At 37.5% G+C, this 72,089-nt stretch overlaps 2 protein-coding genes across 3 annotated transcripts; both read left to right on the top strand.

Annotated features, from left to right (window-relative positions):
- The first annotated feature begins 10,867 nt into the window (after positions 1 to 10,867).
- LOC102670476 (uncharacterized) lies at positions 10,868 to 11,436 on the top strand. The gene is made up of 2 exons (XM_006574060.1): positions 10,868 to 11,119; positions 11,221 to 11,436. The coding sequence occupies exons 1-2, from the start codon at positions 10,868 to 10,870 to the stop codon at positions 11,434 to 11,436; spliced, it is 468 nt and encodes a 155-aa protein (XP_006574123.1).
- Positions 11,437 to 25,326: 13,890 nt separating this feature from the next.
- On the top strand, positions 25,327 to 30,230 carry LOC100803911 (auxin response factor 9). 2 transcript variants are annotated; one of them, XR_001387768.3, is made up of 15 exons: positions 25,327 to 25,709; positions 25,821 to 25,951; positions 26,141 to 26,236; positions 26,621 to 26,677; positions 26,778 to 26,930; positions 27,028 to 27,112; positions 27,215 to 27,305; positions 27,443 to 27,607; positions 27,698 to 27,817; positions 27,897 to 27,969; positions 28,056 to 28,209; positions 28,301 to 28,902; positions 29,017 to 29,204; positions 29,347 to 29,595; positions 30,036 to 30,230. XR_001387768.3 is itself a non-coding variant. In XM_006573254.3 (14 exons), the coding sequence occupies exons 1-14, from the start codon at positions 25,682 to 25,684 to the stop codon at positions 29,480 to 29,482; spliced, it is 2,079 nt and encodes a 692-aa protein (XP_006573317.1). In that variant the 5' UTR covers positions 25,327 to 25,681; the 3' UTR covers positions 29,483 to 29,961. The 2 variants fall into 2 exon arrangements, 1 of the variants encoding a protein (XP_006573317.1); XM_006573254.3 differs by lacking the exon at positions 30,036 to 30,230 and having other exon boundaries at positions 29,347 to 29,961.
- The last annotated feature ends 41,859 nt before the right edge of the window (positions 30,231 to 72,089 follow it).

Below are 72,089 nucleotides of genomic sequence, written 5' to 3'. Positions count from 1 at the left end.
TCTCATACAACAATAGTATCGTTCACAATTTCAATCATCAATAACAAATAAACCGCATCCCATTAGTCAAAAACACGATTTTTCTTGAAAACCTGCATGCAATATGGACAAACATACATCCTCACAGTTGGGTTCCCTGACCCCAATTATGGTATCAAAGCCATAAATTATAATAAACTCCCCTCACCTATCATGAGCTCTTCGTCAGCTCCTCTCTGAGTCGCTCAGAGTCCTTTCACGTTCACATTCGTCTGTCCAAACATAGAGTTCTATATATCAAATTGAAGGCAATTTAGTATATATTTGAAAAACAAGGTTAATATCAACATTCAGGGTCAAATACCCCTATCAAAATAAAAGAGGCTAAGGGGTGTTTCAGGTTCTACTACAAAGAGACGTCATTTTAAAATTTCAATCACGCCAATGTGACCGGAGTTCAGTGAAGGCCATGAAAACAACATCAATTTTATAAAAGGAAACTTTTACAACGTCTCATTTTCAAGGATTTTTCAAAGGAAGTGTAAAAATATCCTATTACGGTACCCAAAACACAAGAAATACTAAGAGAAGCTCAAACTAACAAGAAGAAAGGCATAGAAGTCAAGGTTGCCTCACAGAAACTATGAAAGAAAGGATTGAGAGCTTGTTTCTCTACCAAATCCTTGAGGTGGATTCTGAGGATCGCTCCGATTAAAATGTTCATCTCTGTTTGGTGGTCTAACGGCAAGCAATGGCGGCTTGTGGTGGCCGCCGATGCTCATGAGTGGTGGAGAAGAAGGTGTTAGGGTTTGGGTGGAAAAAAAGTAAAAAAATTGTGTTTTTCACGCTAAAGACCATATTTATAATCTACACATCTCGCTAAGCGAAATTCAACTTTTGGCACTCAGTGTGACATTTTGTGTTGAGTGCAATTTCTCTACTAGCTGGAATTGTGCTTAGCTCGTTGATTTCACTAAGCGAATTTTCTCCTTAGGTTGGAATTGTGCTTAGCGCCCTTGTCTAGCTATGCGAGATGTCCAAAAGTGTTGTTTTGCAAATCCCAACGGTCAAAGCATGAAAACAAGGGCTACTAACCTACAATCTAAATTTAAAGGAGATCCAACGGTTAACGAGTCTGGAATCACGGTTTTACCAGAACAGGTTTGGATAAAACTTGAAATCTCACAATTTCAACATAGGTCAATCAAACTCCACATAACCTAACATCTACATCAAGTAATGACATATAGTTAATTCACACAACACCCCAACTCATCCAAATCAATCAAATAACACAAGAAATACATTAAACATTGATTTTTCAGTTAGCGAAATTTCAAGGCATTATACATAAACCCTTGTATTTCATGTCCATGTGAATCTCCATCCCAAGAATCTTTTTGGAAACACACAAGTCCTTTATGTCAAACTCCTTTTCCAGTGCAAGGCTTGGAAATACCTTAGCCTCCAATGGAGTTCTCTTACCCATATATTCTATAGGACCATTCACTTGATCCACCATTCTTTGACAAAGGTCTTGGAACATAGACCTTTCTCGTGTCAAGTGTTATGAGGAGCCACTACCATATTGGGGTTTCTTTCATGTTGTCAAGCATATCTCGAACAAGAATTATCTTATCTTTAGGTATGTACCCAAATGGACTTGGGTCTTTTTATTTAGGATGATGTATCAAATGGTAGCAAGCAAAAGCTGGATCTTAAGCATTTAAGACTGAGTTAATGCTCTATTTGTTTTATCCTTTGTGTAGAGTATACTAGCATATTCTTCATAGGATCTATTGAAGTGAAGGAAGTCAAAGAATAAAACCTCTTTCTACATTAAAAGGTGTGCTACAATAATGTGCAATGTAATTCACTAAGCAAAAGGTGATTTTACCTCTGAAACTAGATTTGGAGTGCTCATTGAGGAAGATGACCAGAATGCTTTATAAGCTTGAAGTGATTGAAAGTTGACAAGCATTAAATGCTCTAATGAACACCCAATTTTAGAGGATGCCAAGGCGTAGAATAAAGATCATTTAGAGACAACGATTACTTCTTCATGAAGCTTATAAATACCAAAAGAGTTGAAGTGCTGAAATTACGAACTATAAATGAAGAAATCTTACAGGCTTTTAGAATTTTTGTTTTCAAATTCTTAAGTTGTAAAAAGCTATCAAAATCCTTTATATATCTTGAGAGAAAAAGACTATGAGTTTAACCTTGTATATTTTTCTTTAAGATGTTAGCTTAAGTCTACGTGCACCCAATCTTAAACAAATTGGCATATTTGTTTAGGGTCCAAAATGACTTGGTAGGAAACAATACATGGGGTTATTAGCTTGGAGAGGTTATTGTAAACATACTTGTGTTGAGTCAGAAGTGACAGTGAACAATACTTGTATCTTTGTGTGAAAGATAACAGAAAATTAGTGAGTTGCCAAGAACTAGAAGTAGTTTCAGTGGTAGAGATGAATCAATATAAAATCTTTGTGCTCCAGCTCTTTTGCTTTATCTATTTATTGACTTTCGGTTGTGATTTTGTTTTGAGAAAAACTTCTCTTTAAAATTTGTTTAACCTTGTATATTTGTCTTTAAGACATTAGCTTAAGTCTATGTGCACCTAATCTTAAACAAATTTTCATATTTGTTTAGGGTCAAAAATGGCTTGGTAGGAAACAATATGTGGGGTTATTAGCTTATAGAGGTTATTGTAAAAATACTTGTGTTAAGTGACAGTAAACAATACTTTTATCTTTGTGTGAAAGATAGTGGAAACTTAGTGAGTTGCCAAGAACTAGAAGTAATCTCAGTGGTAGAGAAACATTAGTATAAAATCTTTGTGTTCAAGCTCTTTTGCTTTATCTATTTATAAAAAAGGTTGTGAAAAATTTAAATCACAATTCAACTCTTTTCTTGTGATTTTTTGCTTTAACGATGGACTTAAGTCCAAATATCATACCCAAAGAACTAGAGACCAGTGTTTCAGAAATTATATATTCTTTTGTAAATATAAGTATTGAAATTCACTATGCATAACACAAATTAAAACATGTATTAATTTTTTAGTTTATATGCTTAATTATTAATTAAAATAAAATTCTGCATTATTGTTAAATTATATTGGATCAAATTAATGATTCTAATCAAATTAAAATATCAATCTAACGGCTCATACTCGTTCAAGTCTCTTTAACATATAATTATATAATAAATGGTTTAATATTATCAACTTAATTATAAAACAGTTTTAATAAATCAATAAATAAATTTATACACTACATTTTAAAAATGAATCATTATTTTAAAAATTAATCATAAGAAAGTAAAAGTGAAAAATTATTTAAAAAAATTATTTTTAATGTTATTAATATATATATGTGCAAGTAATTTTAAATAACCTTATCTTTAAAATAATAGTTAAAAGGATAATTTGAAAAATAATTATGACTTTATGATTATATTTAAGGTTACATTTTTTATATATAAAAGAAGGATAACTATATTTCTCTTATCCTATTTAATAAATATATAATTTCTATAAAATTATTGTTTTAAACATTAATATTGGATACCAAGAAAGGAGGGCAGAAGGGTCTTTTCCTTACATTTTCTAGGCCCCTGCTCACCTAGGCTAGCGTCTGACTCACCTGGGCCATCAAACAACTTCAGGGTTAAGGAACCAGCTCGCCTGGGCGAGCTCATGACTTCAGGAGTAAGCATTAGCTCGCTTGGGCGAGTTGGAAGTCCCCAAAGTGATCCTTTTCCTATAAATAGGCGTGCTATGGGGGCTGAGAAGGGGTTCCGGCATTGGGTAGTGAAGGAAATTAAGAGAAATAAGAGAGAAGAAGAAGAAAGAAGAGGAAACGAAGTCGAGGCACTGTCGAATCGCGACTGTGGTCAATCCCTACATCATTCCTTGTTCGGTGTTCTCCGTGCGACCGTTGGTTAGTTTTGGTTTTAAGATTTAACTGTGATCTATGCACCCATAGGGGTCCCCCTTGTTGTTTTGTGCATATTCATTTCCTCCATCTATCATCGGTAAATCTCATTTTTTTGTAAAGTTTAATCTTAATCGATCATTAGCACCGTAAAGTTGTCTTTTAAAGACATTGAAAGTTAATAAAACCAAAAATAAAACCAACACATAACTAAATTTCTCTCCATCAAAGTCAATTGAGGTCGTTCAAGGTCCAACCCATTAATGACCCATTTTGTTCTTATTAATTAAAAATGAACCTTTCAAAAGCATAAAAAACAATTTGACCCACAAACACTCTCACTTTTAAAGAACTACGTAGGTCTGAATTCCTCATCGCACTTGAGGATACGTAGGAGCAAGGGCATCCCCTTGTCGACCCCAAAAATAAAAAGATATAAAAAAGGAAAAGTAAATAATTTTTTGAAGTCACCTTGCACACTTGATTAAAGGTTATCGTCCCTTGTGACGGGCACGTGGGGTGCTAATACTTTCCCTACACATAAATAACTCCCGAACCCTTATTTTCAAAATTCGCAGACCTCCCTTTAGTTTTTCTAACGTTTTTCTTGAATAAACGTTGGTGGTGACTCCCGCACGTTCTCCTTTATGGAAGACACACCTTTTTCTTTTCACCTCACCCTCCTGTCGAAGGATAGGTTATGACAGATGGTGACTCCGCTGGGGATTTTTGTTAGAGAGTTAAGCCATTCGATCAATGTGCAATTTTATCGTGACTTTTTCTTTGTTTTAGGTTCCCTTTTCTCTTTTATATTTTGTTTTGTCCATATTTGTATATAACCTTTTGCTATGATATTATGTTTGGTGTGTGTCTGTCTATCTATTACATTCGTAGTTGGAAATATTTGTTTGTTCTATGCACACATGACACCTACACCATAGCACACACATTGAGGTATTAGGCCCTATACCCGGGTCTGTGTGAGACATAGGAAGTGGAGGTTGATCTGTGGTCATGCTGGGTCTCCGACTTGCTTGATAATAGTGAAGCCTCATCTAGAGTTTTCCTCTTTTGATGATGCATTGTCGCTGGTAGTCCCTATCATCACAATGTTGTTACCAAAGAGGATGATATCTCTAGAAGCCTTTGAAAGTTACATACAACCACCCTTGGGAGTTATCACCGGATAGCGAACTTTTGATCCCCTCCATTAGGTTCCTGAATTACGGACACGGAACAAACTCACTATGTCTTGTTTCCTTGATCTAGTCATGCATATCTTTATAATGTCGTAATAGTATACACCATTCCTGTATTTACCATTTTATTATGTTCACACGCGACATTTTGCATTAAGTCATTACGTTATCATGCTAATTCGTTTAGCATGATTCTTTGTGCTACTAACCCCACACCTTCTGTTGTCGTTAGTCACTATGTTCACTCATGCATACCCCCACCATGTAGTTACTCATGCCTTGCATTCTTTTTCGCCATCAAAGTCACAATGAAGCGTGAAAGTCTGCACCATTTTCTTAGTTGCATGCAATGGGTACCATGGTAATAATTGCAAACAAACCATGATGCCCAATGCATTGTGGATAAGAAAGGGTGGTCTTTTGGGTGTCTTGTGTCAGTTGATAAATACGTTTGTCATGCATAGCATAACCATGCCCTGATGCATTCATCATATCTCCTCTATGATAGGGTGTTGAAGTATTGGTCATCAGAATTTTCATTCTCACAAACATGAGGTCAGACCAAGAGCCATCTTTTAAAAAAAGGTTCTATCATGTCAAAGTCAAGAATCTAGAGCTAGTCTGCTTGCAAAAACTAGGGTAGCGGATGGATCAAGTTCAACGTCAAGCCTTCAGCAAGGTATATGGGAAGATCTAGGATCTGGCGATGATAGAAGTGTCCGTTGAAGCCATCGCATCTCTCACTCAATACTACGTCCAATCACTCAGATGTTTCGCTTTTGGGGACTTTCAGTTAGCACCAACTATAGAAGAGTTCGAAGGGATCTTAGGATGCCCGCTAGAGGGAAGGAAGCCATACCTTTTTTTCGGATTCTATCCTTCTTTGGCAAGAATAGCAAAAGTGGTCAAGATCTCGGAACAAGAGCTAGACCGAGTGAAGCAAACTAGGAATGAGGTGGCAGGGATACCAAGGAAACGCTTGGAGGAGAAGGTGGAAGCTTTGGCCAGCCAAGGAGAGTGGACAACATTCATCGACATATTAGCTCTGCTAGTGTTTGGGACGGTACTATTCCCGAATGTAGACGGGTTGGTGGATCTAGCGGTAATCGACGCCTTTCTTGCTTATCACCACAACAAGGAAAGCCCAGTCATCGCTGTTTTGGCAGATGCATATGATACATTTGACTTTAGATGAAAGAAGAGCAGCGCAAGAATTGTCTATTCTACACCTGCTCTTTATGTATGGTTGGTATCCCATATTTTTTATCATGAAGGTAGATCTGTCTGTCCCCTACAAGGTCATCGCATGTGCTCTAAAAAGGTTAAAGCAAATTGGGAAGAACTCTTGGCAGGCATGACGGAAGCATCCATTAGTTGGTTCCCACGGTGGAAAGAAGGAAAGGCAGGAGTGTTATGCTCATGTGAAGGATTCCCAAATATCCCTTTGTTAGGGATGAGGGGTTGTATTAATTATAATCATGTGCTGGCCATAAGACAGTTAGGTTACCCAATGAGAGGTGCACCGTCGGAGGAAATCATCGCGCCTTTCATTGTGCGAGGTTTCAATGAAGCTAATGTGAAGATACTTTAGAGAATCCAGAAAGCATGAAATAGAGTGGAAAGAAAAGATAAGGAGCTTAGGGGAAGTAGCAATGGCGTCATTGGCAGCTATCACAAATGGTTGAAGTCTAGAACGCAAGGGATAACTTGGCTCCCAAAGCTAAAAGGTCTGAGTGGGAAAGAGGCTAAAATTCCCGAGGAGAGTAAAGAAGTGCAAGCTTTGAAAGCGGAGCTAAAAAAGACAAGAGTGGTGAAGGAGAAGCTGAAGGTGCCAGTCACTAGGGTCAGGAAAGAATGTGATGAGCTAAAAGATATCAACGTGACCACGGTTGAAGCGTTAAAACAGGAAACGAAAAAAGCTCGAAAGGAAGAATGGAGCAAGAACAAGTTCCAAAGGGCTTTGTGGGGCAGCAGTAACGAGCTCAAACTTAGAAAGGCTGAGATTGACAAATCAAGGATGGAAAGCATGGTGTTAGAGGATAAGTTAAAGATTTGTCAAAGGTCAAAGAGAAGTTTGACAGAGCAGTTGAGCAAAATAAAAGAGAATATGTTGATAATCATTGATCAATATAAGGAGAAGGTGAACCTAGTTGCTAGTCACAGGCAGATGCTGGAAGATGAACAGGCAAAGGTATCAGCTCTATAGATTGAAAGGGAAGCGAGAGAAGGGGTGATAGAGTTATTGCACAAGGAAGCCATGAAATGGATGAATAGATTTGCTCCCACTCTGAATGAGAGTTAAGAGCTTCCAAGGATGTTGGCCAGAGCCAAGGCAGTGGCTGACACATACTCTGCTCCCGATGAAGTTCATAGTCTTCTCAATTACTGCCAACACATGGTCGAGCTAATGACCCACATAATTTGGAATCTCTAATACGTCTGCGTTGTGTTTTATGCTTTGGCTTTAACAAGATAAACAATGTTGTTTTTAATGAAAATGGGATATGATTCGACCCTATGTTCTACTGAATGTCCTATGTGAATTCAATACTTCAGCAACTTTTCATTTTCATGCATTCACGTTTATTTAGTTGTTGCATTACTCATTGCATTCTATTTTTAACGGTCATTGTCGTCATAAAAAAAAGTAATCATGGTAATAAAAATGAACGAACACGCTTTACGGCACCCTTATCGAACACGTGCCAAGGCTAAAATCATGAGCGAGATAGAGGAAGTTCAAGAATAGATGAGGATCAAGTTGCTGTGCTGGACGAAGAAACCCATCAAGACCAGTCAAACTGGGTGCAGCGGTGCTCCCCGAGCTTTGAATTGAAGAATTGGCGGATCATAGAGCGACTCGAGATTTCTGTGTCAAATCCAATGTAATCTAGTAGTTTGAATACTATTGTTAGGCCTAGGCTTTAGGGTCTACTTCTTTTGTTAGGCATACCTCTTTCTTTAATGTTCCAACAACTATAAATGTACAACCTTTTTATTGATATGTTCCCTCTCGCACTTTCATCCATTTCATTTTTTCTGCATATCTATTTTCATTGTGATTTAATGATTTGACGCAGATCCAACAATGAGTCCTGTGAAAGTAGTGATACCGAGGACCCGGATGTTGACTTTGAGCAACTAGTAAACCAAGCTGAGGAGGAAGAAAATGAGGATTGGGGACTTCCCCCGGATTTGAGGAGAATGTGTTGGACAAGTGGCCTCAGAAATTTTAAGAAGGGGGGTTGAATTAAGATTTCGTTGACTATTCCTAATTGAAAAATTCCCCTTACTTAGATATTCCCTAGATTCAATTATTTCTTTAATTGTAAGTTACTCGAATAACGAATAAGGAGAAGTAACATTAAAGAAATATAAACACAACATAAAGTAAAACAGATTAAGGAAAGAGAGAATACAAAACCGGATTTATACTGGTTCGGCCATAACTCGTGCCTACATCCAGTCCTCAAGCAAATTCCGCTTGAGCGTTTTCACTAACCTTGCAAAAACCCTTTACAAGCAATGAACCACAAAGGACTTCCCTCCTTTGTGTTCAGTGTTTACACCAAGAAGCAAATTCCACTTCTTGAAATGAATCCCAAAGGACCTTCCTCCTATGTGTTCAGTGATTACACCAAAAGGCAATCCCACCTCTTGCAATGAACCCTAAAGGACCTTCCTCCTTTGTGTTCAGTGATTACACCAAGAAGAAAATTTCACTTCTTGCAATGAACCCCAAAGGACGTTACTCCTTTGTGTCCAGTGATTCAACCAAGGAACAAACTTGTTCCTTGAACCAAGTAGACCATCTCTTGAAAACTTTTATAACCAAGAGTCAGTCTCTTGAAAAGCTTTTTGTAAGAATGGAGGAGAGGAAGAAAATAGAATAGAACTAGTTTTTGCCCAATGAACTTTTCTTGACAAAGCAAATGTTGAACAAAAACTCTTAGAAAGATGTTTAGAATTAATTCTTCTGAAATTCGTGCCATGGTCACATATTTATAGCCATTTGATGGCTCTTGAAGAAACCATGTTAAAAGTTGTGAATCTTGGTAATTTCTTCAAAACCAGTCATTGGTAATCGATTACCATAATGGTGTAATCGATTACACAATTTATTTTATCAAAGGGTGTTACTCTTCATGTTGAGCTTTGAAATCTAACGTTTAGAATCACTGGTAATCGATTACAAATATTGTGTAATCGATTACACTATTTTGAAAATATTTTTGAATGTTACAAGACAATGGTAATCGATTACATGCCCATGGTAATTGATTACTACTTTGTAAATCAGTTATAAAACTGTTTTGGGCTTCTGATCGATTACCAGAGAGTAAAAACTCTGGTAAAAAAATGTTTCTTGAAAAATTCTCTTGGACAATTTTGCGTTGTTCAATCTTTTCTTTGAAAAATTCTTTTTAAACTTATCTTGATGCTTTTCTCGAGATTCTTGCATATCTTGAGTCTTCTCTTGAATCTTCACTTGAATCTTCTTTATTCTTTAATCTTGTTTGAATGAATCTTTAATAATCTTTAGCATCATCAAAATCCTCTTGGAAGCTTTGCTTCTACAGAATGGTGGAGCTAGAAGAAAGGGAGGTGAAGCCGCACCGAGAGGAGACAGAGGTTGTGAATTTAGGAATTGGCAGAGAGAAAAAGGAGGTCAAGGTTGCCAGTTGTATCTGCACGAACGCCTGAGATGAGTTAGTGACTCTGTTGCAAAACTACCAAGACATCTTCGCTTGGTCTTACCGGGATATGCCTGGTTTGAGCTTGGAAATTGTGCAACACAAGCTACCTTTGAATCCTGAGTGCTCCCCGGTAAAGCAAAAATTGAGGAGAATGAAACCCGAGATGTCCCTAAAGATAAAGAAGGAGGTGAAGAAGCAGTTCGACGCTAGTTTCTTGGCCATTGCTCGATACCCAGAATGGGTCGCTAATATCGTGCCGGTCCCAAAAAAGGATGGGAAGGTGCAAATGTGCGTGAACTATCGGGATCTAACCTGAGCCAGTCCAAAGGATAACTTTCCTTTGCCACACATCGATGTTCTCATAGATAACACGGGCAGTTTTTCCCTATTCTCTTTCATGGATGGGTTTTCAGGTTACAATCAGATAAAGATGGCACCAACGGATATGGAAAAGAAGACCTTCATCACTCTCTGGGGAACCTTCTGCTACAAGGTGATGTCATTTGGGTTGAAGAACGCTGGGGCAACGTACCAGCGGGTCATGGTGGCATTATTCCATGACATGATGCATAAAGAGATCGAGGTCTACGTGGATGACATGATCGCCAAATCAAGGACGGAGGAAGAACACCTAGTCAATTTGCAGAAGTTGTTCGGGCGATTGCGTAAATACAGGTTAAGGTTGAATCCCGCAAAGTGTACATTCGGGGTAAAATCTGGAAAATTGCTTGGCTTTGTCATTAGCCAGAAAGGAATAGAGGTGGATCCAAACAAGGTAAAAGAAATCCTCGAGATGCCCGAGCCACATACTGAGAAGTAGGTTCGGGGTTTCTTGGGAAGGTTGAACTATATAACGAGATTCATATCACAATTAATCGCCACTTACGTGCCTCTTTTCAGATTATTGCGTAAAAATCAGTCTGTCCAATAGGACAATGATTGTTAAGTGGCATTTGAATGGATAAAACGGTGTTTGATGAATCCTCTTGTGCTCATGCCACCGGTGCCCGGAATACCCCTTATCTTATACATGACAATATTAGATGAGTCGATGGGGTGTGTGCTGGGACAACACGATGAATCTGGAAAAAGGGAACGGGCCATCTACTACTTGAGCAAGAAGTTCACAGCATGTGAGATGAACTACTTGTTGCTAGAGAGGACATGTTGTGCCTTGGTGTGGGCAACTCACCGGTTGAGGCAGTATACGCTGAGTTACACTACTTGGATGGTGTCCAAAATGGATCCCGTCAAGTACTTCTTCGAAAAGCCCACTCTCACTAGGAGGATAGCTCGGTGGCAGGTTCTATTGTCAGAATTTGATATCGTCTACGTCACCCAGAAGGCAATAAAAGGGAGCACCTTGGTAGATTATCTAGCTCAACAACCCACAATGATTATCAGCCTATGCATCCAGAATTCCCTGATGAGGATATTATGGCCTTGTTTGAGGAGGAGGTTGAAGATGAGGATAGGGATAAGTGGGTTGTGTGGTTTGATGGTGTGTCTAATGCACTAGGTCATGTGATTGAGGCAGTGTTGGTTTCGCCGGACAAGAAATATATACCTTTCACAGCTAGGTTGTGTTTCGACTACACAAACAATATAGCGGAGTATTAGGCATGCGCCTTAGGGATCCGAGCGGCAATGGACTTTAGGGTCAAGTTGCTCAAAGTATATGAGGACTCGACATTGGTGATTCATCAGTTGAAAGGTGAATGGGAGACCAGAGACCACAAGTTGGTACCTTACCAGGCTAACATCAGGAAAGTGATGGAACTCTTTGATGACATATCATTTCATCACATTCCTAGAGAGGAAAACTAGATGGCCGATGCCCTTGCCACTCTATAGTCCATGATCAAAGTGAGCCCTCACAGAGATTTGTCGTACATCGAATTCAGATGTCGTGTTGAGCCTGCACATTGTTGTTTGAAAAAAGAGGAAGAGGATGATGGTAAACCTTGGTACTTCAATATCAAACGATACATTAAGAGTAAGGAATACCCACCTAAGGCCTCTATCAATGACAAGAGGACTGTACGGAGGTTGGCAGCCAGTTTCCTCCTGAGTAGGAATGTCTTGTATAAATGAAACCATGACATGGTGTTGCTTCGATGTGTGGATGAAAAAGAGGCTAAACAAATGTTAGGGGAGGTGCATGAGAAATCCTTTGGTACACATGCCAATGGACATGCCATGGCTCAAAAGATTCTGAGGGTGGGGTATTACTAGCTCACTATGGAGAACAATTGTTGCGTTCATGTGAGGAAATGCCATAAATGTCAAACCTTTGCTGATAATGTTAATGCTTCACCTGTACCATTGAACGTGTTGGCAGCACCGTGGCCATTCTCAATGTGGGGCATAGACGTGATCGGGGCCATCAAACCCAAGGCTTCAAACGAGCATCACTTCATTTTAGTCACCATTGATTACTTCACCAAATGGGTGGAAGCAGCTTCATATGCTAGCGTGACTAGGAATGTGGTGATTAGATTCATTAAGAAGGAGATAATTTACAGATATGGGTTACCCAAAAAGATCATCACTGATAATGCCACCAATTTAAACAACAAGATAATGAAGGAAATGTGTGAGGACTTCAAAATCCAACACCATAATTCCACGCCTTATAGGCCTAAGATGAATGGGGCAGTTGAGGTTGCTAATTAGAACATCAAGAAGATCATTCAGAAGATGATCGTATCATACAAGGATTGGCACGAGATGCTCCCCTTCACACTGCATGGGTATCGGACTTCTGTACGCACATCTACAAGGGCAACCCCGTTCTCTTTGGTGTACGGGATGGAAGCTGTGCTCCCGTTTGAGGTGGAGATTCCTTCTTTAAGAATCCTGGCAGAGTCAGGATTCGAAGAAGCAGAGTGGGCCCAGACATGCTTTGACCAGTTAAATCTTATCGAGGGTAAGAGATTGGCTGCCATGAGCCATGGGTGACTATATCAAAGCATAGTAAAAAATGATTTTGACAAAAGAGTGCACTCGCGTAAGTTCAGTAAAGGGGACCTGGTTCTGAAGAAAGTATCCCAGGTTCAAAAGGATCACTGAGGTAATTAGATCCCAAACTATGAAGGACCGTTTATGGTGAAGAAGGCTTTCTCAGGAGGAGCATTGTTGCTCATGAACATGGATGATGAAGAGCTGCCTTCACCTGTGAATTCCGACATCGTCAAGTGATATTACGTGTAATACTTGGGGCAATTCAAAGGCTCAATATTTGGACCTCCTCAAGGACTAATTAGGATCTCCACGTCTTAAGTGTTTTGTAAAACAATAATCGCAGCATTAATAAATATGGATTAATGATTTGCATCTCTCCCTCTAGTGTTGTGTCCTTTGCACTCTTTTATTGTCGTCGGGCATCAACGTACACTCTCATTTTTTTTCTCACTCACACGATCGGTATTCCGGAGCCATTCGGCACGTTCAACAGAAGTGTCATAAGCGTTAAGTAAAATTGAACACGACAACGAAAAGAGGAAATCACAACACCTGTTTAATTATTATGTTTAACGTTCGATCATAAACATGCATGCATCTACATCTTATCATCAAAGTATCTTGCAAATGGGAAAATGAATGAAGAGTTATTTTGGGTGATGGTCAGCACCACACCAACTTGGGTAAGCCTAGGGGCAAATGGAAAGGTGATACGAGCATATCGTAGCATTTTTTTTAACATTTGCATGTTAACATTTTCTTTGTCAAGACATTAGAGTAGGTGCCAACAGGTGCTAAGTTCATAATCGGATTTGCTCACAATCAAGGAAAAGAATTAGGGAGGATGAGATGGCGAAGCCTCGACCACATACCACGCGTCTGGATAAAGACATTAAAGAAGCGCTCCTAGGAGGCAACCTAGTATCTCTAACCTTGCTCTTTAATTTTATGTTTTACGCTTTCCGTTGCGGGTTAGGGTTGTTTATTTTTATTGAATTATCTCATGAATTTGCCAAGAATTTTATACCTAATTATAAAGTTTAGAGGAAAATATATATATAGTAACAAAATAATAAATAATAATAATAAAGTTTTTTTTTCAAAAAAAAAAATAAGTTAACTCGCTTGGGTGAGTGTGCACTATAGAAAAAAAATAAAATGAAGGGTGAAATTTGATTTCACCCCATTCTCTTCAAAATCACAAAAGCCATTTGAGTTGTATGTAAACCCATAATCAAATGCTTTGATTGGTGGCTGTGCTGGATGGCTCTAGGCCTATCTTTGGTTCTTTTACAAATTTGCATGTCATGTTGCTCCTTATCCTTCATTTATACATGCTTTAACATGTGCACACCAACTGTTTGATGAAATGTCACAATGGCTATTCTATGTGTTATTTTGAAGTTTGAATGGGTAATGATCTTTACATATTCCAGCCATTATTTTAGGTGTATGATCAACTTAGGTTGTTAAATTAAATGCCAAGGGTATAAACTAAGCTTGAAATTTCAGACATTTCTTTATATGCAAATACATGAGTCATTAATGAATGCTTAAAGTTATTTAGATTCAATTGGCCCAATTGTTTGGCTAAACTTGTTGCACTAGGGTGGGTACATTACACATGAATTATTGTAGAATGTCAAATTCTTTCTTTCAAAATAATACATACTGAGTTGTGATCTTTATTAGTTGTATGGTAACACATACAATTAATAAAAACCACACAAAATTGATTGACTTCTTGGTTGCTATACTTGGGATAACTAAAATAATGTGGCTATGTATTTCATGCAAAATTATTTTTATGCTAAATTTTAGTTGGATATGTCTTTATAGGCGATGGCTCCGAAGAAGCTTTTTGCTAAAAGGGCTAGGAAAGCCACCACAGGGGAGGGATATGGTGCAGCCCCGCAAGCGGAAATTGAGTTTAACGGGCACCATTTTCGAAGTGAGGAGCATCAACGCCATTTCGAGATGATTAAGGATTGGTCTTTCCTCAAAGAAAGACGGGTCCAACTAGCAGAGGGAAAGTATGCAAAATTCCAGGCAGAGGTTGCCAGAAGGCATTGGACCCAGCCGACGGAGCCCATGGCTAAGTATAACCCTGAGATAGTCATGGAGTTCTACGCAAATGCCTGGCCCACTAAAGAAGGAGTTATGGATAAGCGTTCCTGGGTGCAGGGCCAATGGATCCCATATGATGAAGATGCTATCAACCAATTCTTGGGGCATCCGTTGATCTTAGAAGAGGGACAACATTGCGAATACGCTAAAAGAAGAAGCCAAGTCTCAGGTTTTGATGAAGAAGCCATAGGCCAGTTACTGTGCTCCCCGGGACATGATTTTGCACGAAGCGTAGCAAGGAGGCGGGTACGGCTCATGCGCACTAGCATGACCGCTTTGACTGAAATCTGGATGACGCTTCTGCTCAGCAACATCCTTCCCGATGACCATAATTCTGATCTCCCGCTGCCTAAATGCCAGTTGGTCTATGCTATCCTGATCCAGATTAGTGTTCATGTAGCACAACTTATCTCGAATGTCATCTATCAGTTTGTAGGTATTGCACTAGAGAAGTCCAACAGGGCACTGGGATTTCCAGCATTGATCATAGGCCTCTGCTATTTCTACAGGGTACCGGTCATGCCCACAAAGCTCATCCAGCCCCCATTAACAGGTCCTTCATTGAGAAGTATTGCATGCCAAGGCAGGCACAACAACCGGGGCAAGACCAGTAGCAGTAGCTAGCAGCAGATGCACCACCATCGCCTCCACATCAGCCACCATCCCTAGAGTCCATTTCAGCTCACATGCAAAGGATGGAGCTCCAGATGCATGCATACATGCAGCATTTGGCTGACTAGCAGGCAGCAAACCATAGGGGGCCAGGTGCAGTTGAATGATAGCTTCTATCAGTATACATTGCACCAGTAGTGCTAGGACCCCAACCCTTACCCATGGCCTACTCCCGAGCAGTTCAGAGCCACTGTCGCATGGCCTAGGGACAGGCTTAATTTTCAGGGGCAGCAAGTCCTATGGAGGCCCAAGGAGGTGAAGATGGAGCTGAGGAGGATGGAGATATGACAAATGTGATGGATTTTTTCCTTTGAGGAGACTGAGCCTCTCGATAAGGACCTTCTAAATTTGTGAACTTGTCTTTATCTTATTTATCGCTTTTAGTACTTTGTTATGTTATTGCGTCATGATGATTGTTTGAAACAAAAAACTAAAAACTAAAAAAAAAACTTATGCGTGGTTTCTTTTCTATTTTCGCGCGCTCTTTGATTTTTTATAGTGTAGTCTCAAATTATAACTTTGTCTAGGTTTCAACCTTTTTTTTCCAAAACTAACAAGCTTTTTTAAAAGAAACAACAAAAGGGTTTTTGAAAAAAATGTGTGTATCTTGAGGATAAAAATAATGAAGGACTTTCCCGAATACCAAAGCGGACTTAGATGTTTTGCATGGACTTGATAAAAGAACAATTGTTGAAACAATGATTTGATCTGAATGTGGAAACAGACCCTAAGCTTTAGTGACTACGTAACCACAAAATTTTATATTGAGTGTCCGCATGGATATGTTCTACGATTGGTTTTGCATGAATTTCTAATTGTCATAACATATGATTCATGGAAGTGATCTAGGCATTCTTTATTTCTAAGCCATTGGCCAAACAGTTGTCCCAATGTACATTATTTTCTGCCATTTGCAAGCCTTTTGAGCCAGACATTTGATTTTTACCAGAACCCTGACCTAGGATGAAAGTTTCCTACCTTACCCTAGGATAGGAGAGCAGGGGTCTTTTTTAAGGGAGATTTCTATCATCTTTTGTCTAGTCATGGATTTTTAAAAGAAGGTAAATATTCATCAAACAAAAAAAAAGAGAAGAAAACAAGAAAGGAAAAGAAGATCAATCAAAGATGGAAAAGAGCAAAAAGCATAATAGAAAGGAAGAACAAGTTCTTTAGAATAAACAAACATTTGAACCATGTGTGGAGTTGTTGTAAAGAGCGAAATGGAAGAAAAATAATGACAACTTGGTCAAAAGCATGAAAGGATAGGAAGTAATCTCCCATTTAAAGCTACTAGCCAAATCTTTATGCCCGCTCTCCTATGCACAACAAACAAACAAAAAGAAAACCAAAGCAACCAAAGCCACCAAAGCCAAAATTTCCTACGAGTCCAACCTTAAAAAAACCTATTGATCCATGATGATTATGCACATTATCCTTGATTTGATAGGAAATGACTTGTAAAATCAATTTATAACATATCTGTGATTAGGAATTGAGATGAAACACTTGCCCGTGTGAAGCTTTATACAACTTTGAGCGGTTTTCCTCTACTTATTTGAATTCAGTGTTTCTTCTAATGCTCCTTTAGAAACGAAATGCAAAATGTCTTAATCTCATTGTTGGTTATGAGAAATTCTATATTTGTGCTTTCATTCCTCATTCGTCGCATTAGTTTTGAAAAAAATGTGTGTTGTTCTGATCGGTTTGGAGGTTTGTTTCTTTACCAAGTGTGTTCATATTTTAGTGAAAGTTTTTAGAGACTTCAATTTCTTCAGCCTTTTACATTTACAAGACTTCAATGTCTTCAGCCTTTTACATTTACAAGACTTCAATGTCTTCAGTCTTTTACATTTACAAGACTTCAATGTCTTCTGTCTTTACATTCCAAGACTTCAATGTCTTCTGTCTTTACATTCCAAAGACTTCAATGTCTTTTGTCCTTTACATTTCAAAGACTTCAATGTCTTCTGTCTTTTACATTTACAAGACTTCAATGTCTTCAGTTTTTACATTTCAAAGATTTCAATGTCTTCTATCTTTTACAATTACAAGACTTCAATGTCTTCAATCTTTACATTCCAAAGACTTCAATGTCTTCTATCCTTTACATTTCAAAGACTTCAATGTCTTTAATCTTTACATTCCAAAGACTTCAATGTCTTTAATCTTTACATTCCAAAGACTTCAATGTCTTTTGTCCTTTACATTTCAAAGACTTCAATGTCTTCTGTCTTTTATATTCCCAAATACTTTAATGTCTCCAATTTTATTGTACAAGACTATGACATCTTTTGCTTAATACTTTCAATACTTCAATGCCAATATCCATTTTTTTCAGGTCTCACTTCCTTTATTTCCTCGGGCAACCGATTTCGAATAGCAAGATCGCTCAGATGAAATTGGTGTCCTTATCTTTACTTACCTTTTCATTTTAAAAAAAGATAAGTAAAGAGGGGCATCTGTCAGACCCTAATTTCGTCTGGGGACCATTGTTTGTTGATCTTCTAATTCTTGCTAGTCGATTTACGACATTGGACGCTAGTTACAGTGCAAAGCGATGAACCACTCGGTGTTTTGATCCGGAAAACAAAAGATACCAAGAAAGGAGGGCAAAATGGTCTTTTCCTTGCATTTTATAGGCCTCAGCTTGCCCAAGCCAACATCTGGCTCGCCTGGGCCATCAAACAACTTCAGGGTTAAGGAACTAGCTCTTCTGGGCGAGCTCATGACTTTAGGAGTAAGCCTTAGCTCGCCTGGGCAAGTTACAAGTCCCCAAAGTGACCCTTTTTCCTATAAACAGGCGTGCTAGGGGGGCTGAGAAGGGGTTCCAACATTGGGTAGTGAAGGAAATTGAGAGAAATAAGAGAGAAGAAGAAGAAAGACGAGGAAACGAAGCCGAGGCGCTGTGGAATCACGACTGTGATCAATCCTTACATCGTTCCTTGTTCGGTGTTCTTCGTGCGACCGTCGGTTAGTTTTGTTTTTAAGATTTAAATGTGATCTATGCACCCTTAGGGGTCCCCCTTGTTGTTTTGTGCATATTCATTTCCTTCATCTATCATCGGTAAATCTTGTTTCTTTGTAAAGTTTAATCTTAACCGATCATTAGCGCTGTAAAGTTGTCTTTTAAAGACATTGAAAGTTAATAAAACCAAAAATAAAACCAACGCATAACTGAATTTCTCTCCATCAAAGTCACTTCAGATCTTTGAAGGTCCAACGCCTTAACGATCCCTTTTGTTCTTATTAATTAAAAATGAACCTTTCAAAAGCATAAAAAACAATTTGACCCATAAACATTCTCACTTTTAAAGAACTACGTAGGTCTGAATTCCTCATCGCACTTGAGGATACGTAGGAGCAAGGGCATCCCCTTGTCGACCCCAAAAATAAAAAGATATAAAAAAGGGAAAAATAAATAATTTTTTTGAAGTCACGTTGCACACTTGATTAAAGGTTTTCGTCCCTTGTGACGGGCATGTGGGGTGCTAATACCTTCCCTACATGTAAACAACTCTCGAATCCTTATTTTCAAAATTCGCAATCCTCCTTTTGGTTTTTCTAACGTTTTCCTCGAATAAACGTTGGTAGTAACTCCCGCGTGTTCTCCTTTTTGGAAGACGCGCCTTTTTATTTTCACCTCGCCCTCCTATCGAAGGGTAGGTTGCGACAGAGTGCATGTGCCATTTGAGTAAATCTTAAGGGAAGTTGTTGCAATTTGCGCTAATAGACCCAATCCTAATTGTATGTATTATAGTATTGTAATATACTTAATATTAATTTTTTTATACTTGTATTTTAAGATTGACGGTGCAACAACTACATAAGGTTAAAAGTGATTTGATGTTAATGTGCAACAATGCCAAGTAATATGACAAATAAAATTACTCTTTTATTTGAGAAAAGGAGGAGGATATTTGTCTTTATGCTTGAATTAGTTGAATGGGATTTTTGGGGTAACCATATTGTTAGTACGAAGTATTTACTAGCTTTATCGATGACTAATTTTTGTAAGAGAACTTGGCTAGCTACCTTTAGTGAGGTTCTCCCCTTGTGACACCCTAAAGTCTATTATGAATAAACATCAACTTTTCCTTTTTATGTAAACTCATTTTAATATAATCATGTTCATTAATACGATTGTGAAAATATTTTACCATAAGAAAATGTGAGTAATTTTTTTAATTCATTTATACATATAAGTCGTGACAGAAAAATAAATCATTCGGTAAAAATAAATGTATTTCGAATATAAACCATACATTTTTTGAATGAACTGAAATAGAAGTGATAGAAACTTAAACTGAGTTCTTAATTACAATAAGTATTAAGTTTGAAACCATTAGATACATCAGAGTATGGATATGTCCCAAAATACACATAATAAAAAGTTAATGACTGCAAGTAAAAACAAAATATCTAGAACCTAGGTCTACTTATACATATGCAAAAGAAAGAAAGACATCTAGTCCAAGAGGAGTCACCACTAACCCAAACCTAAGGGATAAAATATACGCAAAAAAGGTAGGACAAGAGGTCAGCAATTTAGAATATCCCTAACAGCGGGACTCCTATAAGGAAACATCCCCTATATCCTCATCGGGATCCTCCTTACTGCTTTCCTCAATGAGCCACTCGACTCCTCCCTAGGGAAGCTCCTCGTCTACTATTGCCATGCCATCCTCCATTGCATGATTAAGAGGCTCTTCTGTCACCTCTGACTGTTCCTTCTCTAACATCTCTGGGTCCTCCTCGATCTCTTCGTCCCTCAAAATGGGTGTTGGGGCAAGAGAGGTTATCACTGTATGCTAGGAGTCCTCACCGACATAGTGTGGCCCTAACATATACTGAGGAGAGTCCTCCCCGACATAAGGTGGCCTTGGCACATACTCCGACATGTCTGAAGAAGACAACAAAGACGAAATATCTATGATCTCTATAGGTTTGGCATAATAGTAGTAAAACGATGTGGGTTGTACCCACCATATGAAATACTCCACATACTATGGTGCCTTCTTGATCTTAACTAGGAACATTGTCGTGAATCGAAGGTACCCAATAATGTGGTCAACGCCCCGTACCACATTCGGGAACCATCTTCCAAACTCCACATTCAAGCTTAAGAATAAGCTTTGACTCCATTTCTGACCTTAAAAATAAAAATGTAAGGGGTAAGTCTTTATGTTTTGTCAGCCAAAACACAAAAAAATCTAAACACAAGTCAATACTCCTAAGACTAGCAACCACTATGTTGTGGTTGTCTACTGGATCTCACAAGCATCTTAAGGCATCACTTTTTTTTTAATAAATCAACATATATATCACATTGGTCAGGTAAGCAACTACCACTGGAACTGATGCAATCCTCCCTAGGAAGGGACTAGTCACTAGAGCCATGAGCAAGAGGCTCCAAGAGGATTGGGCTAGAGTTGTTGAAGAAGGCCCTAGGGTTCTCATGAACCTCAGGGTAGATTTCTGAGCCCATGGGCCAAGTTTGGGTCCAATTCTCTTTGTACATATTAGACTAGGATGTCATTATATTTGATCCTTGTATTTAGGGCTCCATATTGTAGGTAGGGTACCCTAGAAATATAGGATTTTTCAGCCCTTGTATTTTAGGGCACCTAGACTAGTTTTTGTATTAGGGGTAGTTTTGTAATTTCACATGCACTAAGTGAATATTTGATGTGTGTGGTTGGAAATAAATTTAATTGAATTGGTAGAAGCCCAATCCAATTAAATTTTAGAGGGGGAGGTGAGCATTTGCTTACTACACCCCATTGCCACATCATATAGTCACACTTTGTGTATGTCCTTCATGCTTTACATGCCTCATGACACCTAAGCACACTTAGTGGAGAATCTTGGAATTGATCTTGGATTAGTGGGCTGAACCATAACTAAAATTCACTAATCATAATTAGTGAAATTTTGGCTCCAAAGTTTGGCTCCACAAATTCAATTTCAAATTCAAGTGAAATTTGAATTGAAATTCAAATTTCCCTCCAATTTTGTGTGACACTTAGGCTATAAATAGAGGTCATGTGTGTATTTTTTTTTAACTTTGATCATTTGAATATTAACTTCAGATTTCAGAGCTCTTTTAGAGCACAAAATTTTGTGCTCTTCTCTCCCTCTCTCTTCATTCATCTATTTCTTCCTCCAAGCTCTTATCCATGGCCTCTTATGTTGGTGAGCTTCTTCTAGACTCATCTTCTCCTTGAAGTGGCGTCTCCTCTCTCTCTTCCTTCTCCATTCCGCTGTCATTTATCTTCCAAAAAGCAAAGGGATCCATTGATGAAGAAGATCCTAGGCCTACAAGCTCCAATGGAGCTTACATCATGAACTCCTAGAGCTCAATGGTCTTACAACATTTTAGTTTCGATGACTATTAAGAGGATTGTATGATGCTAAGGCTCTTACCGACTGGTCATGCCTTGCATCTATCGGATTGCCAAGTCAACACTATGGAAACACGAGTATAAGCTTGACACCTTTATCCATAAGAACTCTCAAGTCAGCGAGCATACCTCAGGTACCATTTTATGAGGCCATCCCAACTCTAAGGATTTACTCCTCAATCAGTCATCACCGAGGGTTTACTTTATCGTCATTGTGGGGCCCGACTGCTCAAGTATTGAATGTCGTTGAAAGACAAACCAAGTCCGAAAATCTTCTCGACTTAAAATCATAAACAAAAACAAGGATCACATCCACACCTAGTGGTGCGAAACCACCAATCGACCGCCGTTTAGTGAGCTTTCATAACTTCTAACACGACCCCCTTCTACAACTCTCTTGAAGAATATCTCAACATTACATCGTGAGTCTGCGTCTACTTGCATGTCTCTCAAGTGCACTACTATCTCGAAGAAAACATCCTACCCACATGGATACTCATGCTCGAGTCCCTGTGAACTAACACACAACATTGTACATTGTTTGAGATACATAATGTCCACTAGAACAAGTTCTAGTCAACATCAGGACTCGTGCCTGAGTCCCTGCATCCACTACATAAAAGTTGCACGTCTTTTGAGACGTGTTAGGCCTATTAGAATAAGGTTCTAGTCGACACTAGGACTCACACACAAGTTCTTGTAACTACCACACACAGGGTCTAACACACAAGTTCATTATTGTTCCAAGTTGTAAGTCAATTGGGTCACACACAAATCATCACGTGTGACAAAAGCCTGAGGTCACACCTCCTGCTCTAAATAAAGAAACACTTTCCACAATTATAATTATCCAGGATTCATACTTCTCGGGTCTTTTGATCATAAAAACACATATTGCATTTCATATAATCACAATTAAAATCAACATACACCACTTAGACAAAATTAACAATTCCACATAGCAACACTTAATAAAAAAATAACACTTTAACATAGCAAAGTAACCATTCATTAAAAACCTTAACTTAACTTAGTAAAAATTAATACTTTAACATAACAAAGTAACCATGCATTAAAAACCTTAACTTAAAAAATAGGGCAGATTCAATCTATAGTAAAATTTAGCAAACAATTTTATCAACATAAACTTTTTATATAACCTTTAAAACAATTTTCTTATCTTTCCAATAAGGTAAACGAATTCATTAGAAAAATTCTAAAAAGTATAACATTATTTATGGATATATTTATAAAAAATGTAAATTTATAAATTTTTTAAATTTCTAATACTAATTATTTGCAATTAAATTAATTTTTATTTATTTATTTTAACCACAGATTATAAAGTATAACATTTTAATTCTTAATAATTGTTGGTCATTATGGATATATAGTTGATTATATATGTAGCAACTAATGAAATTAGGATTTCTTTTTTTATTGATTTGATTTGTTTTTTTGAAAAAATATTTGATTGATTTCATTTTAGTTATTCGAATTTGCAGTCTTTAATTATAAAACATTTTTAAATTATAAAGATTTTAATTATAATTACAATTATAATTTTTTTATTACAAGTTAATTTATAATTTTGCATTAAATATTAATATCAGATTAAAATTGTTAGAGCAATTTGATTTGATTTTTCTAATATCTGATTGATTTGATTTTTTAATTAAAATGAAATATCGGATCGAATAAAATTCTTACAAAAAATTGATTTGATTTTTTTAATATATGATTGATTCGTTTGTTTTTTCTTGCAAAAAGTAATTATTTTATAGAATTAACTGACTAATCAAGTTAATGTTGTTAAAAATTGACTACATTTATCTTTATAATACGTCGCTTTATACTAATGTATGGATTCAATTTTTGTTATAAATTAATTAATTAAATAAATTATAATTGAATTAGTCTAATTATTTAGTCTAACGATTAGTGATTGGTTAAATTAATTATAAAATATATTTTAAAATAATTAACTATTATTTGAAATTACAATTATAAAAAATTTGTTTGCAATTAATTAATCATAACAATCAATATAATTATTATATTTCTATTTCGATGTTAAGAATGTAATCTATGACCTTTTTCATTTTCAAATTATAATTACTTAAAACTCCTAAAAAATATCAGGTGTATAGATTCCTTTTATAAATCATTTTCATATTGAGGATAGAAACTGTTGAGTCATAAGACAAATAAGAACTCTAAATAATTTTGATTTGATACAAATAAATACTAAGTTTCAAAAGTTGAGTTTGATATGCTAATAGATGAAAATGTTGTATTTGCATATGATGAATAACATGATGGTAGACAAATGCTAGTTTTGTGAAGCATTAAAAATTGATTTAATACTTTGATTTCTTGATCTTTGTGTAGAAAATGTTCGAACATCCTTCACATGATTTGTTGAAGTGAAGAAAGTAAGAGAACAATCAAATTTAAACTCTTTTTTCACCTAAAAAGGAATGTCACTACTATGGAGACTTGCTTTGAGCAAAAGTTGATTTGATGATTGAATCCAATAGAAGAAGTATTGCTCAAAGAATATAAGTTGAGTGCTTTTATCATCTTGAAGTGGATTCACATTTAATGTTGCATATAATGCTCCAATGAACACCTACTCCAAACAAAGGCCTTTTAGATTAGACAAGAGGTGAAAAAATTCTTGGTTTGACTCGCATCATAAGTATTTTATAATTCTCTCCATCTTTTATCTCTTTTATTCCTTTTCTTTTTTAATTCATAAAAAAAGTGTAAGGAGTCTTTACACCATCATCTAATTATAAATTATTGTTAAAAGATCTAACTTAATTAATTAAATATAATGTGTGAGTTATTGTAAATTTTCTGACACATTTTTCAATTTTTACTTATAAAAAACTATAAATTACTAATTATAATAAATTTATTAGAAGATATAAGGTTGATTTGTTTGTTTCTCCAGCAAACAATTAACATTTGACGATCAAGAAAAAAAATAATAAATGCATTAGTATTTATTTGAAAAATGTACCTAACTTAATTTCTAGAAAATGTATAAATAAATTAATCTCTAGAAAAGAAACTCCAAAAAGTTTATTAGGTACTACACTACTACATGTAAAAAAAAGTAAAACGAGCACTAGCTAGTGTATAAACAAGCATGTCTAGTAACAACTAACACACACAAGTCACACAGCCACTGAAATAGGCTTGTTTCTTGTGTCTGGTGGGAATAGACAACACACAAGCGACACACATGACACGACAACACCACAAGTTGAAATTAAAAAAAAATAGAAATAAACTAAATGAGGCAACGAAATTGGACGTATAAATTAATAAACAAAAGGACTCACTTCGTTACAACGGAGAAAGAGTTTGGACATTCATTATTCCAACCGAGTAACGCCGTTTCACAGACAAAGACCGCAACAGCGTCGTCGTTCAACTTCAACGGAACCTCTTCATCTTCTTCTTCTGAAGAGCGTTTTCTTTTTTTTTTTGTAACTCTGGAACTCTTACGTTAGACGCTGTCTTCAAGATTTTTTTTTTTTGTAACGGGATCTTGTAAAGAGGATTCACTGATTCAGATTGGTGACAAAACTTGACAAAGCGAATGGTTTTGTTGTCGTGAATATTTCTTCTTTTGTTTTTTTTGGGGGGGGGGGGGGGGGGGGGGGGGGGGCGTTGACTTGTGTTGAACCATGTTGAGCCGCGGGGCGCATGGCGAAGGTGGGAGTCGAATGAGTGAATAAATGTTTTTTTTTCTTTTGTGGAATTTGAGGTTTGTTTGTTTTGGTTAACGTTGTTGTTGTTGTTTTTTTTTTTTTTTTTTTTTTGCAGTGGTTGGTTCTGGTGAGAGTGGTGAGGATGAGCTGTATGAGCAGCAGTGGAAGGCATGCGCGGGACCACTGGTGGATGTTCCTCGTGTTGGCCAGAGAGTCTTCTATTTCCCACAAGGCCACATGGAGCAAGTGAGTTTTTGCAAAAAATAATATATTTTTTTATGTTTTTGTTTTTTATTTTTGTGTGTAATAATGAAGATGAAGATATAATTTGTCTTTGTTTTGGAAGATTTGTACATGAAACAGCTAGAAGAACGTGAATTTTGATTTTTTTTTTAAATTTATTGATGTTGTTTGGTGGTGATGGTGGTGGTGTAGTTAGAGGCTTCAACAAACCAGGAACTGAATCAGAGGATTCCTTTGCTGAAGCTTCCCACGAAGATCCTATGTCGAGTTGTGAATGTTCATTTACTGGTAATTTTCTTTTCTCTTGCAATTATTCTTCATTTTGTTATTTTTTTTTAATTTAAATTTTGTGAAGGGGAAATTATGAATCTTGTTTGGTTGTGTCGAGAAGATGGTGGAAGGGGCATCTTGGTTTTTTATGGAGTTTCTATTATTGTGTGAGGTTTTAAATTCCGATCGTGGTCGTAATTTTTACACGATCCTTGTTGTTGTGAGAAATTGTGGGCAAATGAGGTTGATGTGACTGCAATTGTGGTCATGTAGATTCCAAAAACCTTCATGCTGTAGTCAAAATTGCGGTCACGGATCGTCTTTTAAAATGTTGATTTTTATGTTATGGGGGAAAACTGGAAAAGGATATGAAAGCTTACCTTGAATTTTGGCATGTTTTAGGCTGAGCAAGAAACGGACGAGGTTTATGCGCAAATTACTTTGGTGCCGGAATCTAGTGTAAGGATGTAGATGCCCTTTTGATTTTCCGTATTTTCACGGTCAACCTTAGATTCTTTTCCCAAGTTGTATAGATTCTAATGGAATAAATGCGTCATAGCAAGACGAGCCTACAAATGCTGATCCGTGCACTGCTGAACCTCCAAGAGCACCAGTTCACTCGTTCAGCAAGGTCTTGACTGCTTCAGATACCAGCACCCATGGAGGCTTCTCCGTTCTCAGGAAACATGCCACGGAATGCCTTCCTGTGTTGGTAATGCGATCTGTTCCGGTATTTGTTGAATTGTTTGTTGGTGTCCTTTTCCAGATTGTCTTATTTTGGAAAACTATGTTTGAATTTGTTTTATTAGGACATGTCCCAACCAACACCAACTCAGGAATTGGTTGCAAAGGATCTTCATGGTTATGAATGGCGCTTTAAGCATATATTTAGAGGTAAAGGAAATGAGAATTGGGAAATTTTCTTTTCAGTCCTTGTGATTTAACTTTCTGATTGCCTACTAATTTTACCTTGAACTTGTTTTTCTTTTTTATCAGGTCAACCACGCAGACACTTGCTCACGACTGGCTGGAGTACTTTTGTGACCTCCAAGAGATTAGTTGCTGGAGATACCTTTGTGTTCTTGAGGTAAACATTAATTACTTTTCTTTTTGTTAGTTTTATTCATATGGTTCAGAAAATTTCTGGGTTTTTACTGCAAATTCATGCCAGATTTGTTCTGTTTTGCTATGCTATTGTTACTTTAACGAAGATCTTGTGTGTAGAGGGGACAATGGGGAATTACGCGTGGGCGTAAGACGTCTAGCTCGTCAAGCAAGTAGCATGCCTTCATCAGTGATTTCTAGTCAAAGCATGCACCTGGGGGTTCTTGCAACCGCCTCTCATGCTGTTGCAACTCAGACTCTTTTTGTAGTATATTATAAGCCAAGGTAGAAATTTTACTTGTTTCAAGAACTAGAAAATGCGTTTGGTGATAAATAATTTATCGATGATTGTTGACACGGCTTTTGTTTGCTTAGGACGAGCCAATTCATCATAGGCGTGAACAAGTATTTAGAGGCTATGGACAAAAAGTTCAGTGTCGGCATGAGGTTTAAGATGAGATTCGAGGGGGATGATTCTGCTGAGACTGACAAAAGGTAGTAAAATTTATTAAGTTGGTTGGTTTATTATGTGTAACCTTTTCATATCTCTTCATTCTTATACACTGTTGATCAGATTTTCGGGTACCATAGTTGGAGTGGAAGATATTTCTCCTCATTGGGTAAATTCAAAATGGCGATCACTCAAGGTATGGTCATCTTTCACTCTGCAGTTGTTTCTTTTATTTTTGGTAATCAAACGATTATCATTTTTTCATATTTTGTCAATCTTCAGGTTCAATGGGATGAACCTGCAGCTGTTCCCAGACCTGATAGGGTCTCACCATGGGAGATAGAACCCTTTGTTGCTTCTGCTTCTACACCCTCAGTTCAACCTACTATGGTAAAGACTAAAAGGCCCCGGCCACCCAGCGAAACTCCAGATGTTGGTGAGGAACTATTTTAATAACTCCTCATTTCTTGTATTGATTGAGTTATATTGGTTTTGTTTGACACTTGACAATTACTTTCAAACTATAGACACAACATCTGTTGCTTCTGTTTTCTGGGATGCTGGTCTGCAACAGGCTGACATGGCACAAAAAAATGTTTTGGCGGAAAGCAAATGGAATGACAATACTGGTACGTGGCATCATATGCAAACTGACATGAATAGTAAAAGCAACAGTGGCAACACTATGTTAAGGAATCAGACAGAAGGAAGTTGGCTATCTTCTCCGCATTCTAGTTGTCCCTCTCATTTGTTTCAGGACGTAACAGATGATAGCAAGATTGTCTCAGCTTGGCCGGTTTCAAAGCCTCACTCATCCAAATTGAACAATGATCATGTGCTCGACCAAGTTGACAAGGAGAGCAAAGTTGAGACTGCTACAAGTTATCGGTTGTTTGGAATTGACCTTATTGATCCTTCTAGGAACTCTCCTTCTGTAGAGAAGGCATCTGCACAAGCAGTAAATGTACCCAAAGTTACTACTGAAGGCTGTACCAGCACCTTGTCCCGAACCGATGCTGGCCATAAGTCAGATGTATCAATGGCTTCTTCCATGGAGAGGAAACAAGAACAGCTGCAAGTATCACCAAAGGATACTCAGAGCAAGCAAATTTGTAGAAGTCGAACCAAGGTTTTGAACATAGATTGTTTGTTTAGATAAATAGTTTACATGCTTTATAATACAAGTCTAACAAGAAAATTTTCTAACATGAGCCTTCCATTGATGTTCAAAACCTGCCAAAAGGTTCAAATGCAGGGAGTTGCAGTGGGTCGTGCTGTGGATTTGACCATGTTGGATGGGTACGGTCAACTTATAAATGAATTGGAGGATATGTTTAACATCAAGGGACAGCTTCAACACAGGAATAAGTGGGAAATTGTCTTCACTGATGATGAAGGTGACATGATGCTTGTGGGAGATGATCCATGGCCGTGAGTATCTAATTATCTATTTAAACACAATGTTTCTGCTGAAAGAATTATTAGGAATAGAAGTGCCGATTTAATAAGTACAAGTAGATAATTTAATAAATCAGTGTAACACCATACTTATTGGCATCATATTTTCTTGCAGCGAATTCTGTAATATGGTGAGAAGAATCTTCATTTGTTCCAGCCAGGATGTGAAGAAGATGAGTTGTGGAAGCAAACTGCCAATCTCCTCAGTGGAAGACGGGACCGTAATAAGCTCAGACACGACCGAAACCTGAAACTTTGACATCTTTCTTGTGGTTTTGCGTTTGTTTGTCAGCATCCAAATGCTGATCCTTCTTCTTGTTGCTTCAAATTGTTTGTGGGAAGGAAGTTGGTCTATTTGGGCTGGGTAAGTTTCATGTTATTAAATGTGAAACGCACTAGCTAATTGTAAACTTAATTTGTAGAGACACCACCAGGCATTAATTGTGCTAGAAAAAAAAGAGACCAAAACAGATTTCTTTAATAAATTAGTAGTGGGAGATGGCAAATTTAGGCTTAGTATATGTGAATATTCATGTTAAGTTGGAAGAAGAATGTTGGGGGTTGATGTTTTGAAAAGACTTGCCTTTTCTAGTCAAGGGGGCTTATTCATTGGAGCTTTGTATGCGTATAATGTGCACTTTGTTGTTATCCTCTAAAATTTCTAATCTGGGTGAGTCAATGTCTGTTGCTGTCATCAGTGAATGTAAATTATGGCATTAAATTGCTTCAATTGTAGTGTTCAGAAATACAGTGGTCCCCTGTGCCAGTCACTGATTCGCCTGACAAATGGGTTGAATTTTGCAGGGTGGTGGCACCCCTCAAAATTCAACAGTAAAAATTCCAGCAATTACCACACTGGGAGAAGACCTACTTACTCTTAAGAGTAAAGTCGTGAACACTTACAAATTTGACAAATTTAACTATTGAATCCGGATTTATTTTAATCATGTAATATTTTAAATAAATTGAATATTCATAGATTTGTAATTTTATAGTCAATTGGAAACATATTATAGTTAAATTTGATAAAGTATTAAATAACTCTTAATGTACATGAAAGGATATTAAGTGAAGTTAGGAAAGATTTATTACTAATAATGCTGATTAGTATTTTTTGTACTATGGCCACATTTGAGTATTAAATATTTATGATCAGTTAATCATTCATGGATAAATGTAACATTCCTATTTACTAATAGGACTTGATGAAGCAGTAGAAGTGTAAATATATATTTTTAATGTGCATGTTATTAAATTGTTACCATTTATAGTCCTTGAGAGTGGCGTGTAGTGTTGAGCCAAGATCTTGAATATCCTAAGAGGGAGAAAAACGTTTATTGGAAATGTTTTCCTCTAGGTAAAATCAGTGTAACGTGAAGCCTTTTTATTCCTTCTATTAACGAAACACATACTTGCCTACGGAGGTTGTCTTAGAGTAATACGATGTATATTCTCCAATTGGTATAAGCTATTTTACACACACACACACACACACACACATATATATATATATATATATATATATATATATATATATATATATATATATATATATATATATTTTGTAACTTCTAAATTTATTTGTCGTATATTATTATATTTATCAGAATATGCATTTCATTTAATATTGTGAAGTTGCCTAAAGTTACGTTATTTTTATTTTGTAGCCTTATATCATTTTGATACTTGTTGATCTTAAATTTTTTTAGCATCTTTAATGAGATTTTTGAATTGGATTCTTGAGCTTAAGAATTCCTCTGCACCTATTCTACCACTAGGCTGTCATCAAAGATCTCCAGCATAGAGGTTGAGTTTTAGGAGAAAAACTCTCAGCAACTCACCTTTTTTTCAAAAAAAGAATTTTTTTATCGTCTCTCTTTCCTACTAATTTAAAACTAATTAATAAAATATATTTAAGTGAAACCCACAACACTGAAACAAGAACCTAAAGAGAGATTTATCACTAGGACAAAAAAAGAAAAAAAGTTCTTGCATCCTATGTGACACAATAAAACCTACACAAAGTGATTCAAGAATCTAAAAGTGATTATATCATTAAAGATGCTCTTATTGCTTAAGTTGATATTGAAATGTTTGACACCTTAGAGCATCTTTAGTGGTAGAATTAATTTTGAGTTCTTAGATAACTTTTTGTGGATCTCATGGTGTCATATATGATGTAAGAATTTTTTTTTCCTTTTTTTTTTCTAGTGGTAGATCCCACTTTGGATTCTTGAGTCACTTTTGTGAATTTCACAATGAACCCCATTTAAATATATTTTATCAATTAGTTAGAGAGAGACATTAAAAAAAAATATTTTTTGAAATAGGGGTAGTTTTGGAGAGTTCTAGAGAAGGAATCCAACTTCCATACTGAAGATCCCACTTTGGATTCTTGAGTCACTTTTGTGAATTTCACAATGGACCTCATTTAAATATATTTTATCAATTAGTTAGAGAGAGACATTAAAAATATGTATAATGATAGATTTGGTGAAGAGAGATTCTTGAGTTCAAGAATCCAACTCAAGAACCATCGTTAAATATGCTATTAGATTGTAACATATGAATAATAGAGTGCTGATGTGAAACATTTAAGAGTTTGTAAAATGAGTTTAATTTCATATATTTAAAATATTTTTACATTGTCAATTAACTAGAAATCATTTTAGATATAATTTTTTAATTAAATTATTAATTTTATCATAAATTACAATATATGATTAGTTGTGTGTATTTTAATTAAATTTTTGTAAAATTGCATTACATTTCAAAACCTTATATTTTATTTCAAATAATAAAGTTTTGTTAAGATCTACTCATTCATATATAAAGTGAGTTGGATGATTAAAGAAAAAACAAATAAGAAAAAAAAGTTGCATATTTAATTTCCTCGGCTAGTAAAATTAATATTATAATAAATTAACATCTTTCTATAAAAAAATAAAAAAATATGTATATTATTAATTTTGTAAAACAAAATGATTTAAATAAAAAGGAATAGTTAAGTTAGCTTACTATCAACAAAAAATTGTATATTATAAAAAAATTGTAAAAAAAAAATCAATATATAAAAAACTAAAGTATAACGTTAATAACTTAATTTTTGACTTCTCGGTGTTTTTAAAATTGATAAATGAAATTTTCCGTTAACAAATCGATTAGAAAGATTCGAAAGAAACCTACCTTGAGAAGTAGAATAAAATGTGCAGAAACGTGAAAAATAAAATTAAAATTATAATATTTAGGTCAAAAAGAAAAGGCCACTGGTCTATGTTGTTCCCGCCGTACCGGGAAAGAAAAGTTTAATGTTTGGTTATGCTGTCCCAAGAGTTGGTCTAATTAATTTGCACGAAGTATACCTTACCTAATTCAAAATCGATTGTGACATGATACAGCAATGTCGACCGTTAGCTGTACCATTTTATTTTATTCCTACAAAATATAACAACGATAAATGTGGTACTCCAAAAACTATTAATTTGACTCTTGGGATCTCAAAAGGTCAGAGGTAACTCCGAAAACTATTCATGTGTGACGTAAAAGATATGTTAAGTAGGGTTATCAAGTACTACCTCCTTTTCATATTTTTATTTGTTTAGGGTTAATTCTATGGATTAAACAAATATTTAATAAATGTAAATTTAGACTAAAATCTTTATTTAATATCTCACTAATATTAATAAATTATAGGTTAAAATATGTTTATGTCTCTGAAAAATTCACTTTCTAACATGGTATCAGAGCGTATCCTAGATGAATTCCTATTTTTATCATGCTCTAGGCAGGAAGCCTTGAGCATGAGAGGAGGTGTGGTCACGTCTAGATAGAGGGATGTGTTGAAAGTTTCACATGACGAGTAGTTATGAGAAAAAATGGGACATATTGAAGTCTTACATCGAATGAAAATAATGTCTAGATAAGCCATATAAGTGAAGAGCAATCCTTACCTTACAAGTTGGTTTTATAGGGTTGAGTTAAGCTCATGAAAAAGTCACTTTCTGAGTTCTTGTCCGAGTACATCAACATGCTACATCTACTCCAATGATTTAAAATATCAGGGAACAAAAATGATTTTTTTTTATTAGGGAACAAATGCAAAACTCAGGGTATATATAATGGAGCACATACATATTTTAGCCTAAATTATATTACGAATGACTACTTATCTCATCTATAATAGCCAAGGGTGTAATTGAAAACAAAAAATAAGTAGACTTTGAAATTTTAAAACACCAATTATTTTGAGATAAAACAAGAAGGTTAAAATATGTAAAAGTACCAACAAGTTGTTGATACGAGTGGTACTAGACTCAATTTTCTTAAGCAAGGTCTCGGGTTTGAGTCTTATGGATGAAAAAATGTGGTTGGAAAAGAAGACTATTAAAAGTGGTCAGTCATGTTTCCTGATAGAGATTAGTCATCAATAAAACTTGTGGATACTCCACAACAATATCACGATGATCCAAAAAATAAATCTAAAACTAAAATATGAGAATGAGGCAATGGTAAAATTAACAAATTCTCCTTAAGTCAATTTTAGTTTATTAAAATCTGAGTTGCTTTCCTTCTCTTATTTCTTAGAACACATAAAAAAATCCTTTGACATGGTTTTTAATTGGCTTAATCAAGTTATGAATGACTTTACCAATTAGTTAATGGATGCTTGAATTATTTAAAATTGAGGGAGCCACTTTTGTTGCTACATATAAGTGTCACTGATTTTTAATTTGGTTCATTTTCATAAAATCTTATTAAATCAGTTTCTATACGTGTAAACATTACCAACTTGGTCCCCGTTAATCCCTTATGGATTCCTAATTTGATTCCTTTATTTGTAATACATTCTTGATCTAGTCCTTATAAATTAAGAATGCGCTGAAACTATAGGGACCAAATTAACAATAAGTAAGAAAGTTAACGATCAACATATAACAATAGAGATGGCCTTATAACGTCAACAAATATGTTCACAGACAATAAAGTTAGTGAGAGGGATTTGCATGTGCCTTTGCTTCAATTTGCAGATGATGCTTTGCTTATGGGAGACCCTAAGGAGAAAAAAATTCTTGGTTTGAAGACTATTCTGAGATGTTTTGAGATGGTGCCAAGTTTAAAGATCAACTTTCATAAGAGCAGGGTTTTTGGAGTTGGTGTTCCTGAAAATAGAATTAGAAGGGTGGCAACAATTCTAAATTGTCAAATTATGAAAATTCCTTTTTTTGTACCTTGGTTTGACTATGAGATCTAACTCGAGAAGAGTAGAGACATGGTATCCGGTGCTAGAAAAAATAGAGAAAATATTAACTTCTTGGAGGAGGAAACATTTGTCTTTTGGAGGGCACATTTTTCTTATTAAAGTTGTATTGTCTTCTATTCTGTTGTTTTTCCTATCTTTCTATAAATCCTGATAGCAACACAGTGCGGGACAACAACAACAATGTGGTGCAAGCCAATAGCAGGCCCAAGAGGATCACGAAGAAGCCCACTTACCTTCAGGATTTTGTGTAATTCATACTAGAACCTGTGTCAGCAGTTAGTTATAACCAACTTGGTTATTGCTCCCAATTCTGTTATGCTTTTTGTTATGCTTGGTTTTCCCCTGCGTTTTGTTTCCTTATGCAGCTGGCCTTAGTATGGTTAAGCTTATCCTCTTTTGTATCAGTATAAATACCACCATCAGATGAATAAAACAATAGAGAAAGCTTATCAATTATTCCAATAGTATAATTCATAGTAGCATAGATATAATTTACCTATCAACTTTGGTCCGACCTGCCTTTTATTTTGCTCCTCTACTCCTCTTCACCATGCCAGATCATAATGCCTGTCAAACTACTACAAATCATCTTGAGGAAGCCGTCAACCGATGGACCCAAGGCTAGAACTCCCTTGCACAAAACCACGCTCCCTTTTCTTAGGCCCAGATTGCCATGAACAACAAAATTTATTCCATTTTGGAACGATTGGCTGCCCTTTCCACGGCTTTGGCCTCATCGCTATCCCCTTTGCCTCCATCTCCACCTCATCCTTCCCCTACCAGCCTCACATGAAACTTGATGTGCCTCATTTTAACAGCCAAGATGCACTAGAATGGATATTCAAAATATCTCAATTCTTTGACTATCAGTGTGTCCCCGATAATGAAAGGCTCACTGTGGCCTCTTTTAACGTGGAAGGACCCACCCTCTGCTGGTATCAATGGATGTCCAAAAATGGCTTCCTAACTTCGTGGCCTGCTATGCTTCAAGTGTTGGAGTCCAGATTCGCTTTGTCGTATTATGACGATCCTCATGGTGCCTTGTTCAAACTGTAGCAATGAGGATCCGTTAATAATTACCTCATAGAGTTCAAAAAGTTTGCAAATCGCACTGTCATCCTGGCCCTTCCATTTATTCTCAGCTGCTTCATCTCTGGTTTGAACCTCAGGCTTCACCGGGAAGTACAAGCCCTTCAACTGCTAATGCTTCCTCAGGTTGTGGCATTGGAAAAGTTGCAAGAAGGCAAACTGACCGATCATTGTCACGCCGGACGCAGTCTTTCAGTTCAGCCTTACCAACCCCCTTCAGGCCAAATCTCATCCCCCTCCAAGTTGCTGATGAAATGTGTGTCGATTGAAGAAATGGCCGTATGCCACCACAAGGGCCTTTGTTATCATTGTAATGAAAATTGGATGGTGGGTCATCATTGTAAACCACACATTCAGCTTTTCATTGCTGATGGCGATGCTGATTCCGACCCCACACCCAACTCTGACTTCTCACTAGACTCTCAGGCGCTGTCTCCCTTCACCGGCGATACGCCTCAGTTGAGTCTAAATGCCATGTTGGGAATGCCCACTCTCGTGACCTTTTGCTTTTATGACCGTATCAACCACCATCGCGTTACGATTTTGGTCGATGGCGATAGTACCCACAATTTTGTGCAAAATAGGGTTGCCAAATTCCTTGACCTTCCTACCACTCTGATACCCACCTTTCGCGTCGTGGTTGGCTATGATGGGATACTCTATTGCACCAGTGTTTGCTCCCAGGTGCCACTCGTGATTCAGGGTCACACCTTTACTCCCAATTTGTACACCTTGACCCTGAACGGTGCCACCATCATCCTGGGCATACAATGGCTTACTCAACTAGGCCCTGTAACCACTAATTACACCACCCTCTCCATGTCTTTTTATCATTTGGGCCTTCCAACCCACTTTCACGTAGATGTCCCTTTCCACCCAGCCTCAGCCTAGGCCCAACAAGTAAAGTGTCTCTTACATACACAAAGCGTCTCAGTTCTTTTCCACATTTCTCCCTTACCCAACCCTGTCCACACCTTTTCCTTTTCGTCACCCTAAGCAAATCACCTTCACCGTCACCCATCACCAGTCTTCTTTCCCGTTTCCATAACCTTTTTCAGGAACCTACCTAATTACCACCCTAGTGCGCCATTACCCTTCACATTCACCTTCTTCCCAATTCCAAGCCCGTGAACGTTAGACCATAGCGTTACCTTCACTTCCAGAAAATTGAGCTTGAGAAACAAATTTCTACTATGTTGGATGCGAGCCTCATCTAGGTCAATCACAACCCTTTTTCCTCTTCGATGCTGTTGGTCAAGAAGAAGGACGAAAGTTGGAGATGTTGTGTTGACTATCGCACCCTGAATGCACTCCTTGTGAAGGACGGGTTCCCTATGCCAAAAATCGATGAACTATTAGATGAATTAGGGAATGCTTCATGGTTCACAAAGCTCGTCCTCCGACAAGGTTTCCATCAGATCTGAATGGCTAATGAAGACATTCCTAAAACAACATTCAGAAATCATTAGGGCCACTATCAGTATAAGGTGATGCCGTTGAGCCTCTGCAACGCGTCAGTCACTTTCTAGGCTACAATGAACGAAATTCTTAAGTTGTTCCTCTAAAAGTTTGTCGCAATATTTTTCGATGACATTCTCATTTATAGTATGTTCTTGGACTCCCACGTGACCCCATTTGGAGGCTATCTTCACCACTTTGTCCATAGAGCAATTCCTCTTATGAAAATTGAAGTGTTTATTTGCCAAAACTACTCTCCAGTATCTCGAACACATCGTGTTTGTCGCTAGCATAGCATAAGACCCGAAAAAGATTAGTGCCATGAGGAATTGGCCTTCTCCAGCATCCACGACGGAACTCCAAGGGTTCCTGGGCTTGACATGATTCTATTTTCATTTTATCTGCAAATATGCCTAAATCACCGAACCTTTGACTGTCCTCTTACGCAAGGACAACTTTCAGTGGTCTAGTGAGGCCCAATAGACCTTTGACAAACTGAAGCAAGCTATGACGGAAGCACCAATTTTGGCCTCCCCTGATTTTGGGCAGCCTTTCACATTGGAATCAGACATGTCCGGTTCGGTCATGGGCATGGTGCTTCTTTAGCATTCACAACCAATCACATTCTATAGCAAGCTTTTCTGTCCCTGCTTGCAACACACTTCCACATATGTTAGAGAACTCTATATTATTACTTCCGTAGTGCAGAAGTGGCAACAATACCTTCCAAACATCCTTTCATCATCATCACTAATCACAGAAGCCTAAAAGAACTTATGTCTCAAGTCATTCAGACTTCCAAACAACAAACGTACCTTTCCAAGTTATTGGGGTACGATTATTCCATACAATATTGCCTCGGCTCCGAAAATGTCACGACAAATGCTTTATCGCGGATTTCCCGCCCTGAGGGTCAATGTTTTTCTTTATCATAAACTAATTTTATTTTCCTGGAACAAATTCGTAAATCCCTTCTACATAGCACGGAGTTCCGTGACCTACTCCATAACATTCGTCATCACCCTGACACCCATTAGGCTTTACCATTAACAAAGACCTTATTTTCTTTTTTGGGAAGATTTGGCTATCATCAGATAATCCTTTCACGACTGCTCTGTTGGATGAATTCCACACCATTCCTCGGGTGGACACAAGGGTGTAGCGAAAACTCTCCACTGTCTTTAGTGATGGAAGCTTGCTTGTGGGGCTTCTATGGAGGCTGGATCTTTGAGCTTCAATGAGGTCCTTTAATGGTGATTTTCCACCCTCGAGATGCAGCAGAAGACAAAGGAGAAGAGGTAAGAGGCGGCGCCATCCACTAGGGAATAAGCCATGGAAGAAGGAGCTTCACCACTAAGATGAGCCTTGGATAAGAAGCTTGGAGAGGATGCTTCAATGGAGGAAAAGAAAGAGGGAGAGAAAGAGAGAGGGGGGAGAACTAAATTGAAGGAAGAAAAAGGGAGAGAAGTTGAACTTTGAGTTGTGTCTCACAAGACTCTCATTCATCAAAGTTACAACAAGTGTTATACATGTTTCTATTTATAGACTAGGTAGCTTCCTTGAGAAGCTTTCTTGAGAAAACTTCCTGGAGAAGCTTCTTTGAGAAAAATTCCTTGAGAAGCTAAAGCTTAGCTACACACACCCCTCTAATAACTAAGCTCACCTCCTTGAGAAGCTTCCTTAAAAAGATTCCTAAAGAAGCTAGAGCTTAGCTACACACACCTCTCTAATAGCTAAGCTCACCTCCTTAAGATGAGAAGCTAGAACTTTGCTACACACCCCCTATAATGGCTAAGCTCACCCCCATGACAAAATACATGAAAATACAAAAAAAGTCCCTACTACAAAGACTACTCAAAATGCCTCGAAATACAAGGCTAAAATCCTATACTACTAGAATGGCCAAAATACAAGGCCTAAACGAAGGAAAAAACCTATTCTAATATTTACAAAGATAAGCGGGCTCATACTTAGCCCATGGGCTCAAAATCTACCCTAAGGCTCATGAGAACCCTAGGGCCTTCCCTTGGATCTCTGGCCCAATCTACTTGGAGTCTTCTATCCAATGCCCTTGCGGGGTAGGATTGCATCATTCCCTCCACCTTGGAAAGGATTTGACCTCAAATCCCGAGGTTCTTCATACTCTGGGCTCCTTCCCTCAACACCTGTAAAAAGAACAAAAACATATGTATTAGTGGTGTTTGGTATGTTGAGGTAAGGTAAGGTCTGAAAACCCATTTCTTAGGCATCTTCCCATGAAGGAACATGGTTTCTCACCAACTCAATGAGTGGTGCTACAAGTATAGAAAAATATGGGACAAACCTTTTGTAAAAGTTTGTTAAATCATGGAAGCCCCAAATTTTTCTTATACTTGGTGGAGTGGGCCACTCAGGAATGACCTTTATTCTCTTAGGGTTCATGGGAACCCCTTGATCACTATTTGAAAAATTAAGAAAAGTAACGCAATAAAACATACCTTTTTCTGTATTTTCATATTGATTATTCCTACCAAAAAGTATGACAAACCTAAGGTGTCCCATATGAGTACCTAAGTTTGTATTGAAACTTAAAATAAGAACAAACCTACCTAATGAGTCCCTATGTACACACACCATGAAGATGTTAGGTGTACGAGTGATTTTACAAAAGAGGGTTGCACCACTCAAAACATTCATCATACCACCCATTTTAGGGACTTGGTGCCTAATAATACCTATTTTGGGCACCAACAAAGCCCAAGGATTTAAGCTCTTGCAAACCAAACCCTCATCCAACAACTTCTTTACTTGAGGAATAAACTCAAGCCTAACAGGTGTGGCAATGCTAGCAAGTGTCTTTTTACAAAAGAGAAAAAGTGGAGGTTGTCTAAGAGGGAAAGTTTCTTTAATGTTTTTCTTTATTGTAAAATGAGTTTCCTTCTTAGCTAACCTCTTGGAGGAAACACTTACCTCCTTACACTTCTCTTTAACCACTAATGGTTGTCCTTCTTCTTGGGGGTAGATTTCTTCACTAGGTTCTTCCCCTTTTGCTTCTTCATTTTCACTAGAGGAAGGTGAAGTAGTAGCCTTATCTTGGCTACTATAAATGTCTTGGCCCCTCATAATCATGGTTTTTGTGGTGGGGCATTGAGAAGTAATGTGTCCTCTTCCAAGACATTTAAAGCGCTTTATAGAGCTAGTTTTCTCTTGCATACTAGCCTTAGGGGCTTGCTTTTCTATTGTCTTCCCTTTATCATCTTTGGGCTTAGAAGGTGTCACCCCTAAGATGCCTTGACCTTGGTCTTTCTTTGGATAAATGTGAGAGCCATAAGATTTTGATGTAGGCTTCTTTTTAAGTTGTTGCTCTACCCTTATTTACCAAACTAAGTTAGCCTCTACATTGTCCTTCCCATGGAAGTATGGGAGGTTAATGTTAGCCTCTTGAGGCTTTCTTTCCTTTTCTCTTCTATGGGATTGAGGTCTAAGATGTGACCTATGCCTTCCTTCGTAATAGTCACGAAGTTCTTCACTTAGGCTCTTGCAAGAGTTATGACTACTATAGGAGGCATGTTTTTCTCTTTTCATTTCTTTCATTATTTTTCTTCTTTCTTCCTCTCTTATTTTCTTTCTTTCATCTTGACTTATTTCTTCCACTCTTTTTTTTCCTTTTTCTTTTCTCTCTTGTTTTTCTTTCCATAACTTGAGGGAACTCAACTCATATAAGATTCTAGATAAAAGGTCTTTATGACTAGTACCCTCGCCATTAACACTAGATGAATTATGACTCATGTTGGTTCCTAAGTTGTGGTTCTTTCTTGTTGGAGGTTTGAAAACAAAAGGTAAAAGAAACTATGGTTGAAACTAGCCAAAATAAACACTAAAAGAGGTGTGAAAGATAAGGTAAAAAAACTAATTGGTAAAAGGCAAGCTATCTAGGCGGTTTGACAATGGAAGGTAAAGGAAATAAGCTATGAAAGTAAGCAAGAAATGTAAACTAGGTGAATCCTAGGAGTGTTTGGATGACCACATTCAAGGTTCCCAACAAAACACTCACTATCCTAAGGAAAAATTGCCTAAAATTATTACACACAAATGGAAGTAGGGTGGGTGACCTGTTGGAGGCTCCCAACTTACTTCCAATGAAAGGCCTTTTTGTTACAAAATTTGAAAGCAATGAAAGTACGTAAATTGTCAATTATAAAATTACAAAAAGGTCCTCAATTTTGGTGGTTGTTCTCTCTTTGGTGATTCACTCAATTTGGAGTGCTTCTTAGTCCAATAGCTCTTAAGGTGGTTGGCCCTTTGCTTCTTGACTCAAATTCTTCAAGAGATGGCACCAATCCTCCTTTCCAATTCCCTATATGGCAACTCACAAACAAGGAAACAAAGAGACAAGCAATAATCAAAGACAAAAAAAATGAAATGAAAGTTAACCAATGGAGTTTTAACAAGACAATTTTTCAAGGATTATTCAACAATTAAAGCAATGAAAAGGACATAGAAGCAAGCTAGGACTCAAAGAGAAACTTAGAATGGCTCTAGAGTAGAGTAAAAAAACTGAAAAAAAAGACTCAACAAACCTCTAGCTTTGGCACTTGTCTTCACACTAATCTTCAATTGAAATTTCCAATTATAGAATAAATTTTGAGCCAAATCAACAGGCACACTTCCCTTTCACCTTTTTTTTTCTGGATAATGATTTTCCTGCCAACTTGTGTGATTTTTCGTATTTTTTCCTTTTATCCAAATCACTTGTTTCTTTTTTTCTAACTTTTTTCCAGATGTCTAGAAAATTCAGGAAAAATTTCAGCTCAAAATTCGAAGTAACCAATTCTCAGTAAGTTTTACAAGTTTGTATGTCCAAGCTGCCAGCACCAGCGATTTGTTTTTTTAAGCATGGTATATTGATGGCATTGGGCTTACTTTCAACCTTCCTATGTATGTTGAACTCACTAGGATTGTTTACCACAGTTTTAGGAGTTCAATATTCACTTAGGATCAACATTTCAGCCAACAATTCAATCACCAAAACTCAAATTCACAATAGACACAATCATAAGGAAACCTAAAAGTTCAAGAAAAGGTTCACAATCAAAGACTCTCTAAGAATTTTGCATGAACATGTTAAGGACTAATTAACATGAAAGATTTGACTCAAATCAAGTAATAGGATAAAATAGTTTCATACACTCATGAACAAATGAGTTAGACAAAGAAACAAGAAAATAAAATTCAGCACAACATAAGAAATCTTATGTGACAAGTTTCATGACTAGACATGACTTCTATGACAAAACTACAATAGGTGAACAAGTCACTCTAGATTTTTGAGGTTTTCTTATACTTTAATATTTTTGTAAGAATTTTATGGTTTCGGTTTCAGCCACAAAAAATAACAAGACAAAAACTCAAAGGAACCTAAACTCAACACAATTCATGGTTCAAGAACAAGAACAAGAAATTTGAACCATAGAAAAATCAAATCTAGCTTCTATAGCAAGTTTAATCGGTGGAAACTCTAAAGAATCATGTTAACAACATTTAGAACAAGACATGTGAGGAGATACATGGAGAAAAATGAAGAAACAACAATGGAAGAGAAGGTAAAGCAAAAAAATTAATGGAGGTTTAAGGAGCACCTACTTGAAGCTCTTGTGCTCTGATACCACTTGATGGAAGCTTGCTTGTGGGGCTTCTATGGAGGCTGGATCTTTGAGCTTCAATGAGGTCCTTTAATGGTGATTTTCCACCCTCGAGATGCAGCGGAAGACAAAAGAGAAGAGGTAAGAGGCGGCGCCATCCACTAGGGAATAAGCCATGGAAGAAGGAGCTTCACCACTAAGATGAGCCTTGGATAAGAAGCTTGGAGAGGATGCTTCAATGGAGGAAAAGAAAGAGGGAGAGAAAGAGAGAGGGGGGTGCACTAAATTGAAGGAAGAAAAAGGGAGAGAAGTTGAACTTTGAGTTGTGTCTCACAAGACTCTCATTCATCAAAGTTACAACAAGTGTTACACATGTTTCTATTTATAGACTAGGTAGCTTCCTTGAGAAGCTTTCATGAGAAAACTTACTGGAGAAGCTTCTTTGAGAAAACTTCCTTGAGAAGCTAAAGCTTAGCTACACACACCCCTCTAATAACTAAGCTCACCTCCTTGAGAAGCTTCCTTAAAAAGATTCCTAAAGAAGCTAGAGCTTAGCTACACACACCTCTCTAATAGCTAAGCTCACCTCCTTGAGATGAGAAGCTAGAACTTTGCTACACACCCCCTATAATAGCTAAGCTCACCCCTATGACAAAATACATGAAAATAAAAAAAAAGTCCCTACTACAAAGACTACTCAAAATGCCTCGAAATACAAGGCTAAAATCCTATACTACTAGAATGGCCAAAATACAAGGCCTAAACGAAGGAAAAAACCTATTCTAATATTTACAAAGATAAGCGGGCTCATACTTAGCCCATGGGCTCAAAATCTACCCTAAGGCTCATGAGAACCCTAGGGCCTTCCCTTGGATCTCTGGCCCAATCTACTTGGAGTCTTCTATCCAATGCCCTTGCGGGGTAGGATTGTATCATTTAGGAGGATTTTTTTTGGAATGTTATGTGAAAGGACATGCGTCGCCATGTCTCCCTATGCTTTGTTTGTCGATAAATGAAATATGAGACCAAGAAGCCCACCGACTTACTTCAACCTCTTCCAACACCGTCATTGGTATGGGAAGACCTTTCATTAGAATTCATCAACAACCTTCCCCAATCACACGGTTTCACCACCATCTTGGTGGTTGTGGATAGATATTCCAAGGGGGCTCATTTTGGTGCCTTGCCGCCGAAATATATATCCTATAGAGTTATCTTGTTGTTCTTAGACATGGTTTGTAAGCTCCATGGATTCCTACGCAGCACCGTGTAAGATCAAGATCCATTGTTCATAAGTAAGTCCTGGCAAGAACATTTTCACCTGAGAATGAGTACGTCGTATCACCCTGAATCCAACGACAAATCTCTCTTCTAGGCACCAGAGACACCAGGTTTTATCAGCGCCTAATAAGAGCAATACAAGGCGGTGAAATTATTCTCTAGTGAAGATAGGTTACTTGTATTTCTCATTCACAAATCCTTCTTTGTTTATGCTGCTCACTCTCAGTTTGGTCTTACTGCTGTTTCATTTTGTTACTAAAAATGGAGGAGGAAAGTTAGTACCCAATGCTTGGCAATCCTTGGTAGAGAGTATTCATGATTTCGTGCCGAACCTGGTAAACGAACAAATAGTCAGAAATGTGAAGCAAAGGTTTTTCCCTTGCATCTCAGTCACTTTTACTTTTTTGTTATTTTGTAATCCCTAGGGTATGATACCTTATAGCTTCACAGTTACAAGTCATTTTCTCATTACCTTGGGTCTCTCATTTTCTATTTTTATAAAAGAGGTCATGAATCGGGTGCTTGAACAATATCTGCATTCTTTTGTCCATGACAAACCCTCGCAATGGTCTACTTTATTAACCCTTGCGGAGTGGTCATATAATACAGTCGTGCACTCAACCACTGGGTTGTCATCATTCAAGGTCATTTACGGTAAACCTCCTCCATTGATTCTGCAGTACTTGCACAACTCATCCCCAGTCGAGGCAGCTGATTCTCTTTTAACCACATAGTCACAAATGCATTCCACGTTGCAATGATGCTTGGCCAAAGCTCAGATTGCAATGAAGCAATTCGTCGACTCCCACCGTCGCGACGTGTCGTACTCAGTGGGCGATTGGGTCTATGTCTTCCTTTGACCTTATCGACAAGTGTCTCTCAGACCAACATATACTAAGTTTTCAAAGCATTTCTACGGCCCTTTCAAGATCCTAGAACGCATCGGGCCCGTTGCATATCGCTTGCAGTTACCAGATTCTTCTAGAATCCACCCGTTGCGTATCGCTTGCAGTTACCAGATTCTTTAGGGTGGTGGAAGGATGTTCATTTTGTGTGAAAGTCTAGGGATATAAATAATTGGTTCTAGAATAATGTGTCTAATGAGGTGGGAAGAGGTGATAACACTAAGTTTTGGGAGGCAATTTGGGTCACAAATTTGCCATTGGAGGATACAAAAAATTATATTTTGTCTCTTTACAACAACAATAGGCTATCACTTGAGGTTGGGAATCGAGTAATAATAATTGGGTGTTGAATCTGTCATGGAGGATGACTCTTTTTTGTGTGAGAATCAGAGATGTTTAGCAATCCTTTGGATGAAATTACAAATTTTGTGCCTAGACTAGCCATTGTTGATTCATGGAAGTGGAAAGAGGGAATGTCAACAAAATTTTCTATAGGGAAGCATACATTACAATGTGGGTTTGGGAGACTTCACGAGATTCACATTTTTTTTAAATAGATTTAGTTTCTTCTAATTCTAAATTTTGTGCTCTTGCATGGAGGATATCTATTAACTAACTTCCTACTAGGGGTAGGAATAGGAATGTACAACTTATTTCTAATGACTAAGAAACTTGTGTTCTTTGTAATAATTATACAGAGATTGCACCTCACCTATTTTTTTTGTGTAAATTTGCAATAGAGATATGGAACCTATGCTGTTCATGGTTAGGGAGCCAAATGGTCTTGCAGAATTGCACTGAGAGAAATTTCTAGCAGCATGGTGGGTTGGTAACAAGGAGGAAAGAAAAAAAGGTGGGTGAGGGTGGTGGGGGGGGGGGGGGTGGAGGTGGGGGTGCTTTGTTTTATGCTTTATCTAGACTCATCGAAATGATGTAATTTTCAACAATGTGGAGAAGGACACTGAATAAGTTTTTGATATGGTAAATCTTAAGTCATGGATTTGGGTTAAAGCTAAGCTTCAAGAGTTTCATATCTCTCTACAACTGGTCTTTACACTTGGATTTAGTCTTGAACCAGCTTTGAATTTATATCTTTGCAATTGTTCTTATGATCTACTTGCAGAAGCCTGGTGTTTTGTAGCATATTGTTTATTACACATTATGTGATGTACAAGTTGTTTGGATGGTATCAACTTATGGTTAAGTAGTTTGTTAGTTGGTTCCTAGAAGTTGATCTAACATCTATAAATCTTATGGGTCACTTGTTTCTTTTGGTAGTCAAAACCTAGCTTGTAAAGTCATATGTTTGTGTTTTGATGTCTGTTTCATCTGTGAATAAAAAGGTTGTAATAACAAAGGAAAGGGAATCAATATGTGGTGGGGCTATTATTTTCTATTATGCTACTATGTATCTCTTGGTGGCTTTGTTGGACACATCTTATGTTCCAATAGACATTAATAATTTTCTTGGCTTTTATATATATATATATATATATATATATATAACAATAGAGATAAAATTGTAACACTTGCACTTTTAAGGACCGATTATATAAGTTTTTCGTATAGGATCAAATTGAGAATTTGTGACACCCTAATTTAGAGCTCATTATACTCATACAATTAACACAAACTCTTGTATACATCTCTTTGTTTAATAAATTGATTCTTTTTATATAATACAAAAAATATGTTGTTCATTACTCACATCACTTGTATACTTTTGGCACATGTTGAGAGAAAATATCTTTCAATGTCATCTTATAAATCCATTATCAAAATGGAAAATAGTTCACATATCGAATAAATTCATAAAGACATAAATAAATTTTAACAATACATCCCAACGACTGAAATAAACATGAAAGACAACATCATATAGATATAAACCACTGACCCCAATGGTCATAATATTAAAAGTGAAAACAACGTCAACAGTAAGGAAAGATAGCATTTATAGTCCAATAAGAGTAAAAAGTAGCAAAAGGTATTGATGATAGTAGATACAAAATTTGAATCCTTGATTATCTATATCAAAATACAAAGAAAAATAAAAACTTAGGACTCAGAATAGTCACCCACATACAATATACTCGTGTATAACTGTACTCTTAAACCCAAAATTTTCATAAGAAGAATCCTCAGATGAATCTTCCTTAGTATGATCATCCTCTAGAGCACCACAAAAGCGCAAAATAGGAGAAGAAACAAGAGCCATAATCTTTGCATACTCATTACCAGAGATCTCAATGTCTCTAAGAAAAACTCAAAGGATGAATGTGAAGGTGAAGAGGGAGGTGTGTTGGTAGCATGGTGGTAACTAGGAGCACGTTTCTCTGTCGAATGCACAAACAGAGCAAGGTAGATTGGGCGTGTAAATGGTCCATACTCAGCTGTCATGTACCCAAACTGAACCCATTCTACAAAAGAGTCATCCCTGTTGTAAAAGTCATGGATCTAGACTTCGTTAATCATGTTGACCATTATCTAAATCATCGATGGTTGATGCTCGTCCATTAGTATATGAAAAAAAGGTGTATGAAGTGAGTCCCTTTGTTGAATGTGTGTATCATAATGAAGGCACATCTGGAGGCAAATGATCTCTGGGGAGTTGTTGAGGAAGACTACGAAGTTCTTCCTTTACCAACCAGTCCAACAATGGCTCAAATAAAAAATCAAAAGGAGAGGAAAGCAAGAAAGTCAAAGGCAAGAGCTTCTTTATTTGCTGCTGTCTCAAAAGAAATTTTCACTAGAATAATTACCATCAAATCAGCATATGAAATCTGGAGTTTCCTCAAGAATGAATATGAAGGAGATGAAAGGATTAAGGGAATGCAAGCCCTGAATCTGGTTAGAGAATTTGAGATGCAGAAAATGAAGGAGTTCGAAACAATTAAAGAGTATGCTAACAAGCTTCTTAGCATTGCCAACAAAGTAAGATTGCTTGGTTCTGAATTTTCCGATTCAAGAATAGTTGAAAAAATATTGGTGATTGTCCCTGAAAGATTTGAGGCTACTATTACATCCTTGGAGAATACTAAGGATCTGTCAAAACTTACCTTGGCAGAACTTGTAAATGCTTTGCAAGCCCAAGAGCAAAGAAGAAGAATGAGGGCTGATGATTCTGTGGAAGGAGCATTGCAAGCTAAATTGCAAATTAACCAAGGAGAGAAAAGCAAGTGGAAGAAATACAAGAAGATGAATTTCAACACACAAAAAGCAGCGGCTATCACTAGCAACAAAAGTGGAGACAACAACAAAGGATTTCCTCCTTGCAAGCACTGTGGCAGAATGGTTCATCCTCCTTTCAAATGTTGGAGAAGACCCGATGTTAAGTGTGAAAAGTGCAACAAGTTGGGGCATCATGTGAGAATTTGCAAAAGCAATCTTCAACAAAAGAATGAGGCTCAAGTTGCAGATCAACAAGAGGAAGAAGAGAAATTGTGTGTAGCAACTTGTTTTACAAGCAGTAGCTCAACTGAATGTTGGCTAGTGGATAGTGGTTGTACCAACCACATTACCCATGATCAAGAGCTTTTCAGAAAGTTAGACAGATCACAAGTATCAAAAGTTAGAATCGGAAATGGTGATCTTATCACTATTGAAGGAAAGGGAACTGTAGCCATTGAAAGTTTCACAGGTATAAAATTAATTTATGATGTTTTGTATGTACCTGAGATTGATCAAAACTTGCTAAGTGTGGGACAATTGGTTGAGAAGGGGTTTAAAGTCATCTTTGAAAATAAGCACTGTTTGATTAAAGATGTCAATGACAAGGAAATTTTCAGTATCAAAATGAGAGGTAAAAGTTTCTCATTTGACCCACTGAAGAAGGAGCAAGCAGCCTATCCAGCTACTGTAAACAGTACAAAGGCTTGGCACAAAAGGTTAGGCCATTTTCATCATGCAGCTGTGCTAAACATGCAACGAAAAGAGTTGGTTCATGGCTTACCTCACTTAGATTCTAAATTACCAAGCTGTGAAGCATGTCAATATGGCAAGCAAGCAAGATTACCCTTCAAACAATCAACCTGGAGAGCAATAGAGAAGCTGCAGTTGGTTCACACAGATTTGGCCGGACCTCAAAGGACTGCTTTGCTTAAAGAGAGTAAATATTACATCATTTTTATAGATGATTTCACCAGAATGTGCTGGATTTATTTTCTCAAGTCTAAATCAGAGGTTACAGGTGTATTTTTGAGATTTAAGAAGTGAATTGAAAAGCAAAGTGGTTGCATGATTCAAGCTTTGAGGTCTGATAATGGCAAAGAGTATACTTCTGCACAATTCACCATGTTTTGTGAGGAAGCAGGCATTGAGCATCAATTAACAGCTCCTTACACCCCTTAACAAAATGGGGTTAGTGAAAGAAAAAATCGGACAATAATGGAAATGGTCAGATGTATGCTTCATGAGAAAGGGTTACCTAAGGAATATTGGGCAGAAGCTGCAAACACTGCAGTATTCTTGCTAAATCGACTTCCTACCAAAGCAGTAAACGGGAAGACTCCTTTTTAGACTTGGTATGGTTATAAACATTCCTTGAAAAATTTTAAAGTATTTGGATGCTTGTGTTTTACTTATGTGCCAAAGATTAAGAGAGACAAGCTAGACAAAAAAGCTGAACCTGGTATCTTTGTGGGATATAGTTCAGTATCTAAAGCTTATAGAGTTTTCCATCCTCATACAAGGAAAATTCAGATAAGCAGGGATGTGTACTTCATGGAGAATGAGAAATGGAGCTGGAATGATACTGAAAAGATGCCGATAGCTGACCCTTTGCAAAATCAAGATAAGTTAATTGATGATGCACCCGTGAGAGGCACTAGATTGCTCTCAGATGTTTATGAAAGATGCAATGTAGCAGTTCTAGAACTTGTAGGATATTGGGATGCAAAGGAGGATCCAAAATGGAGTGCTGCAATGCAGGAGGAGCTAGTCATGATTGATAAAAATTAGACTTGGGAACTCGTTGAAAGGCCTGAACACAAAAAAGTCATAGGTGTGAAGTGGGTGTTTAGAACAAAGCTGAATGCAAATGGATCAATCAACAAACATAAAGCAAGGTTAGTAGTAAAGGGGTATGCTCAAATTTTTGGAGTAGATTTCTTTGATACTTTTGCCCCAGTTGCAAGGCAGGATACCATTAGGATGTTGCTAGCTATTACAGCATAGAAGGGATGGAAAATCTATCAACTTGATGTCAAGTCAGCTTTCTTAAATGGATTTCTGGAGGAAGAAATCTATGTTGAGCAACCTGAAGGTTTCCTTGTGAAAGGACATGAGGACAAAGTCTATCTATTAAAGAAGGCTTTGTATGGTTTGAAACAGGACCCAAGAGCCTGGTACAACAGGATTGATGAGTACTTATCAAAACTAGGCTTTGTTAAAAGTCTTAGTGAATCCACTTTATACATCAAAGGTGATCAAGCTAACTTCATTGTGATCTCTTTGTATGTTGATGATCTCTTAGTCACTGGCAGCAATGTTGAACTTATTCAGCAGTTCAAGGATGATATGATGCAAGTCTTTAAGATGACAAACCTAGGAGAAATGTCCTATTTCCTTGGTATAGAGGTTAAGCAGAATGAAGGTGAATTTATAGCAGCCACAACAGTTGTTAATCAAGCCTTATGGCTAAGGAAAATGCTAAATGATTTGCACTTGGAGCAAGATACAACTACTGAAGTAATGGTGGACAACCAGGCAGCCATAGTCATCTCTAAAAATCCAGTTTTTCATGGAAAAACAAAGCATTTTAACATCAAATTATTTTTTCTTAGAGATGTACGTAGGGATGGTGCAGTGTGCTTGAAGTACTACAAGACTGAAGACCAGTTGTCAGATATCTTCACCAAAGCTCTTCCAAGAAGCAGATTTGAGTTACTGAGAGAAAAACTTGGACTTACCAACCACTGATACAAGGAGGAGTGTTGAATGTGTGTATCAGCAATTGCCTATCATGAGTGCTTAGGACTGTTTATTTTCAGTTACAATTGTTTTTATGATTCCTTTCAGTTACAATAGCTATTATGTTAGTGGTTATTGTTTAGGAAGTCAATTATTGTTTTTATAATTTCGTTCAGTTACAAAAAATCTCTATTTAAACATATTATTATTCAATAAAATATGTGCATTCATCTCCCTTCATTCTATGAGTTAAGTTTTTTTCCAACACCCTCACTTCTTCTAAAACCACAAACAAGACGACCTTATGGTCACACAACAACTTACTAACCATGGTGATGTGGTTCTCTACCATCTCCATTCTTATCCCTAATAAGTTTTGTTCACTAATAACTTATCTCAACACATTTCAAATCCTCTACCACTGAAACTTGAAGAACTCAATGGTCTTACAAAATTTTAAGTTGGATGACTATTGAGAGTACACCCTTATCATGGTACAATAACAAGGCTCTCAACAACACAATTATGTCTCGCATTTTTTCAGGGTTGCCAAGTCGGCAGTATGACTCATGGTCACAACTTAGTGTCATACTCCCTAAGACATCGTAGGCCAACGATCATTCTCTAGGTACCAATGATTCTCCTCACCAAGATCGTCCTTTACATGTCTATGTGAGATTCCTCTATCAATGGCACTAGATGGCGGTTAGTCAACGACATGGACACGAGGACACACCTTTGACTCCACAACATAATAATTGAAGAATCAACATCTTCACGACCCTAGGTGATCATTCTAACCCCATTATCCATAATTTATTTCATTGATCACAGAAGGAACCTCCCACACAACCAATGCCATGCTTGCTTTCCTAGCTACTTGTCATAATTCTTTGTATTCCTCAAAATGTGTGTTGTCCAACGCCACATACACGCTTCATCCATGATGATCTCTCCACCATAAAGGAGGAGAAGGGCACTCCTTATTCCTTCTTAATTCACAATCATTTGTGAACTCTCACATATCACATCACAATACACCAGGAAAGTGCATGACAAACCACTAAGCTCATGTGGGTTCAGGATTTCCATCCTTTTATTAAGTTTTATGTCTCATCCTCTCCGGTCTTTTGATGAGTTTTTAGTCTTTGGTCTCCAATTTCAAGCAAAGGTCCTAAGGCTTGATCTACGTCCACTTGATAGTATCCGCCATGTGCATACTAAGTCCATAATTATATTATTCACACTCTTGTTAAGTGTTAATTCACTATAATCCACAACAAACATTATTACTCACTAGAACAAGGTTCTAGTCTTACAAATTGACTCACACTAGAGTCCACTTATCCCATCACAAGGATCCTATGATCCTCATCACAATTTCAACACATCATCAATACAACTTCACACCATACATTTCGAGTTCCAACGCACATTTGCCCAAAGATCAGATTCCTCTCTATCTCTAATTCAATCAATAACAATTCAATATATAACAAATAGGTAATTCAAGAGAATTAAACCACAATTAATTCAATAATTAAACAACAAGCTATGAGGGTCTCCTTTTGGGTAGAATCACTCGTTCAGGCTCCATAAGTTAAAATAATACCCACAAAGTAATTAATTTAACCTGATCTCATTATTAGACATATGATGGAAGGTATACCTTAAACATTATTTGACCTATCAAATCAACTATTATGACATAGAAATTTGCAGAAATACCATTCATCATACATATTTCAACGTATAAATTTAGTAACCCAAATTTCATCACCAAAGTATTATTTTTAATTTCAATTCCTTTGCTGGATTATCTCTGTAAAACAGGGTCTGATAATTTTGAAAATAAGTAAACCACCTTTGAAATTGGAGATATTTTACGAAAGATCATCCTTAACATCATAACTGTCACATATAATTTTTCTAAGATTTAATACACACTACAAGTACCATTTTTTTATAATTAATTGTCCTTATTGACAGAAAACAAAGTTAACGCTAGAAATTTAAAATTAATTTTAAATCAAATTTATCTTTAACATCATAAATATCACATATAATTTTTCTAATATTTAATATACACTACAAGTACCATCTTTATAATTAATCGTCCTTATTGACAGAAAACAAAGTTCACACCAGAAATTTAAAATTAATTATAAATCAAAATTTAAATTCTAATAAACTTTTTGGGTGTTCTACAGGGTCATTCTCACAACATATAATTTTGCTAACATTTATTTCTTGCAAAAACTAATTTTCCTTTTAGAATTACGTTACGGAAAAGAAAATAGAGAATCCAACAGTTATTCAAATTAAAATATTAAAATGGCTTAGAAACTTCTATGAAAAATTACAGACATCACCAATGATATATATAATGGATTTGTGGTTCTAGTCCTAAAAATACATCACTTAAACAATTTATTAAGCCAAAACATCTCCAGGACAGATTTAGAATTTCACGAAATTAATTCCGTTAAAAATAGTAAGAAGTGCTAAAAAAAATTTGATTTTTTTTTTTATGAATCCAGAGGCATAAATAACTTGATAATGATCCCATTTCTCAAATCAAGGTCATGAAAATAATTAATAAAAATCAAGAATAGTGGCTACACATGAACATAATAAGAGCAATTTCAAGTAGTGAAGAGCCTACAAGGCCTCCAACGCATCATTAATGGAGAAAAAGTCCATAAAACAACACAAAGGCTAAAGGCTAAAGGCAATAGAATAACCCCTCTATAACTTAGACGAGTTATGCTCAAAAGGTTGTGAGAAACAATGCAGGTTAGTTGCTAAAGGTTACTCACAACATGAAGGTATAGACTATACTAAAACTTATGCACCTATTGCTTGTCTTGAGGCAATAAACATTTTACTATCATTTGTTGCATATAGCAAGATGAAGCTATACCAAATGGACGTAAAAAGCATATCTCGGAATGGACTTATCCAAGAGGAAGTTTATGTGGATCAACCCCTTGGGTTTGAGAGTGACACTTATCCTAATCGTGTTTTCAAACTTAATAGAGCTTTGTATAGATTGAAACAAGATCCTCGAGCTTGGTACAAAAAGTTAAGTTCTTTTTTTTTATTAACAATGGTTTTGAAAGAGGAAAAGTGGACACAACTCTGTTTTGCAAAAACTATGACTAACAGTTCATTTTAGTTCAAGTATATGTTGATGACTTTTGGTGCTACTAATGAAACTCTATGTGAGGATTTTTCTTAGTTAATGCAGATTGAGTTTGAAATGAGCATGACAGGAGAATTGAAATTCTTCCTTGGTCTACAAATTAAGCAAAAAAGCAAGGGCATATACATACATCAGACCAAGTATGTGAAGGAACTATTAAAGAAATTCAACATGGATGATGCAAAAGAAATGAAGACACCTCTGCCTCCAACCATATATCTTGGATTGGACGAGGAATCGAAGAAGGTGGATGGAACCCAATACAAAGAAATGATTGGGTTCCTACTATATCTTACAACGTCTAGACTTGACATTATCTTTAGTGTTTGTTTGTGTGCAAGATTCCAAAAAGAACCAAGGGAATTTCATTTATCTACTGTTAAAAGGATTTTTAAATATTTAATTTAAACTCCTAATCTTGGTCTTTTCTTGAAAAGAGGGAATGATTTCAAATTATTGAGTTACTGTGATGCTAACTACGTTGGAGATAAACTCGAAAGGAAAAACACCAGTGGAAGTTGTCACTTCATTGGTGACAACTTGGTGACTTGGATATGTAAGAAACATGGTTCAATTGCACTATCCACTGTTGAAGCATAATACATATCAGCTGCAAGTTGTTGTGCTAAACTCCTTTGGGTCAAGAACCAGCTAGAGGACTACAACGTCTACAAGAGTAACATTCCTATCTTTTGTGATAATAAAGCTTCCATTAGTCTTTCAAAAAATACCACATTGCATTCAAGGGCAAAACATATAGAAATTAAACATCATTTTACACAAAACCATGTTCTGAAAGGGACAATGAATTTATAGTTTGTACCCATTGATGATTAGCTTACTAATATTTTTACAAAACCTTTTACTGAGGAAAGGCTGATTCTACTAAGGAATCAACTCAAAATTGTTGTCCAATTTGGCTTAGCGTCCAGAGGACCCATCGTCCAATGACACTAAGTTACTATTGTGTGCATATTGTATGTCATATGTGTGCCCAATGTATGGATACACCCATTTCATAAGCATTGTATTACTTAAGTTGGCACAATGTTTTGGGTAAGAGAATGTTGGTTTGTTTGCCGAGTCACTTCTTGATTGGCGAGCCTCATGGTTGATTTTTTTATTATAAAAAAAGCCCACTAAACCCTCAAATTTAAGAAGAACAAACTTCCAATCCGTTCTCTCTCATTAAACCTTTTAGTTTCAGTAAACCTAGAACCTTCTTTCTCTCTTTGCTTATGAACCCTAAAGTCTCCATTGTGCTAGGACAAACAACGACTCTCAACATGGAGACCATAGGCCAAGCTATTGGCTGTGTGAGGGAAGGCAACAAGTAAAATATAAAGTGGGAGCAAGCATACAAAGAGCATGTTCCAAGGGCGTTTTACAAAGACAATGTAAACAAGGCCCAAGGAAAGAAGGTCATCTATAATCTGCTATGTGATCAAGCCAATATATGGAAGAAAATGTACAACAACAACTTTTTACATGAGTTGGGGTCTAAGGATTCCATCTGACCTGCACAAGTTCGTACTCTTCCATTTGATGGAATGCATTCCCTTTGATATGCCACACACTATTTACCTCGACATCTTACACATTACAAAGACGTTGGGATGTAATGATGACATTTATTATGTTGCTCTACTTAAGAAAATACTATGGGAGTAAGGTGTTTATCAAGCCTTCAACGCATTGGACAATTCTAGCAAGGATGGCATCATAATTAGGGGCATCTGTGATAGCAAAGCAACAAAACTTTGGGGATTTAAATATCAACTCCATGAGGATGCAAATGAAGATAACCAAACATGAAGTTCCTAAATTGGACTTGAAAGAAATCAATTGAAAGAGGAAGGAACACATTAGGGTAGTGTTGGTTAGTGATGATGATGCAATGTCTCATCTTGGCATTACTAACAAAATCAACAAGATCATCTAGAATCAAGATAAGTAGACATAGACCAGAAAATAGACCAAGAAAACTAAGGCAGAAGAAAAAATTGTTAGAAAGGAGCAAAGGACAAAGAAAAGACATGAGTTTGTACCCGTGTCTAGTCCCTCCAACAAGCGTCCAAGGGCTGCTCAAACAAAGAGGAGTCTCTAGAAGCAAGCTACAGAGGTGAATCATAGTACAATACATAGAGACCCAAATGAAATAGAAGAAGCTAAGATTGTTCCACTTCAGAGAAAGAGGAATGTTAATGCTTAACCTTCCACTCCTCCTGCTTCTAAGAATACCAAGTGGAAAAGGCACCCCCTTCTGGTAAGGAACTTATCCTTGCGTCCACTATGCCTAGGAAGATGAAGAATAGGGCAACTCGAGCTAAACATGTCATTCTTGACAAATCATGGACACCATCTACCCAAGGGTCAAGCTTAAGTGATACATCTTCTAGTGAATCCTTTATTTCTGAAAAGGAAATGCATCCACCTTCTCTTCCAAGGAATCATTCACCTCCATCTCCACTTCACTTGGACAGCTTAATGTGGCTCCATGTAGAGCTTGTAGGCCTTGGATCTTCTTCATCAATGGAGTCCTTTGCTTCTTGAAGATCAATGGCAGCAGAATGGAGAAGGAGGAAAGGTGATTGGAGACGCCACTTTAAGGAGAAGATGAGTCAAGAACAAGCTCACCGCCATAGGAAGCCATGGATAAGAGCTTAAAGGTAGGAGAAGATGAGTGGAGGGAGAGGGAGAAAGGGGAACAAAATTTTGAGAAAGAGAAGATGGAGAATAAGGTATGAACTTTGAAATCTAATATCTCAAATCATCAAATTTGCAAAATGCACACACAAGGCCTCTATTTATAGCCTAAGTGTCACACAAAATTGGAGGGAAATTTATATTTCTATTCAAATTTTACTTGAAATTGAATTTGAATTTGTGGAGCCAAATTTGGAGCTAAAATTTCACTAATTATGATTAGTGAATTTCATCTATGGTTCAACCCACTAATCCAAGATCAAATCCAAGATTCTCCACTAAGTGTGCTTAGGTGTCATGAGGTATGTAAAACATGAAGGACATGCACAAAGTGTGACTATATGATGTGACAATGGGGTGTAGCAAGCAAATGTTCACCTCTCCCTTAAGTTGGTTCTAAATTTAATTGGATTGGGCTAGTCCCAATTCAATTAAATTTCTCTCCCCACACATACATCAAATAGTCCACTTAATACATGTGAAATTACAAAACTACCTCTAATACAAAAACTAGTCTAGGTGCCCTAAAATACAAGGGCTGAAAAATCCTACATTACTAGGGTACTCTAAACTTATGGGGTATCCTCCCTGCACTATGAAGCCCTTAATAAAAGGCTCAAAAAATAATGAAACCCTAATATAATATGTAAAAAGATAAGTGGCCTCATACTTAGCCCATGGGCCTAAAATCGATCCTAAGGCTCATGAGAATCCTAGGACGGGCCTTCTCCTACATCCCTGGCCCAATCTTCTTGGAGTCTCCTAGCCATGGCTCTGGTGATGGGTCCCTTCCTTGGGAGGATTGCATCATCCCCTCCCTCTTAAAGAGGATTTGTCCTTAAATCTGTCGACCCTTCATCATCTGAATCAGCTACACCTGCAAAAGGAACTAAATCAGTAATGTTAAAAGTGTTGTTAATTCCATACTCTTCTGGGAGGTCTAGCCTATAAGCATTGTTGTTGATCCTCTCCAAGACCTTAAAAGGGCAATCACCTCTGGGGCTAAGATTGGACTTTCTCTTAGTAGGATGGAGCCAAACCCAATCCCCTTCATTAAGCACTGACTCCTTCCTTTCTCTATTGCATTTAGTTGTATACCTCTTTATTTGGTTCTCTATTTGGTTCCTAACCCTCTCATGTAATTTCTTCACAAAATCTGACCTAGATACCCTTTCTTTATGCATAAAAGAAGTGTCAAGTGAAAGGGGAATTAGGTCCAAAGGTGTGAGAGGATTGAACCCATAGACAACCTCATATGGTGACTACCCGGTAGTTCTATGAATCCCCTGTTATAGGCAAACTCCACATGAGGAAGGTACTCATCCCAAGACTTGTGATTTCCTTTTAGGAGAGTCGTTAACAATGTGGATAGAGATCTATTCACTACCTCTGTCTGCCCATCAGTTAGTGGATGACAAGTGGTGGAGAAAAGGAGCTTAGTTCCTAGCTTAGCCCATAAAGTCTTCCAAAAATGGCTAAGGAACTTAGCATCTCTATCAGACACAATAGTCTTAGGCAAACCATGAAGCCTCACAACTTCTCTAAAGAAGATTCTTGAGATGTGACTAGTATCATCTACCTTGTGGTATGGTATGAAATGTTCCATCTTGCTAAACCTATCCACCACCACAAAGATAGAGTCTACACCCCTTTGGGTCCTAGGCAGCCCAAGGACAAAGTTCATACTAACATCTAATCAGGGTGTAGAAGGAATGGGTAAGGGTGTGTATAGCCCATAAGGCATCACCCTAGACTTGACTTGTAAACAAGCCACACACCTAATGCAATACCTATGGACATCTTTTTTCATATGGGGCCAAAATAATTTTTCCTTGAGGAAGACAAGAGTCTTATCAATTTCAAAATGCCCGATTAGCCCACCCTCATGGCTCTCTTTGACCAACAACTTTCTAATGGATCCTTGGGGTATACAAAGCCTTCCCTCCTTGAACAAATACCCTTAGCAATATAGAATCCATCTTGGGCCTTATGCCCAAAGCTAGCATAAATAGGAGAGAAGTACTCATCAGAAACATACAATTCCCTTATGTTATCGAATCCAAAAATTTGAGCTCCAAGGGAAGAAAGAAATGTGTGTCTCCTAGAAAGAGCATCTGCAACCACATTGGTCTTTCCTTTTTTGTATTTGATAACATATAGAAATTTCTTTAGGAACTCTACCCCTTTTGCATGCCTCTTGTTTAACTTGCATTGCCCTCTAATGTACTTAAGTGATTCATGATCACTATGAATAACAAACTCCTTGGACACAAGGTAATGTTCCCAAGTTTGGAGGACTCTAACTAAGGCATAAAGCTCCTTACCATATGTGGGGTAGTTGAGAGTGGCACCATGAAGTTTCTCACTAAAGTAAGCAATAGGGTGCCCACCCTGCAGCAACACAACTCTCACACCTGCACTAGAGGCATCACACTCTAGCTCAAAAGTTTTAGAAAAGTTAGGGAGAGCTAGAACATGTGCCTTGGTGAGTTTTTCTTTGAGTAAAGCAAATGATTGCTCTTGTCTCTCACCCCATGTGAATGCCACATTCTTCTTCACTAACTCATTGAGTGGCGAAGCAAGTGTAGAGAAATTAGGAACAAACCTTCTATAGAAACTTGCCAACCCATGGAAGCTCCTAATATCTTCTACACTTTTTGGGGTGGGCCACTCTTGGATGGCCTTGATTTTCTCAAGGTCCACATGGACCCTATTTTTGCTAACCACAAAACCTAAGAAGACTACACTATCGACACAAAAGGTTCATTTATCTATATTAGCAAAGAGAGTGTGTTTCCTAAGAACCAAAAGAACTTGCCTTACATGTCCTAAGTGATCATATAGGTCCCTACTATAGACTAAGATATCATCGAAATAAACAACTACAAACCTACCTATGAACTCCCTTAGCACATGATTCATTAGCCTCATGAAGGTCATTAGTGAGCCGAAAAGGCATCACTAGCCACTCATACAACCAAAACTTGGTCTTGAAAGTGGTTTTCCACTCATCACCTTTTCTCATCCTTATTTGGTGATAACCACTTCTAAGATCAATTTTGGAAAATATGTTTGCACCATGAAACTTATCAAGCATATCATCAAGCCTAGGAATGGGGTGCCTATACTTCATAGTTATGTTGTTGATGGCCCTACAATATGTACACATTCTCCACTTACCATCCTTCTTGGGCACCAACAACACAGGCACAACACAAGGACTTAGGCCCTCTTGGACCCAGCCCTTCTCCAACAATTCCTTAACTTAGGATTCAATCTCCTTGGTCTCTCGAGGATTAGTCCTGTAAGTTGTCCTATTGAATGCTTGCTCTTGGGACTAAGTCTATTTGGTGTTCTATTCCCCTAAGAGGAGGTAACCCATGGGGTATCTCTTTTGGAAATACATCACCAAATTCCCATAAGAGTTCTTGGACCTTTGGGGGAATGGTCTCATGTGTGGGAATTGTGGTAGTGCTAAGGGAAGTCTCCCTTGAGAGGAGAAGGTAGAAAGATTGCTTGAGAAGAAGAGCTCTCTTAATATCTCTTTTTGTTGCAAAATGACTTTCCTTCTTTGTAACTTTCTTAGAGGAACACCCTCCCTCTTTTTCCTTCTCCTTGACCTTTGGAGCTAAGGCCTTAGTATTGTTTTTTTCTTTTGTTTTTCTAACTTTTCCTCACCTCTCTTGTGCTTCATTGTAAGTTGATCCTTAGCAATGTTTATGTTGCTTAAGCCTTGGATAGTTACAATTTGTGTTTGCTTATGCTCAATTGTCTTGGATAACACAATTCAAGAGAGCTTAAGACTTATTTTGATTTACAAATCCAGCCACAACTCAGCACCACAACTCAATTTCTTCACAGGCATCATATAGGAAACTTAGAAAACAAGAAAAGTTCAACAACAAAACTACTTCTAGGAATTGATTTAGAAGATGTTATGAACTAAATAACATGCATGAATTAGACCCAAAATTCAAATGATAGGCTAAAAATTGGAAGAATACATGAACAAATGTATCTAGAATTCACTCAACAAAATCAAAATCTAGCACAAACTTAGAACATATTGTGACAATTATGTAGAAGCAAGCTTCATGATGATGAATCAAGATTGATTCATGGAGTTTGATGATGCCAAAGAATCAAGAGTCAAGCAAAATTCCAAAGATTCAAGAATGAAGTTTTCAAGAATCAAGAATCAACAAGAATCAAGATCAAGATTCAAGACTCAAGATTCAAGATTCAAGAGAAGACTTAATCAAGATAAGTATGAAAAGGTTTTTTCAAAAACTGAGTAGCACATGGATTTTTCTCAAAACATGTTTACCAAAGAGTTTTTACTCTCTGGTAATCGATTGCCAGATTATTGTAATCAATTACCAGTAGCAAAATGGATTTGAAAATTTTTTCAAATGAATTTACAACGTTCCAATTGATTTCAAAAAGCAGTAATCGATTACAATGTTTTGGTAATCGATTACCAGTGCCTTTGAACGTTGAAATTCAAATTCAAATGTGAAGAGTCACATCCTTTCACATAAAAGCTTTGTGTAATCGATTACACTGATTTGGTAATCGATCACTAGTGATTGTTTCTGAATAAAATCAAAATATGTAACTCTTCAAATGGTTTTTGACTTTTTCTAATTGGTTTTAAGTTTTTCTAAAAGTTATAACTCTTCTAAATGGTTGTCTTGACCAGACATGAAGAGTCTATAAAAGTAAGGCTTTGTTTTGCATTTCAAGCATCTTGAATACTTTTCCAATCAATCTCTTACAATCCTTTACAAGCCTTGAATCTCTTTGAACTTATTCTTCTTCTTTGTGCCAAAAGCTTTCCAAAGTTTTCTGGTTTTCTGAACCTTGAAAACTTGTGCTATTCATTCTTTTCATCTCTTCTCCCTTTGCCAAAAAGAATTCGCCAAGGACTAACCGCCTGAATTCTTTTTGTGTCTCTCTTCTCCCTTTTCCAAAAGAACGAAGGACTAACCGCCTGAATTCTTTTGTGTCTCCCTTCTCCCTTGTCAAAGAATTCAAAATGACACAGTCTGAGAATTCTTTTGATTCTTCCCTTTCCCTAATACAAAAGTGTTCAAAGGACTAACCGCCTGAGAATTCTTTTGTATCCCCATTCACAAAGTATCAAAGGTTTAACAGCCTGAGATCTTTGTCTTAACACATTGGAGGGTACATCCTTTGTGGTACAAGTAGAGGGTACATCTACTTGGGTTTGACTGAGAACAAGAGAGAGTACATCTCTTGTGGATCAGTTCTAGTGGAGGGCACATCCACTAGGGTTTCAAAGAGAATAAGGGAGGGTACATCCCTTGTGGATCTTTGCTTGTAAAAGGATTTTTACAAGGTTGAAAGAAATCTCAAGGACCGCAGGTCGCTTGGGGACTGGATGTAGGCACGGGTTGTTGCCGAACCAGTATAAAAACTCTTGTGTGTTTGTCTCCTTCTTCCCTACTCTTTTACTTTCCGCTGTGCATTTAATTTCCGCTTTTACTTTCTGTTAAGTTTTTCTTCTACTCCTCATTCTCTTAACAATTTAGTAAAAGCCTTAGAAGAGTAATTTTTTAGTTAGTAAAGGTTTAGGAATAATTAATTCAACCCCCCCTTCTTAATTATTCTAAGGCCACTTGATCCAACAAATTATTATGACTAAACATGACTCTAAGACAACATGAATGAAGTGATTTACACTTAGATTTTTGTGTTTTCTTTTCTAATCAATATTTTGCAAGAAAATTGAGATCTAAAGGTTCAACACAAGAAGATTATGATTGAAAAATGATAGAACCTAAAATCAACACAATAACATGATTCAAGAGTAGATCTATAAAACTTGAACCATAGAAATGCAAGAACAAGTGTAGATCTAAGATTTAATTGGTTTATTTTTTTGAATCTACTCTAAACAAAAACAAACCACAAGAAAATAGAGGAGATACATGGAGAATATGATTAGAACATGGAATTAAAGTGAATTGACAAAACAAAAGATAGAGAAGCAAAAGAACATCACCTAGATGATGATGCTCTGATACCACATAATGTAGCTCCATGAAGAGCTTGTAGGCCTTGGATCTTTTTCATCAATGAAGTCCTTTGCTTCTTGAAGATCAATGGTAGTGGAATAGAGAAGGAGGAAAGGTGATTGGGGATGCCACTTTAAGGACAAGATGAGTCAAGAATAAACTCACCACTATAGGAAGCCATGGATTAGAGCTTGAAGGTAAGAGAAGATGAGTGGAGGGAGAAGGAGAATGGCGAACGAAATTATAAGAGAGAGAAGATGGAGAATGAGGTCTGAACTTTAAAGTCTAATTTCTCAAATCATCAAAGATCCAAAATGCACACACAAGGCCTCTATTTATAGCCTAAGTGTCACATAAAATTGGAGGGAAATTTGAATTTCTATTCAAATTTCACTTGAATTTGTGAAGCCAAATTTGGAGCCAAAATTTCACTAATTATGATTAGTGAATTTCAGCTATGGTTCAGCCCAATAATCCAAGATCAAATCCAAGATTCTCCACTAAGTGTGCTTAGGTGTCATGAGGGATGTAAAGCATGAAGAACATGCAGAGAGTGTGACTATATGATGTGGCAATGGGATGTAGCAAGCAAATGCTCACCTTCCCATTAGACTAGTCCGAAATTTAATTGTATTAGGCTTCTCCCAATTCAATTAAATTTCTCTCCCCATACACACATAAAATAGTGCATTTAATACATGTGAAATTACAAAACTAGCCCTAATACAAACACTAGTCTAGGTGCCCTAAAATACAAGGTCTGAAAAATCTTACATTACTAGGGTACTCTAAACTTGTTGGGTACCCTCCCTACACTATGGAGCCCTAAATACAAGGCCCAAAAAATAATGAAACCCTAATTTAATATGTACAAAGATAAGTGGCCTCATAGTTAGCCCATGGGCCCAAAATCTATCCTAAGGCTCATAGGAACCCTAGGGCCTTCGCCTATATTCCTAGTCCAATCTTCTTGGAGTCTCCTAGTCATGGCTTTGGTGATGGGTCCCCTCCTTGGGAGGATTGTATCATGGATTCCTAAGCTAGCTAAAGCAGAAGGCCCCTATGTTGACCAATAAATATTTTCCCTATTTCTTGCTTAAATTTCTCAATATGAAGACAACTCACTTCAAGATTTAGAAGTCATTGTTCCCAAACCTGTCCAACCTCATGAAGTAGTGTCTGTATTTGAGTAGACATGGTATGACTATAAGCATTCACCTTTTGGAGACTTCAAGGCTCTTCCATCAGATGATATAGTGGCACTAGAGGCTCTCCATTGAATGCGACCAATGTATCCTAAACTGGTCAAGATGCAACCATATTGGTTGGTCCTTGGTCCATAACAAAGCGTGCATCCATCCTTAGAGGTAGATCCACTAGATAAAAGGGAAAAGATGAAGAGAAAAGCCTCGAGCAAGATCCTCTCCATTAACAATCCACTAGTAAAATTTGACAAAAGTCATATGTACCCTTCAATTGAAGGGGAACCTCCAAAGGTTCAATGGGAGAAAAAGATTAGCATATGGATGCCCCATTCAAAGCTCATTCCAGTTAATCCAGCCAATCTTAATCCCACATTTGTTGAATTCTCAATGATAGGTGACATCCTTGCATAGATGTATGCTCTTAATCAAGAAAAAACACACACATCTAGTCTTCATATCAGCAAAGCCACTAAAATTTTGATGGTCTCAAATCGTTACTGCCTAAGGCTACCTGTATAGGATGAAGGGAAAAAGAAAGGCTTCAAAATCTATTCCAATCAAAAGATGCCTAATAAAAAAAAAAAGGTGGAGCTTGTAAACTTTCCTCGTTGTCATACCCTAATTTCGTTCGGGGACCATTATTTGTTGGCATGTGGCCTTCGCTTGACCACCTCAAAATGTGTAAACACCCATCATTGTGTAATCCGTAAAGTCTCGCAACATTCCGGAAATCAAAACAAGCATTGTTGCGCAATCCATAAAGATCCGCAACATTTTGGAAGTCAAAAAGAGCATTGTTGCGTAATCCGTAAAGTCTTGCAACATTCCAGAGGGGCAAAAAGAGTATCTTTGCATAATCCGTAAAGTTTCGAGATGTTTCGGGAAGAAACCGGTCAAAAACAAGAAACGTGAGTGCATTTAGCAAAGTGAGATGTGTGTAAATAAACAGGAGTGTATTTCACAACGGGGGGGGGGGGGGGTGAACTTATCAAGATCCTCCACGTTTTGTTGGAAAATGGTTTTCGGGGCTTCCGGGGCTTTCCTAATGCTTCCGTAAAATTCCTAAAACTTTGAGTAAGCCTATTTCACTTAATATTGGTGAAAGAGAAGAGAAAAAAGAGGGAAATCAAGTCCTATATGCTTCCGTAAAATTCCCATAACCCTAAATAAGCATATTTCACCTAATATGGGTGAGAATGAAGAGAAAAAAAAGAAGAAATTCAAGTCCTATATGCTTCTGTAACTTTTTCGTAAATTACGAAAGAAGGGGGGTGGACTTATCAAGATGGGAGTACAAATAGCAATTTTCAAATTTTCGAATTTGGGCCTTCCAGAACATTTTGGAATCGGGGTTGCTTATGGAGGAAGCAACCCGGCTCGCCTGGGCGAGCTGAGGTTGCCTAGGCGAGCTGGGCGGCAACCTCCTCCCCCCTTTTCCTATAAATAGGCGAAGGGAGGCTGTTCCAAATATCCCTAACCCCGTTGGCTATGCATTTCAGCTTTTTTGGGTGAAAAAAATTGTTTCCGTGAAGAAAATCCAAGTTGAGGTGCTTCCGTAACACTTCCGAGATGTTTCCGTGAGCAAATCCGTGAAGGTTTTTCGCCGTTCTTCATCCGTTCTTCGTTCGTTCTTCGTTCTTCAATCGGTAAGTTTTTGAATCCGAGACTTTCAATTCATTTCTCATTTTGTTGGCTTTCATCTTTATTTCGTTCACTTTCATTTTTCTTTTCTTCCGTTTTTAACGAGCTTTAACCGATTGTTTAAGCCGTTATCTCGCCTAATAAATGATAAAATGAATTTCAATCAATCATTTGCGTTGTAATCTCGTTGAATCACTGTTAAAACAAAATCTAACCGATCGTTCACGCTGTAACCACGGTTAAACCAAAAAAAGGCAAAATAATAATAAATAATCAAAATATCTTGAAAAATAATAATAAAATAATCAAAATATCTTTGAATAAAATAATCAAAAAAATCAATCGGACGTTTTTCTTTGAAAGTTTCCTTGAATGAATTGACTAATAACCAAAGTGAAACTAAGGCTAAAATCAACTCACAAATCAAGCTTTGTCCGCAAAAATCACTAAAAACCGTTTTAAGGTCCAACGCCTTAAACGGTCCTCTTTGCTTTTATCGATTAACATGGACCGTTCAAAAGCATGAAATCAACATGTAACTTTACCGCTTTTGCAAGAAATACGTAGGTCCGATTTCCTCATCGCAATTGAGGATACGTAGGAGCAAAAGTCCCGCTTTTGTCGACCACCCCAAGAGATCGTTAATGGTCCAACGCCTTAACGTTTCTCTCCTTTCAAAATCAAAAGTTCGTTTAATGGTTCAACGCCTTAAATGACCTTTTTGTTCGGTTAAAATATATCTTGCGAAAAAAGATAAAAACAACTTAACCAACGTTTAGTTCTCAAAGAACTACGTAGGTCTAATTTCTCTTACGTTCTTATATATATAACTCTTTGATGCTTTTAGTGTGTTTTTGAAATGTATGCATGAGATAGATATTTATTCATTTGATGCACACAAATACCAACGTTATTTGTACACAGGGTGAGTTAAAAAGGGGCCCTATACCCGGGTCCATGGGAACATAAGGAGTGGAGATGAATCTGTGGTCATGCTAGGTCTCCGACTTGCTTGATAACAGTGAACCCTTATCTAGAGTTTTTCTCTTTGATAACATATTGTTGTTGGTAGTCCCTACTGCCGCAATATGTTTTTCGAAGGGGATGATACCTCTAGAAACCATCAAGAGAGATATGACCACCTTGGGAATTATCACTAAAAGCCTTTTAGTTCCTCCCATTTAGGTCCCTAAAATAGGGGCACGAAGCGAACACGTTGCGTGCATTTTAAACACTACCATGCATATAACCTAAATGTCATGTACGCCTTTGTTGTATGATTATCTGAGGATATTGCCATGCTATGTACATCCCCCTGTTGCGCTTTTGCACATCTGCATCATGTCATCACGCATGTGTTGTATGTTGGTCTCGTCTTTTGTCACGGGAAGCCGGAAGGTCCATATCACCTTCTTAACTGCACACATGGGGCACTGCGCCCCCGAATGCACAAGTAAGAAGAAATGATTTTTTCGGGCTCTCATATCCGTAAATGCATTCATATCATGCACCGCATAAGCTTCTCTTCATGGCATCGTAATGGACATATCATTCCTGCATTTGTCACTTACCATATTCATGCATTGCATATTGCATAAGTCACTTCATCACCATGCATTTGCATCTAACATGGTTTTTGCATACCATTTGTTTTCATGTTTACTTACGCGTGATCCTTGCATTTTCCTCTACAAAACAAAAAAAAGGAAGCATGAAAATTTACGCTGCATTCTTAGTTGCATATGTTCGGTACCATGAGCCAACCATGTTGGGATCATAAACCCGTTTCACTTAAAAACAAAATGATTGAGCATGGTACCTAATGCGTGGTTAACTAGGAAATGATGTTTCTTTGGGCATCTCAATCTCATAATTACATTTTCAATGCATAACATACATATTCCCGAGTCTTTCATCTCTATGAAATGTTGTCGAAGTATTGGCGATCAAAATTGTCATTCCTTGGGTTATGGGGTTGAACCAAGCTCATGCTTTTACGAAAAGGTTCATCAAGTCAAGTTGAAGCTTGGAAGTAAACATCTTCCAAAAATTGGGGCAAAAGATGGATCGGGTTACATCGCTGCTTCATCTACTGCCAAACACATTTAGGACTGTTGATGTCCTTGTTACTTCTAGTTTCACCTTGACAAAGATGTCATGGACCATGTTGAAAATCTAAATTGATTCAACCCCATGTCTTGCGTAAAAATTCGCAATAATTCAACTGTGCATCATTCGCATACATCCATGCTTTTCATTGGTTGCATGGCTCATTGCATTCTTTCCTTGGAAAAAAAAACGAACTTAATCATTGCTATCAAAAGGAAAGAACACGTTTACGGCGCCCTTACCAAACCCATGCTAGAGCTAGAGTAATGGGTGAAGTAGAGGAGGTGCAAGAGCAGATGAAGGCCGACATGGAGGAAATGAAAGAGTAAATGGCCATAATGATGGAGGCCATGATGAGCATGAAGAAGATAATGGAAGCCAATGCGGTTGTAGTTGCCGCTACCAGTGCCGTTGCTAAGGTGAACCCGACGCCCCCATCTGGCCTCAACCAAATGAATCATCCACGGTAGGTTTGGAAGACAAAGAGTTGGGAGGTACGGGCGGCCCTCATTTAGTGCGAAAAAAAAGCATGCCTTCCCACCATATGGCTTGCCTCCCAACTATACACCCCCCAATGTGGCATACATGTCCTCGCCATCAGAGGACTGCACACCCTCACCTTCAGAGGACTACACATCCTCTCCTTCAGAGGGCTGCACGCCCTCACCTTCAGAGGACTAGACATCCTTGCCTTTAAAGGGCTAGACGCCCTCGCCTTCAGAGGACTACACGTCCTCGCCAACAGAGGGCTGCACACCCTCACCTTAAGAGGACTACACGTCCTTGCCATCAGAGCACTTCACGTCCTTGCCATTAGAGGGTTGCACGCCCTCGCCTTTAGAGGACTACATGTCCTCTCCTTCAGAGGGCTACATGCCCTCACCTTCAGAGGGCCACATGCCCTCACCATCAGAGGACTACACATCCTCGCCATCAGAGGGCTGCACACCCTCACCTTTAGAGGACTACACGTCCTCGCCTTCAGAGGGCTAGACGCCCTCGCCTACAGAGGAATACACGTCCTCACCATCAGAGGGCTGCACGCCCTCACCTTCAAAGGAATACACGTCATCTCCTTTAGAGGGTTGCACGCCCTCGCCTTCAGAGGACTAGATGTCCTCGCCTTTAGAGGACTAGATGTCCTCGCCTTCAGAGGGCTGGACGCCCTCATCTTCAGAGGACTACATGTCCTTGCCTTTAAAGGGTTGCACGCCCTCACCTTCGTAGGGCTGCACGCCCTCGTCTTCATAGGACTCTACATCTGCGCCTTCAGAGAACTCAAGGTCCTCCGTCCTTAATGCTTAATCGAGGCCAGCGCTCCTGGGTGATGTTGGATCAAGTGTCCTCGGGATAATTAAGAAGGGGGGGGTTGAATTAATTATTAACGAACCTTTACTAATTAAAAATCTATCCCTCTTAATATTACCAAAAGTAAAAGCAATAATTAAAGTGCACAGTGGAAATTTAAAGAGTAGGGAAGAAGAAGACAAACACAAGAGATTTATACTGGTTCGGCAACAACCCGAGCCTACATCCAGTCCCCAAGCGATCCGAGGTCCTTGAGATTTCTTTTCAACCTTGTAAAAATCCTTTTACAAGCAAAGATCCATAAGAGATGTACCCTTCCTTGTTCTCTTTGAACAACCTAGTGGATGTACCCTCCACTAGAACTGATCCACAAGAGATGTACCCTCTCTTTTTCTCAGTCACAACAACCCAAGTAGATGTACCCTCTACTTGTACCACAAAGGATGTACCCTCCAATGTGTTAAGACAAAGTTCTCAGGCGGTTAGTCCTTCAAAACTTTGTGAAGGGGGAAACAAAAGAATTCTCAGGCGGTTAGTCCTTTGAAATCTTTTGTTTATGGAAAAGGGAAGAATCAAAAGAATTCTCAGACTGTGTCGTTTTGAATTATTTGACAAGGGAGAAGAGAGACACAAAATAATTCAGGCGGTTAGTCCTTCGTTCTTTTGGAAAAGGGAGAAGAGAGACACAAAAAGAATTCAGGCGGTTAGTCCTTGGGAAATTCTTTTTCGCAAAGGGAGAAGGGAATGAAAAAGATGAATAGCACAAGTTTTTGAACAAAGAACTTTTCTTGCAAGAGAAAGTTTTGAACAAAAACTTTTAGAATGATGAAGAGAAGATGAAATAAGAAAGTTCGGAAAGAAATGAAAGAAGATGTTGAAAGATAGATTGAAAGATAGAATGATTGAAAGAGATGATGGATATGAATTAATTTTTCTTTATGTTTCATGCCAAGGTCACATATTTATAGTTTCTTGATGACTCAAGTCAAAACTTGTAACTCTTGGCAATTCCTTTAAAACTAATCACTTAAAAAGATATGACTTTTGAATGAATATTCAAAAATAAGTTACTTGAAGAAATGTGACTTTTGGAAATGCATTTTTTGAAAACAATCACTGGTAATTGATTACCGTAAAGGTGTAATCGATTACACATCAACAAATGTGACTCTTCATTTTGAATTTTGAAAATCTTAACGTTTTAAAACCACTGGTAATTGATTACTATAATCTGGTAATCAATTACCAGAGAGTAAAACTCTTTGGTAATGATTTTGTGAAACCTTCTTATGTTACTCAATGTTTTGAAAAACTTTTTAATACTTATCTTGATTAAGTCTTCTCTTGATTCTTGAATCTTTGAGTCTTGAATTTTGATCTTGATTATTCTTGAATCTTGAATCTTCTTGATGAAACTTTCTCTTGAATCTTTCTCTTGATTCTTGAATTGGTCTTGACTCAATCTTGAAATCATTCTCTTAGGCTTTTTGTCATCATCTTTGTTATCATCAAAACACCTTGAATCAATCTTGATTCATCATCATGAAGCAATGAAGCTTGCTTCTACATGTGAGGGGCCAATTGTTTTCTTTTATCAGTTCCTGGGCCACCCCTTGATATTGGAGGGCGACCAACTGTGCGAGCACAACCAGAGAGGGAGGCTATCGTGCAGCTACTATGCATACTGGGGCAACATGCTCCCGGGTGAGGGGCTAGTAGTTTGCTTTTATCAGTTCCTGGGCCACCCCCTGATATTGGAGGGCGACCAACTGTGCGAGCACAACTAGAGAGGGAGGCTATCGTGCAACTACTATGCTTATCGGGGCAAGATTTCACCCGTGTCGCTGCAAAGAGATGAGTGCGGATCATGCGCACCAACATGACCACTCTTACACAGATATGGATGACAGTGCTACTTAGCAACATTCCGTCCAGCGACCACAATGTTGATCTCCCCCTGCGGAAGTATCAGTTTGTCTGTGCCGTCCAGTGAGAGAGTTGAGCTTAGCGCAGTAGGGCGCTTAGCTCAACACACAACAAGGGCTTAGCGCAGCAGCTGCACTTAGCCTTATTCAAAGGAAAACTTATAGAAGCATAGTGGCGCTTAGCCTGACATGTCAGGATTAGCGCTGAACAAAAATTCTGAAAATCTTAATGTCTGAACACTAGTCCCGCATGGTGCACAAACGCGCGTAGCGAGCTCATCACTTACATTCATCAGTAGGGATGAACGCGCTTAGCGCGACATAGTCCGCTTAGCGCGTTCATCTGGAAATCCAAAATTTAACAGTTGCGATGAACAGGCTAAGCACAACAGGCGTGCTTAGCGTGTTCATCGCGATTTCCAAACAGAACCACAGGAGTCTGCACCCCTTTCAGCCACATTGCCCCTAATGGGCTTCTAAGTTACCTAAAATCCTAAAATTACTAAACCTAAATCTAGTAACCTGAACCTAACAACATTATTAACTAAGAAAGAAGGAAATCATCTATCCTAAGGTTTGAGAAATAAAAATACAAAGGAACAGTGCAGGAGAACTTACTTGGATTATGTTTGTGCAAGGAAATAAGGCACGCAAATGAAATATATGTGGTTTGGAAGCAAGAAAACGCAGTAACAGAGGTAAAGGTAACTTTGGGGTATCACCCAAGGTACCTCAGCCTTTGGTTTTTAAAAACTGAAATTCATATGACACGCTTAGCGCACAATTGCACTTAGCAAGCGCACGTGACGTTTGAGTTTAAAACCCAAGCGCTTAGCCTAGCCTCGCACTAAGCCCAACTTGAAGTTGTAAAGTCTAGTGAGTATCTGGGGCTTAGCGCGGCAGGCTACGCTTAGCGCTTTCTGCAACACAAAATTTTCTGCAATATGCGCTTAGCCTGAGATGTGAGGCTTAGCATACCATGAAGCTTCAACTTACAGAGAGTAGTTCAGGCTTAGCGCAATAGGTGCACTAAGCGCACTTCCAAGAATTTAGAAACAGTAAGAGATTGACGCTTAGCGCTTCCTGCCCCGCTAAGCCCAGCGTGAAGACTCAACTTATAGAATGGATCTGGGGCTTAGCTCAGGATAGTGCGCTTAGTAATGCTACAATAAAATTTTTCCAGAGAAGAAGTGG

The sequence above is a fragment of the Glycine max genome, chromosome 1, assembly GCF_000004515.6.
Source record: "Glycine max cultivar Williams 82 chromosome 1, Glycine_max_v4.0, whole genome shotgun sequence".
Classification (NCBI taxonomy): Eukaryota; Viridiplantae; Streptophyta; class Magnoliopsida; order Fabales; family Fabaceae; genus Glycine; species Glycine max.
The sequence above is the reverse complement of the archived record's forward strand: the minus strand, read 5'-3'. Positions and strand labels throughout refer to the sequence as shown.

Coding starts and splice junctions, on each gene's coding strand:
- LOC102670476 (XM_006574060.1), top strand. CDS start 10,868: ATGGGGTGTGTGCTGGGACAACACGATGAATCTGGAAAAAGGGAACGG. Junction 11,120..11,220: donor GGAGGATAGCTCGGTGGCAG/GTTCTATTGTCA, acceptor AATGATTATCAG/CCTATGCATCCAGAATTCCC.
- LOC100803911 (XM_006573254.3), top strand. CDS start 25,682: ATGTTGAGCCGCGGGGCGCATGGCGAAG. Junction 27,608..27,697: donor GTAGTATATTATAAGCCAAG/GTAGAAATTTTA, acceptor TTGTTTGCTTAG/GACGAGCCAATTCATCATAG. Junction 29,205..29,346: donor GTGGGAGATGATCCATGGCC/GTGAGTATCTAA, acceptor ATTTTCTTGCAG/CGAATTCTGTAATATGGTGA.